This window comes from Arachis hypogaea, chromosome 18, assembly GCF_003086295.3.
Source record: "Arachis hypogaea cultivar Tifrunner chromosome 18, arahy.Tifrunner.gnm2.J5K5, whole genome shotgun sequence".
Lineage (NCBI taxonomy): Eukaryota > Viridiplantae > Streptophyta > Magnoliopsida > Fabales > Fabaceae > Arachis > Arachis hypogaea.
In genome coordinates, this window is record NC_092053.1 from 18,085,325 (window position 1) to 18,157,413 (window position 72,089).

Sequence of the window (72,089 nt, forward strand, 5' to 3'; positions counted from 1 at the left end):
AAAAGCAGAAGAAGACGGGAATATCCAAATGTTCAAAGGATGTCAACAATCTTCCCACCCTCCACAGTCTTCATCGCACCAACTTGAGAAAGGTCAAGGTCGGGAGCCAATACTGACACCTGAAGCTTTATCCCTTCCTCAGTCAGCTTAACAGCATCACGAGCTCCCTTTGCAAGATCTTTGTTCCTTTTCTTCAAGGCAGCCATCTCCCGAGAAACCGCCTCCGCCGAACTCTCAGCCAACTTCAGCTTCTCTCCAACTCCTCAACCATCTTCTTCATGGCCGCAGTCTCACCGCGGGAGGCATTCAGGTCTTTCATTAAAGCCATATCCCGATCTACCAGCCTATTAATCTCCCTGGCATCCTCCTCAGCCCTCTTCTCACGATCAGCCAACTTAGTCTTCAGAGACTCCTCCCGAGATCGTGAGTTCGTCAAATCTTTTTGGGAGTTCTGAAGCCTCACCTCCATGGCATGATAGTTGCCCAAGATAGGCTCCACTTTCTTGGCGATGGCAGCAGCACGAAGAAGGCTGCGATAAATCCACCTAGCCTGACTGGAGAGATCGGCTTCATGGAAATACGCCTCGGTACCGGGAAGCAGCTGGGACTCGATAAATCCCCCAGCATCAAAGTTCTTCTCCATGACCGAGAGGGCCTTGACAGTATCCCTCTTCCTCTTCTTAGGGTTACCTACAGCCCCCAGCTCATCATCACCAAAATCATCCTCAAACATCTCCGTCTCCACGCCAGCAGCCTCCTCAAGCTTCTCGGAAGAAACAACATTTTCTTGATGAGCCGGGTCGGGCCCACCTACCCGACCACTAGCCTCCACGGCCTCCCCTTGCTCCTGGTTCGCCGAAGGAGTAGACGGGGAGTCACCCTCACCTAGGGGTGGCAAGCGGGGAAGCCCGCCCCGCCCCGCCCCGCCATAAGCCCGCCAATTAGCGGGCTGGCCCGCCCCGCCCCGCCTAGTGAGGCGGTCCCAGAATTCCAACCCGCCCCGCCTAACGGCGGGCTGGCAGGCCGGCGGGCTAAGCCCGCCAAATATTCTCTTTTTTTTTTACTTTTAACTATTAAAATAATATATATAAAGATATAAATTTTTTTTGTTTTTTACTTTTAACTATTATAATTTCTAAAAGTATAAACAAATTATAATTTTTGTATTCACAAATATTAAAATCTTTGTAATTATAAATATCTAATAAACATGATTATAAACCAAGTTTTCATCCAAAACATAATTATAAATATTGTTTTCAAAGCAAAATAAACATAATCCAAAACATAATTAACAATATTGTCACTAAAACAAAACAAACATAATTTAAAACACTCAATTTTCATCTTCATTCTCTTGTAAGTTGGGTTGGGGGAAGTTAGGTTTTGGTAAAAAAATTGTAAAAATACCCCTTACTAAAAAAATACTAAGCCCGGCGGGGAAGCCCGCCCCGCCCCGCCAAAGCCCGCCAAAACCCACGGTTTAAGCGGTGCGGGTTAAGCGGGCTTTTGCTATTTGGCGGTCCCAATTTTTCAGCCCGGTCTGCCTTTTTTGGCGGGTTACGCGGGCCGGCCCGACGGGTTTAGGCCCGTTTGCCACCCCTACCCTCACCTTCCTCGTTCCCTTTAATAAGGCTCATCAGGTCAGCCAAAGTCTTCTTCCCACTAGCCATAGAAACTAAAAACAAAAAGGGAGGAGAGGTGTCAACAGTAGAAAAATAAAGCATAAAAAACCCAAAGGAAGAAAAACCCACCAACATACGACCGACCGGCCTCCCGGTCCCCCATCAACATGCGAGGATTAAGGTTCTTCTCGCCGAAAATGGCCAAAAGTATATCAGCAATATTACGATCTTCCAAACTCAGCCAGTCATAAGACACTTTAATAAGATAATCGGACCCCGCACTAAAACTCCAATAGGTCGGGATCCGCCGAGCTCCCTCAGCCGTGAGCCAAAAAGGCTGGTGACCTTCTACCGGCCTAACCTTAAAAAAGGTAGACTTGAAACCATGAAAAGAATCTTCAAAAAGGCCAAAGATTCTACGCCCCTGTTGGGCCCTAAAAGACATGTAACCCTTCTTAGCCTTCCCTTGGCTAGAAGGGTTCATGAGCAGGAAGAGATAGAGAAAGACGTTCATTGAAAGTGGCAGTTTGAGGTACTCGCAAACCATCTCAAAGCACCGAACGGAGGCCCAACTATTCGGATGAAGATGCGACGGCGCAACGTCGCAGCGATTCAGTAAACTCATAACAAAAGGAGAAAAGGGTAAACGAAGCCCCAAAGTCGTGAACATAGGCTCATAAATCCACAGCCAATCAGCAACCCGTGGAGAAGCCAAGTTCTTTTGACAGACGCGCTCCCGACCAGCAGGGACATAGACCTGGTAAAACGCCTCCTCGAGACCCCCTCCACATAAGAGCCCTGATTATCGTAACTTCTGGATCCCCTCCTTGGTCATCTTAGAAGGAGTATCCCTCACATCGGAAGAGACCCAAGCATGATGGTTGACGAAGTCAGCCAAAGGGTGCTGGGCCTGACTCGAGAAAGCGAGACGCTTGTCCATACCTACAATGGGGGCACCACTCAGTCAACACGGGAAGTCGGAAACCCTCAAAATAAGAAAGCAAAAGAAAAACTATGAATCTCCCCCTAACCCCCTGCATACTAACCCAGAAACATGAACAAAAATCCAGAAAAACCCAGAAACACGAAAGCCAGTGGCACCCCCTCTAGAAGAAAAAGAAGACCCAAACATACACAAAGCAAATGCACAAAAGATAAGGAAAAACAACCAAAATAACAAAGAAGCCATAAGAGCTTACCAGAAGAAGTAGAACTTGCAAAGAAGGAATAGGGAGCAAGAATTCTTGAGGCAACGGCAGTGATAGGAATAGGAGCAACAACAGCGTAAAGAAAGGAAGGAGGAAGAGAAAGAAAAAGTAAAAAGGAGAGAGGGAGTTACGAAATAAAAGGAGGAGAGCATAACCGCCGAGGAAGAGCGCCAAAAGGCAGGGGCATATTTGCCATTTCACCCGCAATTTCAAATCATTGAAGCGATGGACATTTAATGCCCGGCGCCAAAACCAAGAAAGCAACACGAAAACCGAAAGACCAAACGAAAGGAAAACAAAACGCCACCAACAAGCTGCCGAGGAGAGAAGAAAATCTGCCACCTCAGCAAGACAAACGCGCTCAGCCACGAGCCCCAGACCTCAAGGCTGATGCGTTGGGGGCACTGTTACGGACTGACAGCCCAGATAAGTCGTCGGGTTGGGGCACTACCCCGCCCAAGCCCAAAAGACCATAGCGGATCTCTTCGGGTCGATTAGCTACAACCGACCCAAGGTCCAACCAACTCAACACGTCAAGCGCGCCATCGGTCGGGTCGGAACCCCCAGGGTCGACAACCGAAGTACCGACCCCGAGTACGGATGACCCGCACGCGTGGAATGTGACAGCTCAGCTCCTCAACCAATAGGCCAGGCCACTACTAGGCCCACCCAGCACAGCATATAAAAGGGGGAGGACAGCTCTCCCCCCAAGGTACGTCACATCCTTACCTCATTTTGCCACCCCTAGTACGGACTCTGACTTGATCGTTGGAGTGTCCTTGCAGGTGGCCACCCCCCCACTCTGTCTGCCTCCCGGTGCCGACCACACTCGCTCTACACCCGCTCGGGATCTCCCTCTCTCTCTCTCCTAGTCACCGCCCACCGACAACCCGATTACCCCAGGTAACGAACACCAAGAATGATATGAAATCGTGTATGCCAATCCAAAACCATTATTTGCATTTGATCTAGTAAGATGTACATGCAAGTCAAAATTTGCACATATTCAAAGCAAGAAGTTTTACAGCTAATATTAATTTTAACATGCATCTAAATTCTAGATTTTGTACCAAATATAAAAGCATCCAGGCTTTTATTAGGCATATATTCATATATAAGTACTTTCTCTTCATTCTGAATGCAATATCCTTGCAGTTTGATGCAATTACGATGCTGAAGTTTGGCAATTGATGTAATTTCATTCTTAAATTCTTTGATCCCTTGTCCATAACCGGTCAAGAGCCTCTTAACTGCTATTCTTTGTCCATTTTCCAATGTACCCTGCCATTTATCAATTGCAAATTAGCTTAAAATTTTTTCATTTTGCTATTCTAATATCCTTGAAAAAAGTAATATGTTTGTTACCTTAAACACAGATCCAAAACCACCTTCTCCAAGCTTGTTTTTGTCTGAAAAGTTATCAGTGCAAAAAGCTATAACTGATAGGTCATACAATAGAAGCTCTGGATCTTCCTCTTGTTTTTCCTTGATATGATCCATTAATTCTGCATTGGTCTCTAAATTATCTTAAGACAAGTTAACAATTACTCTCCATTATAAAGATAATAATTCAATAAGTTACTGCACAAGAAAAAAAGAAAGGAGAATTCTTTACCTTTTAGAGTGGCCTTTTTTCGTCCATTCCATATCAAACATGAAACGAAGAACATGCCATATAATACGCCAATTGTGACCCCAACTGCAATTCGTATCTTGCCCTTGCATCCATTTTTTGTCTCTTGAATTGTTTAATGTCATAGTACAAAACACAAAGATAAACCATGTGATATAATTTAGGATTAGAGAAAGATTAAGAGCAGTTTAAGGCCAGGTAAATGTATTACATACCTAACTCTGAAGCAGGAACTCTAATATAAAGATCTTGGCCTGCATCTGGTAGAATCCTCAAGTCATTAAGATCACCAAACCACAAAGCACAACCACTCCCTTCACCTCTAATATCCGAATTTGCATAAGCAACACAAGAACAATTTCTCAAGCATTTGTCTCTGCAGTCAACAAGGTTCATGCTCTGATTCAAGTACCAACAATTTTCAGTGTCTGGTACTTTCATCTTCTCATACTTAACAAACTCATCGCTTTCACATTTTAGCGGCTTGTCAAGCTAGTGTGTGAATTGTTTACATGTGCAAGCTAGTGTGTGATCTAGTGTGTGAATTTTATAAAACGGTGATCAAGCTAGTGTGTGATCTAGACGCAGCAAAGGACCAAAGGTCAAGAAAAGAGAAAATTGATTTTTGGTTATTATTTACATGTGCCACTTGTCGATTATACAAAGCGCCATTTGTCATTCAACAAACCTATACACTTGTCAGTCAACAAACCAATTACTCTTCTTTTATTATATATATATATATGTATATATATATATATATATACTAGCAGAAGACCCGTGCATCGCACGGATTGAAAATTTATATTTCTTTTTTTAGTCATTTTAGATTGTCATTTTTTACATTAATAAAAGTATTTTTGTTGCTCAATTTTTTATTTAAAGATAAAAAATTTAGAGTAAAAGACAAATAGGTCCTTGACCTTTTTAAATGTAGACATTTTCATCCCTCAAGATTTAAAAATACATTTAAATTCCTCACCTTGTAAAACGCGTGACAATTAGACCCCTCCGTCGAGTTAGAGTTCAAAACGGCAACGGAACATGCTGACCTGGAAGGGTAGAGTGTCAAGTGTCCGTTTTAGTTGCTGATGTGGCTGGAAAACAAATTTTTAATGGACAAATTAGTCCTTGGGGTTCAAAACGACGTCGTCTTTGTCAACTGTGAACAATTCCCATTAATCCCTCTTCCTTTCTTCAATCAAAACTTAAACTTTCCTCTTCTTTGAGCAGAAGAATCCAGATCATGAAAGGATCGAAGATTTCCCATCACAACAAATCCTGGGTTGAAGACATTTATTGGAACCATTTTCAATTCCTCCATTTCGCATAGTTTATGCCCAACACTTATAATCAACACCTTGTAAGTATCTTCTTCCTCACTTTTGTAAATCAACAAAAATTACATACCCTTTTAAGTGTGTGTAAGGAAATGAGTGATTTTTAATTTTGGAATGTGGGGAAAATTGAATTTGGGGATTTTAGTTCATGCACGGTGTCTACATACTCTTTTTGCTCCATTGATTAATTTTTTTCCTTCAATTTGTTTCAACTATGTTATTTGCAATGTAGGGTTTGTGTTTAGGTTCTATAGAAAGAATTTTTGTTTAATTCACTGTTGTTTTAAGTTCTGCAAGAAGTGATTCTACAACTAGAAAATTGCTATATAATTGAAAAGGTTTGAGCTTGCATTGTAGTAGAAGAAAAGTATGCATCAACATTGTAGGTTCTGCCCTTACTATGATCCTCATTGTGAATGGTGACAATGTTTAAATCTTTCTAATTGAAGGAGAAACTAAAACAAAAGAAAATAATAAAGTGGAGAAGTAGAAAATAATATGTGGGTTGTTCCTGCATAATTATTTTGGTGGTGGTTATTCAATCACTAGCTATACTTGAGATATATAATGGTAAATGTAATATTTCATGACATGACATCATGGCATCGTGATCTATGTTCTGGGTTTACCTAGTAGGGTTTGAGTTACATTGTGTTTGGAGTTATGTTGCCTACACCAAGATCTCGCTCCCATGCATTGAATGGAGTGACAAGATTTAGCCTTCCACTACCTGTTAGCCTGAATCAAGTTTTTGTTGCTTTTTCCATTCATTCATGTTCAGGGGATTTTTGCTTTTTTCCATTCATTCCTACTTTTTCTCATAGCTGGAATTTAAATTTTGACTATAGGCACTTCCCAAAGCATTTTATGGTAATTTGAATAAGAAGCTGCCAGAAAATTTGAGCCTTCGAGATCCTGATGGTGCCCTGTGGAATATAGAGTTGGCAACAAGAGGTAGATGATACTTTATACTTCACACACGGTTGGAAACAGTTTGTGAAAGATCATTCCTGAACCTCGAGATCTCAGAATCCGAAAGGGATTTGTGAAGGTGAACCGTTTTGGACATGATATTGGCTACTTCAAAAGAAAGAATGTCAATGGTTACCTTATCGTTGTTCTTGATGGTGCTGCTATGTTGCTGCTGCTTCTTCTTTTCCGAAGAAGTTTCTAGAAGAAGGGCGTGGAGAGAGGACCAAAGTGGTGTCGTTTTTGGAGAGTGTGAAGAGAGATGTAAGGTTGGCAGCTAGGGTTTCTGAACGGCGGATGAAATCGGCGTAGGAGAGGTGGCGGCCGGTGGCAGAGTCGATGAGAGTGTTGACGGAGTCGGACCAAGGTGAGTTGCGACGGAGAGAGAGAACGTATGATGGCCACAAGGACTAATTTGTCCATTAAAAAATTGTTCTCCATCCACATCAGCAACCAAAACGGACACCTGACACTCTACCCTTCCAGGTCAGCATGTTCCGTTGCCGTTTTGAACTCCAACTCGACGGAGGGGTCTCATTGTCACGCGTTTTACAAGGTGAGGGATTTAAATGTATTTGTAAATCTTGAGGGACAAAAATGTCCATGTTTAAAAAGGTCAGGGACCTATTTGTCTTTTACTCAAAAATTTATTTATTCTATCACTACTCAAAATACATAAGTATCATTTCTTAATCTATCATAATTTGTAATTTTTTTTAATTAAGACCAAATTTATACTCATTCTTTCTATTCTTATTTTTCAAAACATTCACTTGAATGTCAGTATACTATTTGATGAGCACTTAGAATTGGATAAAGAAATCCTACTATTTGATGAGCACTTAGAATTGGCTAAAGAAATCCTACCTCACAGTATATTGTATCATATTCAACTTCATAAATTATGCGACAACAAATACAATTTAAACATATAAACTACACAATTTAAAAGATAAAACATAAATAAAAACCATAACCAATATCATTTATGTAAAATTCTTTGATTTATTGTGTTAAAATAATTTATTTCTTAGATAAAAAAATTATTTTACAAAAATATAAGTTATCATTTTTCAATGCTAATGAAAGTCTATAAAATTCAAAAGATCCAGTGCATAAAAAGATGAAGAACTTAAAGATTTGAAAAAATTACTATTTTAACCTTTGATTTTATTTATTTGTTGATTGAAAAAAAAGAGAGAAAGAATAAATGTCCGAAATCTCTCATCAAACTTATTTTTCAAGATGAAAAAAAGAAATACAAAAATAAAAATAACTTTTTTTCAACTTGAACTATCCTTCAAATCTCTTAACCATTGCCTTTTAATTTAAATCCTAACTTAGTTTAAAGAAAGCACTATAGAGAACTTTTTGCTTTTGGACGTTGCTTTTTGCTTTCCCTTTTATTTAAAAGGTAAAGCAAATTTGAAAAATAGAGAGTAGTATTCCAAAAATACTTCCTAATGTGCCTCTAAATTTTTTTCAACCTATCAAATTCAACAAATCATGTTGACTTATACTACTATTACTAAAAATATCTATCCAACCAACAAAGACATAAAATTGAAGTAGTACAGAGTTGTAAAATAACAATAAAAAAAAGAGGTCAACTCAAACAACAATTGCAAAAAATAAAAAATGCATGTGTAGAAAATGCAAATTTCTAATAGCCTCATACCACTCTAGTCTAGCTCTATATTAAAATTTTAAAAAACATGAATTCTCAAAGGGTGTTTACAGTCAACAAATACTCTCTTCCTCTTTTTTTCTCTTTCTTAATTTCCAACCATAATTAAATCATGAATCCCAGTGGATAAGCTTATGGCATAATGAATCATCTTAAAAAATGACACAGGTAAAGTAATAACTTTAATGGTTTAAAAAAAAGGTGATATGAGTAATTGGTGCACGAATTTGTTACATGTCAATGTCAATATTACTATTTCTCACAAATTCGCACAACTAACCAGCAAGTGCACTGGGTCATCCAAGTAATACCTTACGTGAGTAAGGGTCGAATCCCATGGAGATTGTTGGTTTGAATCAATCTATGGTTATCTTGTAAATCCTAGTCAGGAAGTCAATAGAATATTTATCAGTTTGAATTGCGAAAAATAAAAGAGTACAAATTAAATACTTGTTATGCAGTAATGGAGAATGTGTTGGAGTTTTGGAGATGCTTTGTCTTCTGAATCTCTGCTTTCCTCTGTCTTCTTGTTCACGCACGCACGTTCCTCCTATGGCAGGCTGTGTGTTGGTGGATCACCGTCGTCAATGGCTACCATCCGTCCTCTCAGTGAAAATAATCCAGGTGCGCTGTCACCGCACGGCTAATCATCTGTCGGTTCTCGATCATACCGGAATAGGATTTGCTATCCTTTTGCGTCTGTCACTACGCCTAGCACTCGCGAGTTTGAAGCTCGTCACAGTCATCCAATCCCTGAATCCTACACGGAATACCACAGACAAGGTTTAGACTTTCCGGATTCTCATGAATGCTGCCAATGGATTCTAGCCTATACCACAAAGATTCTGATTAAGGAATCCAAGAGATGTTCATCCAATCGAACGTAGAACGGAGGTGGTTGTCAGGCACGCGTTCATAGATTGAGGATGGTGATGAGTGTCACGGATCATCACATCCATCATATTGAAGTGCGAATAAACATCTTAGATAGAAACAAGCGTGTTTGAATAGAAAACAGAAATAGTTGCATTAATTCATCGAAACACAGCAGAGAGTCTCACCCCCAACAATGGAGTTTAGAGACTCATGCTGTCAAAGAGTACAAATTTCAGATCTAAAATGTCATGAGGTACAAAATAAATCTCTAAAAGTTGTTTAAATACTAAACTAGTAACCTAGGTTTACAGAAAATGAGTAAACTATGATAGATAGTGCAGAAATCCACTTCTGGGGCCCACTTGGTGTGTGCTGGGGCTGAGACTTAAGCTTCTCACGTGCTTGGGCTGTTTTGGGTGTTCAATGCCAGGTTGTAACCTGTTTCTGGCGTTGAACTCCAACTTGTAACCTGTTTCTGGCGCTGGACGCCAGACTGCAGCATGGAACTGGCGTTGAACGCCAGTTTACATTGTCTATTATTGAGAAAAGTATGGACTATTATATATTACTGGAAAGCCCTGGATGTCTACTTTCCAACGCAATTAGAAGCGCGCCAATTGGACTCTTGTAGCTCCAGAAAATCTATTCCGAGTGCAGAGAGGTCAGAATCCAACAGCATCAGCAGTCCTTTTTCAGCCTTAATCAGATTTTTGCTCAGCTCTCTCAATTTCAGTCAGAAAATACCTGAAATTATAGAAAAATACACAAACTCATAGTAAAGTCCAGAAATATAAATTTTTCCTAGAAATTAATGAAAATAAACTAAAAACTAACTAAAACATACTAAAAACTATATGAAATTAACCCCAAAAAGCGTATAAAATATCCGCTCATCACAACACCAAACTTAAACTGTTGCTTGTCCCCAAGCAAGTAGATAAATAAAATAGAATACGAATAAGTCAAGAAGCAATAATATCTCAGAGTTTTTGAGTGAAGCTCAGATTCTAATTAGATGAGCGGGACTAGTAGCTTTTTGCTTCCGAATAGTTTTGGCGTCTCACTTTATCCATTGAAGCTCAGAATGATTGGCATCTATAGGAATTCAGAATTCAGATAGTGTTATTGATTCTCCTAGTTCAATGTGTTGATTCTTGAACACAGTTACTTTATGAGTCTTGGCCGTGGCCCTAAGCACTTTGTTTTTCAGTATTACCACCGGATACATAAATGCTACAGACACATAATTGGGTGAACCTTTTCAGATTGTGACTCAGCTTTGCTAAAGTCCCCAATTAGAGGTGTCCAGGGTTCTTAAGCACACTCTTCTTTTTGCTTTGGACCTTGACTTTAACTGCTCAGTCTCAAGTTTTCACTTGACACCTTCACGCCACAAGCACATGGTTAGGGACAGCTTGGTTTAGCCGCTTAGACCAGGATTTGATTCCCTTAGGCCCTCCTATCCACTGATGCTTAAAGCCTTGGATCCTTTTTATTACCCTTGCCTTTTGGTTTTAAGGGCTATTGGCTTTTTGCTCTTGCCTCTTGGTTTTAAGAGCTTTTGGCTTTTTCTGCTTGCTTTTTCTTTTTCTTTCTATATATATATATATATATATATATATATTTTTCGCAAGCTTCCTGTATTCACTGCTTTTTCTTGCTTCAAGAATCAATTATTGATTTTTCAGATTATCAATAACATGTCTCATGTTCATTATTCTTTCAAGAGCCAACATATACATTCAAGAACATCAAATTCCAAAGACATATGCACTGTTCAAGCATTCATTCAGAAGACAGAAAGCATTGTCACCACATGTAAATAATTAGAATTTTTCTTATTAAAAACTCGAAAAATATTGCCTCTTATTCTAAAGAAATTCTTCTATTTTATTCATGTTTAATGATGATGAGAAAATTAAATTATAGCTTAATTGGAGCTAAAATCAAAATATAAATACTAATTACTAATATTTATATATATAACTTCTAAGGTAAAATTCAAATAAAATAATTATCACAGAGTTAAGGCTAAGATTAGAACTCAACAACCTTGAAGTTGGGAAGTGGATGTTCCTCTAGTCTGTGGGGTGCTTGGTCCTTCAAGAGATAACATCTGACGCTTCAATTCCTTTAAATCACGCCCTTGCTCTTCTTGTTCCCTGAGCAGTTTGCAGAGCATGCTGTTTTGATTTTGCTGTTCTTCTTTTATTTGGTTCATAGCTTCTTGCAACTTAGTAACAGATGCTTCAAGATGTTCCCAATATTCAAATTGAGGAATCTCTGGGAGAATTTCTTGCGCCCTCCTCTTGATGGGGTCATCCTGCACTTGTTGTTTTTCCATTGTGATTTTAGTGATTGGTTGCTCCACTGAGATGTACTCTGTTATTCCCATCTTTACTCCAGTATCTTTGCTGAGCATAGAGATTAAGCTTGGATAAGCCAGCCTGGCATCTTTGGAGTTTTTGTTTGCAAGTATGTAAAATTCAGTTGGAATCAGTTGATGAACTTCCACTTCTTTTCCCAGCATAATGCAATGGATCATCACTGCTCTTTTAACGGTGACTTCAGAACGGTTGCTAGTGGGCAATATAGAACGCCCAATGAAGTCCAGCCATCCTCTGGCGACTGGTTTGAAATCTTCTCTCTTGAGTTGATTTGGGACACCCTTGCTGCTGGTGGTCCACCTGGCTCCAGGGATGCATATATCCTCTAGAATCTTATCCAGGCCCTTGTTTGTTCTCATCATCCTCCTATTGAAGGAGTCTGGGTCATCTTTCAGCTGAGGTAGCTTAAAGATCTCCCTGATTTTGTCAGGGTGGATGTGAACAATCTTTCCTCTGACCAAAGTCCAATAGTTATAGAGGGCAATTCCAGATATTCTCTGCCTGTCTGTTTGCCACAGATTAGCGTAGAATTCCTGAACCATATTCCTTCCCACTTTTGTTTCAGGATTAGCTAGGATTTCCCAGTTCCTGTTTCGAATCTGCTCTTGGATCTCCGGATATTCATCTTCTTTCAGATTGAACTTGACTTCCGGGATCACTGATCTTAGACTCATTATTTTGGAGTAATAGTCTGAATGTTCTTTGGTTAAGAACTTTCCTTGATTCCAAAGTGGTTTTGGAATACTCTCTTTCTTGCCTCTTGGAGTGGGTTGTTTTCCTTTAGGAGCCATGATCTCAGTGGGTATAATTTAGTATCACGGATAAACACACCAAACTTAGAGGTTTGCTTGTCCTCAAGCAAAAGAAAAGAAAGAAGAGGGATAGAAGGAGAGCTAGTGTCGAATAGTGGATGAGAGGAGGGAGGCCGAATGTGGATTTAAAAAGGGAGGGGGGATGGGTTTTCGAAAATTTTAAAAAAGATAAGATAGGAGATATGATTTAAAAATAATTAAGTATGATATGGAAAGATGTGGTTTAAAATTGAAAAGATATGAAAGATATCTGAAAAAGATAAATTTGGATTGAAAAAAGAGATAATGTGGAGATTTGAAAAAGATATTGATGAGTTGAAAAGATTTTAGAAGGAAAAGAGATATATTTGTTTTGGAAAATTTGAAAAAGAGTTGGATTGGATTAAAAAAAAATTTGTGTTTATAGATTAAGATACATTTGATATTTTTAAAGTAGGGTTTTTAGAAATTAGGGTTTTTAGAAATTAGGGTTTGTAACATGTTTATGCAAGAAATCATGAATTGAAACATGAAAATTAAAATTAAAATGAAAAATGTGAAGTAAAAACGAATTTACCTCCTCCCCACCATCCTGGCATTAAACGCCCAAATGCTGCATGTTTTGGGCGTTTAACGCCCAAATGCTGCTTCTCCTGGGCGTTCAACGCCCAGCTGTTGCTTCTTTCTGGCGTTGAACGCCAGGAACTCCTTTGTCACTGGGCGTTTTTCTGAACACCCAGGATGCTGTCAATCTGGTGTTAAACGCCCAAAAGCTGCTTCTTTCTGGCGTTTAACACCCAGATGGCTATCATTACTGGCGTTAAACGCCCAGTAGATGCTCCTTTTGGGCGTTTAATGCCCAGCTGTGCCTCTTACTGGCGTTTTCTTGCCAGTGAGCTCTTTTTCTCTGTTTTGGGTGCTGAATCCTTCTGTAACTCTGTGAACCTATGCAATTGACTCTTTACCTTATTAAGGGTGAACTTTATATAAACAAATAAATTCAAGAATAGGGCAAAATAACAGAAAAAGTTTTCCCAATGGCTGGGTTGCCTCCCAGCAAGCGCTTCTTTATTGTCTTTAGCTGGACCTTGCTGAGCTTTTAATCTAGCCTCAGCCTTGAGCACTCTTGCTCAACATTGCTTTCAAGATAGTGTTTGATTCTCTGTCCATTAACAATAAACTTCTTATCAGAATCAATGTCTTGAAGCTCCACATAACCATATGGTGATACACTTGAAATCACATATGGTCCCCTCCACCGGGATTTCAGTTTCCCAGGGAATAGCCTGAGCCTAGAGTTAAACAACAGAACCTTTTGTCCTGGTTCAAAGACTCTAGTTGACAGCTTTCTGTCATGCCATCTTTTTGATTTCTCCTTATAAAGCTTGGCATTTTCGAAAGCAGTGAGTCTAAATTCCTCTAGCTCATTTAGCTGGAGTAATCTTTTTTCTCCGGCTAATTTGGCATCAAAGTTTAGGAATCTGGTTGCCCAGTAGGCCTTATGTTCCAGTTCCACAGGCAGATGACATGCCTTACCATACACAAGCTGGTATGGAGAGGTTCCTATAGGAGTTTTGAATGCTGTTCTGTATGCCCACAGAGCATCATCCAACCCTTTTGCCCAATCCTTTCTACGGATACTTACAGTCTGTTCCAGGATTCTTTTTAGTTCTCTATTAGAGACTTTAGCTTGTCCATTTGTATGTGGATGATATGGAGTGGCCACCTTGTGGCTAATCCCATACCTGACCATAGCAGAGTAAAGCTGTTTATTGCAGAAGTGAGTGCCCCATCACTGATTAGTACTCTAGGGACACCAAACCTGCTGAAGATATGTTTCTGGAGGAACTTCAGCACTGTCTTAGTATCATTAGTGGGTGTGGCAATGGCCTCTACCCATTTTGATACATAATCGACTGCCACCAGAATATAAGTGTTTGAGTATGATGGTGGGAAAGGTCCCATGAAGTCAATTCCCCATACATCAAACAACTCAATCTCCAAGATCCCTTGTTGAGGCATGGCGTAACCATGAGGCAGATTACCAGCTCTTTGGCAGCTGTCACAATTACGTACAAACTCTCGGGAATCTCTATACAAGGTAGGCCAGTAGAAGCCACATTGGAGGACCTTGGTGGCTGTTCGCTCACCTCCGAAATGGCCTCCATATTGTGATCCATGGCAATGCCATAGGATCTTCTGTGCTTCTTCTCTAGGCACACACCTACGGATTATTCCGTCTGCACATCTCTTAAAGAGATAAGGTTCATCCCACAAGTAGTACTTTGCATCAGTAATTAATTTTTTCTTTTGTTGCCTGCTGTACTCCTTGGGTATGAACCTTGCAGCTTTATAGTTTGCAATATCTGCAAACCATGGTGTTTCCTAAATGGCGAATAAATGCTCATCCGAAAAGGTTTCAGAGATCTCAAAAGAGGGAGGGGACACCCCTTCTATTGGCTCTATCCAGGATAGATGATCTGCCACTTGGTTCTCTGTCCCTTTTCTGTCTCTTATTTCTATATCAAACTCTTGCAGAAGCAACACCCATCTTATAAGCCTGAATTTTGAATCCTGCTTTGAGAGCAGATATTTAAGAGCAGCATGGTCAGTGTACACAATCACTTTTGATCCTACCAAGTATGATCTAAACTTGTCAATGGCATAAACCACTGCAAGCAATTCTTTTTCTGTGGTTGTGTAATTTTTCTGAGCATCATTTAAAACACGGCTAGCATAATAAATGACATGCAGAAGCTTGTCATGCCTTTGCCCCAGTACTGCACCAATGGCGTGATCACTGGCATCACATATTAGTTCAAATGGTAATGTCCAATCTGGTGCAGAAATAACTGGTGCTGTGACCAGCTTAGCTTTCAGCGTCTCAAACGCTTGCAGACACTCAGTGTCAAATATAAACGGCGTGTCAGCAGCTAGCAGATTGCTCAGGAGTTTTGCAATTTTTGAAAAATCTTTTATAAACCTCCTGTAGAATCCTGCATGCCCTAGAAAGCTTCTGATTGCCTTAACATTAGCAGATGGTGGTAATTTTTCAATTACTTCCACTTTAGCTTTATCCACCTTTATTCCCTTGTTTAAAATTTTATGCCCAAGGTCAATTCCTTCAGTCACCATAAAGTGACATTTTTTCCAGTTTAAAACTAGGTTAGTCTTTTGGCATCTTTTCAGAACAAGTGCTAAATGGTTAAGGCAGGAGCTGAATGAGTCTCCAAATACTGAAAAGTCATCCATGAAGACTTCCAGAAATTTCTCTACCATATCAGAAAAAATAGAGAGCATGCACCTCTGAAAGGTTGCAGGTGCATTACACAGACCAAAAGGCATCCTTCTGTAAGCAAACACTCCAGAAGGACATGTGAATGCTGTTTTCTCTTGGTCCTGAGGATCTACTGCAATTTGGTTATAACCTGAATAGCCATCCAAAAAGTAGTAGTATTCATGACCTGCTAGTCTCTCTAGCATCTGGTCTATGAATGGTAAAGGAAAATGATCCTTTCTGGTGGCTGTATTGAGCCTTCTGTAGTCAATACACATGCGCCACCCTGTAACTGTTCTTGTAGGAACCAGTTCATTCTTTTCATTATGAACCACTGTCATACCTCCCTTTTTGGGGACAACTTGAACAGGGCTCACCCAGGGGCTATCGGAGATAGGATAAATAATCCCAGCCTCTAGTAGCTTTGTGACCTCTTTCTGCACCACTTCCTTCATGGCTGGATTTAGCCACCTCTGTGGTTGAACCACTGGCTTAGCATCATCCTCCAATAGGATCTTGTTCATGCATCTAGCTGGGCTTATGTCCTTGAGGTCACTTATGGACTACCCAAGAGCTGTTTTGTGTGTCCTTAGCACCTGAATTAGTGCTTCCTCTTCCAGTGGATTTAAAGTAGAGCTTATGATCACCGGAAAAGTGTCACCTTCTCCCAGAAATGCATATTTCAGAGATGGTGGTAATGGTTTGAGCTCGGGTTTAGGAGGTGTTTCCTCTTCCTGAGGAAGTTTCAGAAGTTCTTTCAATTCTTCTGAATCCTCCATATCAGGCTGAACATCTTTAAAAATGTCTTCCAGCTCTGATTCGAGACTCTCAGCCATGTTGATCTCCTCTACCAAAGAGTCAATAAGATCAACTTTCATGCAGTCTTTGGGTGTGTCTGGATGCTGCATGGCTTTGACAGCATTTAACTTGAACTCATCCTCATTGACCCTCAGGGTTACTTCCCCCTTTTGGACATCAATGAGAGTTCGTCCAGTTGCTAGGAAAGGTCTTCCTAGAATGAGAGTAGCACTCTTGTGCTCTTCCATTTCCAACACCACAAAGTCAGTGGGAAAGGCGAATGGCCCAACCCTGACAATCATGTCCTCAATCACGCCTGATGGGTTTTTAATGGAGCCATCAGCAAGTTGGAGACATATCCGGGTTGGTTTGACTTCTTCAGTTAAACCAAGCTTTCTGATAGTGGATGCAGGTATTAGGTTGATGCTTGCTCCAAGATCACATAAGGCTGTCTTGGTGCAATTACCCTCTAATGTGCATGGTATCAGAAAGCTCCCGGTATTCTTAAGCTTTTCTGGGAAGCTTTTTCAGAATGACTGCACTACATTCTTCAGTGAGGAGAACTCTTTCAGTTTCTCTCCAATCCTTCTTATGACTCAAGATCTCTTTCATGAACTTGGCATAAGAAGGTATTTGCTCAAGTGCCTCTGCAAACAGAATCTTTATTTCAAGAGTCCGGAGATAGTCTGCAAAGCGAGCAAATTGCTTATCCTGCTCCTCTTTGCGGAGTTTTTGAGGATAAGGCATCTTGTCTTTGTATTCCTCAACCTTAGTTCTTGCAGGTTTACTTCCTACAGAGGTGGTTGGGGAAGCCTTTTTAGAGGGGTTGTTATTAGCACTTGTGTATGTCTGATCCCTCACTGGCATTTGAATGCCAGAGTCAGAAGCTGGAGTGGCATTGGACGCCAACTCCTTACTTGTTCCTGGCGTTTGAACGCCAGAATTGAGCTTTCATTGGGCGTTTGACGCCATATCCTTGCTTGTTTCTAGCGTTTGAACGCCAGAGTTATTCCTCTCTGGGCTCTTACTGTCCTCAGAGGGATTGTGAATAGCAGTTTGTTCATTTCTTGGCTTCCTGCTGCTTTGAAGTGAGGTATTTAATGTTTTCCCACTTCTTAATTGAACTGCTTGGCATTCTTCTGTTATTTGTTTTGATAACTGCTGTTCTGTTTGCTTCAACTGTACTTCCATATTTATATTAGCCTTTCTTGTATCTTGTAATATCTCCTTGAATTCGGCCAGCTATTTTGTTAGAAAATCTAATTGCTGATTGAATTCAGTAAGTTGTTCTGTAGGACTGAGTTCAGCAGTTACTGTTTTAGCCTCTTCTTTCATGGAAGATTCACTGCTTAGGTACAGATGCTGATTTCTGGCAACTGTATCAATGAGCTCTTGAGCTTCTTCAATTGTCTTTCTCATGTGTATAGACCCACCAGCTGAGTGGTCTAGAGAAGTCTGAGCTTTCTCTGTAAGCCCATAATAGAAGATGTCTAACTGCACCCATTCTGAAAATATTTCAGAGGGGCATTTTCTTAGCATCTCTCTGTATCTCTCCCAGGCATCATAAAGAGGTTCATTATCTCCTTGTTTAAAGCCTTGGATGTCCAGCCTTAGCTGTGTTATCCGTTTGGGAGGGAAGTATTGATTCAGGAATTTTTCTGATAGCTGTTTCCATGTCTTTATGCTAGCTTTAGGCTGGTTATTTAACCACCTCTTAGCTTGATCTTTTACAGCAAATGGAAACAGTAATAATCTGTAGACATCCTGATCTACTTCCTTATCATGGACTGTGTCAGCAATTTGTAAAAACTGTGCCAGAAACTCTGTAGGTTCTTCCTGTGGAAGACCGGAATACTGGCAACTTTGCTGCACCATGATAATGAGCTGAGGATTCAACTCAAAGCTACTGACTCCAATGGAGGGTATACAGATACTGCTCCCATATGAAGCAGTACTGGGGTTAGCATATGACCCCAGAGTCCTTCTGGACTGTTCACTTCCACTTAGGTCCATGATGGAGAAAAGGGAGTTGATGTGAATTGTAAATAGAATAATATATATATATATATATATATATATATATATATATATATATATATATATATATATATATATATATATATATATATATATATATTAGAAATTAAATATAAATTTTGAAAATAAAAAATTTAAAACTAAAGTAATTACTTAATTAAGAAGATTTGAAAAACTTTGGATATGATTTTTGAAAAAGATTTTAAATTTTGAAATAAAAATCTGAATTTTAAAAGTAAATTTTGAAAATTTGCTTCAAAATAGTGAGAAAAGATATTTTTGAATTCAAAGAGGAAAGAGAAAAACAATAAGATAGCACAAGACTTAAAATTTTTAGATCTAATGCTCCTTGTTTTCGAAAATTTTGGAGGGAAAACACCAAGGAATACCAAACTTAAAAATTTTAAGATTGAGACACAAGAAAAACTCAAGAACACTTTGAAGACTCACAAGAACAACAAGAACATGAAGAAAGAACACCAAACTTAAAATTTTTAGAAAACCAAACTAAAATTTTCGAAAATTATAAAAAGATTAACAAGAAAATACCAAAGTTAGAGTTTGGCACAAGATTTAATCAAAGAAAAATTATTTTAAAGGAAAAAGATTTTAAAAAGATACCCAATTACCAAGAACATAGACCAACGCTCTAGCCAATTGGGCAGTAAATGTAACACTTGTTTTAAAGAAGTATTTTTAATAACTAAGAATAAATTTTTTTTGCAAATTAATGTTTTGAAAAAGCACAAGAAAAATAAGAAAAATTAAAGATCAAACAAGTAAAATAAACAAGAACAACTTGAAGATTAAGAAAGAACAATGAACACAAATTCAAAAATTTAAAAGAAAATAAAAACATGCAATTGACACCAAACTTAAAATATGAAACTAAACTCAAACAGAAAAACTCAATTATCAGTTAATAAAATTTTCGAAAAATTTAAAAAGAGAAAATAAGGATTTAAAAAAAAAGTTCAACCAAAAACAATAATAGCAGACTCTAAACCAAAAAGAAAATTTTTTTCTAATCTAAGCAACAAAATAAACCGTCAGTTGTCCAAACTCGAACAATCCCTGGCAACGGCGCCAAAAACTTGGTGCACGAATTTGTTACATGTTAATGTCAATATTACTATTTCTCACAAATTCGCACAACTAACCAGCAAGTGCACTGGGTCGTCCAAGTAATACCTTACGTGAGTAAGGGTCGAATCCCACGGAGATTGTTGGTTTGAATCAATCTATGGTTATCTTGTAAATCTTAGTCAGGAAGCCAATAGAATATTTATCAGATTGAATTGCGAAAAATAAAAGAGTACCAATTAAATACTTGTTATGCAGTAATAGAGAATGTGTTGGAGTTTTGGAGATGCTTTGTCTTCTAAATCTATGCTTTCCTCTGTCTTCTTGTTCACGCATGCACGTTCCTCCTATGGCAGGCTGTGTGTTGGTGGATCATCGTTGTCAATGGCTACCATCCGTCCTCTCAGTGAAAATAATCCAGGTGCGCTGTCACCGCACGGCTAATCATCTGTCGATTCTCGATCATACCAGAATTGGATTTGCTATCCTTTTGCGTCTGTCACTACACCCAGCACTCGCGAGTTTGAAACTCGTCACAGTCATCCAATCCCTGAATCCTACTCGGAATACCACAGACAAGGTTTAGACTTTCCGGATTCTCATGAATGCTGCCAATGGATTCTAGCCTATACCACGAAGATTCTGATTAAGGAATCCAAGAGATGTTCATCCAATTGAAGGTAGAACGGAGGTGGTTGTCAGGCATGCATTCATAGATTGAGGATGGTGATGAGTGTCACGGATCATCACATCCATCATATTGAAGTGCGAATAAACATCTTAGATAGAAACAAGCATGTTTGAATAGAAAACAGAAATAGTTGCATTAATTCATCGAAACACAGCAGAGCTCCTCACCCCCAACAATGGAGTTTAGAGACTCATGCCGTCAAAGAGTACAAAGTTCAGATCTAAAATGTCATGAGGTACAAAATAAATCTCTAAAAGTTGTTTAAATACTAAACTAGTAACCTAGGTTTACAGAAAATGAGTAAACTATGATAGATAGTGTAGAAATCCACTTCTGGGGCCCACTTGGTGTGTGCTGGGGCTGAGACTTAAGCTTCTCACGTGCTTGGGCTGTTTTGGGCATTCAATGCCAGGTTGTAATCTGTTTCTGGCATTGAACTCCAACTTGTAACCTGTTTCTGGCGCTGGACGCCAGACTACAGCATAGAACTGGCGTTGAACACCAGTTTACGTCGTCTATCCTTGAGCAAAGTATGGACTATTATATATTGCTGGAAAGCCCTGGATGTCTACTTTCCAACGCAATTGGAAGCACGCCAATTGGACTTCTGTAGCTTCAGAAAATCTATTTCGAGTGCAGAGAGGTCAGAATCCAACAGCATCAGCAGTCCTTTTTCAGCCTGAATCAGATTTTTGCTCAGCTCCCTCAATTTCAGCCAGAAAATACCTGAAATTATAGAAAAACACACAAAATCATAGTAAAGTCCAGAAATATAAATTTTACCTAGAAATTAAGAAAAATAAACTAAAAACTAACTAAAACATACTAAAAACTATATGAAATTAACCCCAAAAAGCGTATAAAACATCCGCTCATCAGTAATATAATTATATAGGTGACTTAACAACTGTACAAATAATTATTCAGAATCACAAAATCAAAATATAAGAAAAGTGCTTCATCACATATACTTGACCCTCTGACAAAATCATAGGCCTCCGAACAGTAACTTGTATTTTGCACCTCTGTCAATACACAAGATAATTTGTATCAAATTTGGCATCACTGACCAAGAAAAAAAATATATAATTGGCACATTAAATGAAATAACAGTTCGAAAAATAAAAAGGACAAAATATAAGACAAACTACAAAGAGCCAAACATTAAATACAAAAAAATCCAAGAGTAGATTAAAGTGAGAATGAAATAAGGACACAACATGCTAAATTTCACATGTTTAAGAGTTACAAACAACAAAGAAAACACCCCAAATCAACCCAAGAACAATGCATTTAAAAGATTAGACCATAATATATTAATTGAGGCATGCTTGGAACACAAGAACTCACAGATTCATCAATTAAAATCAACATCATAGAAATTGGGAAGAGCTGACCACTAAAATTGGAAATAGTCCTAAGCCTAATCACCCTAACCTTAAGACTCAATGTTTCCTTCTCAAGATTAATTTTATTTATCATATTCATGGGAGTTCTCATTTTGAAATGGGATGAAAAAGATGAAGAAAAATCAGACTACATTTAATGAAACAAACTCTATTAGAAAATACAATGGGCCAGATAAAAGTGAAAAAATTCTGAATCAACCAATGAAAGATAGTAACCCAATCTCAATTAAACGTAAATGGAGCAAAAATATAACATCTCTCTTATCTAATATCCAATTATCTATCTCATTTTTATTAGTTCTAATGTTTATAATATATGAAGTGAGATTATTTTCTTAAACTCAAATTGGTCATAGACGTCAAATATTAATAAATTTATAGATCAATTGCCAATGCTTAATACGCCACAATAACTTAACTCAATCAACTTTAAACCAATAAAAATCGATATCATGCAAAGTCACCTCATAAAAATGCTTCCACAATACATGTTTCAAATGGCAAAAATACATAAACAAAAGGTGAAATAAAAAAGAAACACAACAACATTTCATCTAATCTACATCCGACACATGCATAACTCTGAATCCCAGACCTACAGAACTTATTCAACCTAATTCCTAAATTGTGAAAAATAACATACTAACTTCTTTTAGGAAATATGAATAAAAAACAGTGAACATTCCATACAAACAAACTAACCCATTTAATATTAGAACAAAATAAAGCCAAAAAAAACCAAAATGGGCGAAGCCAGAAAGCAAATCCTAAAAGCTAACCTTTAAAAAATAAACAGAATGGGCGAAACTTAAACTGACCTACAAAAAGTGATCCACACTAAAACCCTTCACCGTAAAACAAATGACCTTCAAGTTGCTGTCCTCCTCCATACTCTACACTTCATAATTTTAAGACCTGTATATTTGTCCGGTGATTGAAAAATTTTTCAACATAAATTCTCATTTTCTTGAGTAGCAATAGGCATTTTAATAAAAGAGAATGCATTAAAATCAAAAGAAAGCCAAAACACAGGATGTTCTTTGTTACTTTTATTTGAACAACTGGAGTATTAAATTGAATCCATTTAGAGTAACCAAATTCTTCAGCTACTGAAAACAACTGTTTCATCGTTGCAAAAAAATATAAAAGAGCAAAGGTTAGCACCATATGTTTAGATCATGTCTTGAAATGACATAAAAGGATAACTTTCATCATTGCATCTACCTTTCAAGTTTTAGCAGTAATTTAATTTACAAAAGTTACATGTAATAAAATGAGTACATGATTTCAAATCATAAATTATGCGAGATACCTTTTTTGTTAATTATAAGGTGCAAGCAAGGAATATCCTTATGCAATCTCAGGAACCATGTTTGTCCTCTATCAAGCATTTCTTTTTCATTAGATTCTGCAAAAGCATTTGGATAACAGAGCCATAAAAAACAAATTTCCTTTCCAACTTCTTCTGCATAATTGTTTCAATAAAAATAGGTAAGACATCTATTTGTAAAGCAAATATGCATTAAAAATACAAAGTAAATAATTTCTTCCGTAATATTTCATGTTTTCGAGAGGAAATAATGTCATTTCTAAATTATTCCAATACAAAAGGCCCATCGCACATACCCAATAATATCAGTATCAATTTTGCTTTTTGTTCTTTTCTTCCATGCGTGTATCTAATATATATCACTTGCACAAATATTTAGCCGAATTCCAATCAAATAGTAACTGATTGTCAAATTTAATTGAACAAATCATGAACATTTTTGTACCAATACAAATGGGAGTTCCATAATATTCAATCACCAACCAATTTTCCATTTTAATTCAAGAAAAAAGAAACGAAGACCACATTGCATAAGACTAACTATTGAACCAAATTAGAGACGATAAAAAGAATTCAGAGGCAAATAAGAAAAATCCTGATCTCAGGCTTTGAAACTACAAAAATTCATCCAACTCCCCCTATTGTTCCTTTTTGCTAGAGAGACCAAAAAACAAAGTAATAAAATAAATTTCATCTCAGATTAAAAAAAAGTGAGAGACTGTAAATTTAATGGCCAAATAACATTAAACCAGTTAGAATCAAAATTTACAGAAGATAGTGTATAAATTACCTAAATTTTTTTATTTTGGACATCAAGAAGGGTTATTAAATAATTACTACTAACATACATGCAAGAAATAGCTTGGGGAATCTTCTAAGCAAAGAAATCAAATAAATTTTATATCAAAAAATACTTTAAATACCTGAGAAAAATAGAAAAAAAAGAATAAAAAATTAAATTCAAACAGAATGAAAAGATTAAATAAAAAAAGATTAGCAAAAAAAAACATATGAATTAATAAGAATAGTAAGTTCAAATTACACTAACCAATATAACTTATCCCCTTACAAAGATACTTATGAATGACGAAATCAAAACAAAAGCAAATGAACAAACCTTCAATTTCTCATGAGCTTCATTCATAAAATTTTCCAGCATTCCTTTATTTGGTGAGTATTATTTATATAACTGAAATATGATCAAGTAATAACCATGTGTTTAGATTGAATGCCAATTTATAGAAAATAGTAACAAAAGAGTAAGAATAATAACACTTTTTTATATTAAAAAATGTTGCTGCATTGTTTCTTTTATATGATTGAATTCATTTGCTTAGCTTAAGATTTTAGAATAGTAAAAATAAATCAATAAAGCAATTAGAAGGTAGCAGAAATACTTACATCAAATGCCTTGGACTCAAATTGTTTTTTATTTGCATGTTCTCACAGATTCACCAAAGAGTATTGCCTACTCATCATATCTATTGAAATCAGATGTTGTTCACATAGTGTAAGACCTTGAATATGCTACATCTGAGTATTTGCAACCTATAGAAATTGTACAATGATAAAAATGAAATTTTCATGTATCAATGTTCAAAGAATTGAAAAAGAAGCTCACACATTGTTGGATCAATAAAAGTAATGAACTTGACACAAAAGCAATCTCTTCAACAAAGAAAACGACCATACAGACAGAAAATACAGAACAAAGAATAAAAGGAGCATCTTTTTCCCATTAATTGAGAAGTTATTTTATCTTTTAATTGAAAATCTTAAAAGTTCTTTCCCTCCATCAATAAGTAGGGCACAACTATAACCCATTAACCACAATTATAAGGAAGCTAAGGTAACATAACTATATGATGCCAGATCTACAGTCTATAGTTCAACAAACCAATAAAGCAAGCAAACAACATAACCATATGCAACGTTCTCAGCAACAAAAACAACAATTAAATTAAAACAAAAAGATAAAATGAAGCAAATCAGTTTAAACAAATCAAAATAAGATTTTAGGTAAAGAAATAACAGTGCACTATATTCCATCAGAATAAGAAGTAAGAAAAAGTTCTAGATGTACTTTTCTAGTGGCTTGCCTCTGCAAGGAGCTCCTACTTTGATCTGACCTAAATCCAAACACACACACACACATGAAACAAACTAAAAGAAGGGAAACAAATGTTCTGAAATAACAGAAGATTAGGGGAAAAAATTAATATTTTTTTTAATTTTGAAATTAAAAAATTTACCTTTGCCTCACAGTCGATAACATCTTCAATGGCAAGATATCTACCACCATTCTTCTCTTCCAGCTCCAACGGTGAATCTCTCCACCGATTAGCTTTCCGGCATCACGACCTTGCTACCAAGCTGCTTCCTCTTCGCTTACAGCAGCATGATTTAGTGCATCTAAAACCGACAATGGTCAGTAAAAAAGAAAGCTAAATAGTTATATCCAAATTAGTTGAGCCTTCTAAATAAGAAGAACATAGCGAAAAGAGAACGATGACCGAGCAGCAGTAGAAGAAACACATACCGTAGTAACCATATTTGACATTGGCATGAGAGCTTCTTCTCCACTGTAAAAGCCATGTTCGCCTCTGCTCCTGAAGCTCACTTCTCGTTGTCTGCCTCCTCTTCTCTCAGATCTTGCTCTCCTCTTCATCCTCTGTAGAATGTAATCCCAAGTAAATCCTAATCCTCTAGCATCCACCCAAAGAGGTGCTAATCTATGTAGAACAGAATCAGCAAATGCCCAACCTGCCACAAGAAAAGTTCCATTAACACTGAAATAAGGATTAGAGATGCACGGAAATACAAGAAAGAAGTACAAAGGCTGCTGATATGGGAAAGTGAACATCACTTCCATGATATATTCATGGATTGCCAAGACAAAACTTTTTCTTTCTGCAAAACTCAAAGAATATTGATCTTGCAAACCAATCAAGTTACCAATAATTGGCTTCGAATATGAGACACAAATAGTTAGATTTAGATGAGAAACAATTAAGGCCTTAAAAATTACAACAGTAGATGAAGAAGACAAGGAACTAACCCCTTTATTACCAGAGAAGTGGCTTTTCTTGTCAACTGAGACACAATATAAGCAGGCAGAAGATCAGACCGAATTTTAAAAAGCCAATGTGAATAATAGTTGTAAGGGATACATAGAGAAATTTTTAACACACAGGATATCCTTACCTACAAAATCCTGCAAGGCAAAAGAATTTTCACCAGAGCACAATGCTTCCAAAGCGTACCTAAAACACCAGCATTGTGATCTCCAGAGAGTCCCGATATCTGATTCCCATTTGTTTAGTATTGTAAAGGCAAAACATCATTTGAAGAAGTATATAATTTCACGGAATGGGAATAAACATTTTCAAAACTATCAATATTTCCATTGTTGGGTTGATTATGGATATCACTTGAAGGATCAATCATAGCTCGACGACATCCACCACTCCCCAACACAGCTTCATCTTGCAGAGCCTCACACTTTCCACTGCAGTCGCAAAGACACAAACAATAACTACCAATGAGAAATCACATTCCAAAATCAACACATTCATTACATTCTAATTCTAAAACTATTAATAATTTGTAGCTCATGCCAACCCATCATTCACCTCCAAATCAAAAAAAGGAATCTCAATCAGTTGCATGGTGATTATGCTTATCAGGGGCTGGATCAGATCCAGAAGCTCCTTGCACGGTGCCTCCATTTGGAAACCTGAAACAAAATTAAAAAAAAAAAAACCCTAAGAGGAAGTAGGCCAGAGAGAGAGAACACACCGGCCAAAGGTCACACTCACCGCCTCAGAGGGAGAACTCCCTTCCCGTCGAGCCCTCCTCGACCCCGTTATAGTCCATCTTGCCTCTTTGACTCCTCATCACCCTCTTTTTCTAATCATTCCGCTGCTGCTGCGTTTGAGAGGGAGAGTCACAACCTCAGGAGGAGAAGTCTCGACCTGTCCTCCGCCCTATTATAGCCCATCTCGGCTGTGAGTCTTCATCGCCCTTTTCCACTGCTCATTCTGCCGCTGCTGCATTTGGGATGGATAGAGAGAACTTTGAGACATTAGAGTTTCGAAGAGAGAGAGAATGTGATTACACGGAAGATCAAGGAAACCAAGCCTTATTCTTTATTTTTTATTCCAAAAAACTCAATTAATCTCTTATATATTTTCATATACCAACAGATCACAGTATATATAATAGTAATTAACATTTATTTGAAACAAAACCAAAGAAATCCTTAAAAAAACGATGACGAAGCATTCGATATCTAAGCTGTTCTGGTGCGCGAACATTTGGAATTAAAGGACTTCTGCTGTGTTCGGGCCACTTTTCCAGCCCCTCATCCGAGGTCTACCATTTCAATCGCGAACTCGCCACAATGGTTTCCGCCGTGGCCTCCGCAATGCCTCCGGATACTGTTCTGAGGGGTCATTGGCGGCAGAAAACAGCGATGAAACTCGGTAACGTTTGCCTTTAGGGCTTCCGTCGCCAGCCCCCCTTCTCTTTGACTGGACCAGATCCCGATTCCGCTGGGCATATACCGGCATTTTGAGTAATTAAAGAAATCGTTTCTTCCTCTTCATAGATGTTGTCGGTGTCACTGCAGCCGTTTACAGCATCCGTCCATTGAGATCAATAATGTTCCTAGAGAGATATCGCAGAGCAGCATTGAGAGAATAGCCAGATTTGAAGAGAAACCCGAACTAAAGGGAGGAAAACGGGGTTGAAGGGCTAGGGTTTCAGAGTAAGAAAAACATCGAGAAAGAAGGAGAGTGTGTATCTCAAGCAAAAGCAAAGGATGGTAGAATGCAAAAAAGGATCGAGAAGCAAAGAACTGGGTTTGAGAGTCAGAGCAACACTGTGAGAGAGAAAGTGAGAAAATGAGAGAGAAAGAGAGTGTCACACAGAGGAGAGGGAAAGATCGAGGTCACAACACCGACGAAAATGATCCAGGCCAGAAGGAGAGAATAGCCAATCGAGAAGAGAACGAAGGGAACGAGGGGATTAGGGTTTTTGAGAGAGATAGAGAGAGGAGAGACAACGTCAAATGAAAGATAGAGAATGGAGAAAGAAGATGAGGGCAAGGTTTTGAAAACCGGACCGATCATCAAACTGCTCTAGTTACTGGTTTATTGGTTTATTGGTCTAACCGGTCCAACCGGTGGTTCAACCGAAAAAATTGTTTTAGAATAAAATAATAAATAAATTATAAATAAACATCCTAAAATATCTTCCAAATTTAAAATACTACAAAAAATCATCAACCAAATTCATATGATTTTATCAAAATGCAAACTCAAAAGTTAAATAGTAAAAAGTAATATCTAAATATTAAATTTTGACTTTGAGGGTTAACAGGATCACTTAACACCTCAGATTCTAATTTAGAAACGTCAGAAGACAAAGGATTATCAATTTCAAAAGAATCTTAAGCTAGTTCAGTTAGAAAATGTTGATCATTCTGTGGTATTATGCTAACTGAACATGAACCTGAACCTTGCAAGATGACCTTTTCGGTTTAATCTTAGGCGCGTTGCGTTCATCTGTTGTAAGAGAGCTCTCTTAGCAACAGATTTTTCTTGCTGAGCAAGCCATAAACGGGATCTAGTGTTGTTTCCAAGTTGAGGTATCAACATAACAAGTAGTCATTGAATAAGAAAGCATAACATATCACCAACTACCTATACACTTTGACTCTCCTTCCACTACCATCATCATCATTCATCAGTTTATTTATATATGACATTAGCAGGTAGCTACCCTAATCATTCAACAACAACCAACATTTGATTTGATTTTCATTTTTAGCATTTAGCAACAACCATTACAAAACAGCAGCATAACAACAATAGTACCATAACAAAACAGCAGCATAACAACAACAGCAGCTTAACAAGTCATTAATCACAAATTCCAAATTCAAAACACTGATCAATGATCACACAATCACAGTGCCATAACAAAACATCATCATAACAACAACAGCAGCACAACAAGGGGAAAAGAACAATGAAAGTCACAAAAGAAATTAGCAACCATATTTCTGTTTCGTGCATTTAATTACTCATAAACAAAACTCAACTCCACCTGAATTGTTAATTTAACCTTGGTCTTAGCAATTCTGCCTACAGCAATTCTGTCTAGTGCCTACAACATTCAACAATATTGCAAAACAGAGTAAGTTTCCACTTTCTAGCATTAACAAAACACCAAAACACTAAAACGGAGTAACAAATTAGGTGTTCTGGACTAAAACAGAGTAAGTTTCCAGCATATTAGGTGTTCTGGACTAAAACAGAGTAACAAATTAACAATTACAAAGCAGCAAAACAATAAAACACCAATATTAGGTGTTCTGGAATCAGAACCATACATTCTAAGAAGACAGAAGAACGAAGAACGCAGACCCAAGACCCAAGATGAATTGAAGAATTATGGAACGAAAATTGAAGAAGAAGTTCAGAGAAGATGAAGACGAGGAGTCACTCACCTGGGTTCGAGAGGCCAGCGAAGACGAAGAGGATCTGCCCAGTGATTGGGTTTCGGACACGGGGAAGAGGAAGAAGCGGCGATGCTGAGGACCTGGCGACGGCGGTGGCGCTGACGACCAGATAACTGTGGCGACGATGGAGGGCTACTGGGCTAGGGTACGTTATTCCTTTGCTTCAGAGGGCTAGGGTTCACGAGTGGAGTGAGACTGAGATGAATGAATGGGGGAAGAGGGGGGGTGGTTCATGAGTGGGTCCGGGTCGGGTTTCATTTTTTTTTAACCAATTAAAAAACGGCGTCGTTTTAGAGGAACCGGCCGGTCACCAGTCTAGCCCAACCGGCCAATTCTTGATCGGTTCATCGATTTTTCAGCGGTTTTCTCTCCAACAGTTATTGGAAGAGGACCGGACCGCTTGCATCGCCGGTTTGCAGTTGAACCGGTCAAACCGGTCGGTCCGGTCCGATTTTCAAAACCTTAGATGAGGGTGAGAATCAAATGCGTTTAGGTTACTCCTTTTTCATTTTTTTATTCCAGATTAACGTGAGAGTGACGCGTGGCTTGATGAGCTACTACTATTATACAAGTAATAGATATAGATACTAATACTAATACTAATACTAATATACTAATATATATATATATATATTAGTGTAAAACCCGGGCGTAGCCTAAGTTCAAATATTGATCCATTATAAAAATTTATTAGTGCATATCTATTAATATTAATAATTATTTTTAATTTTAAAAAGTTTTTTGTAAATAAAAATTTATTATCTGATGTATATGATTGTTTTAGCCTATATTTATAGAGGTCAAATAATTTTATTTTTTTTTAGTCCATATTAATATCTATTTACAAAAAAATGTATATACTAAAATTTATTTCATTGATTATTTTTAAATGAATTAGACATTGTTATTGTAGAAACTAAATTAAAAAAATAATATAAAAAGTATATAAATTATATCTTATTAATAAATTACACTTTAATATGATTTTAACTAATATTATTTAAACGTATTTATTCTCTTAATGTTTAATGTAAAAAATATCCCAACATAAATTATATGACATTAATCTATTTTTTAATCATAATCAATTTTGTAAAGTCACATTTATACCAACATTTTTTGTCTATAAGTATTTTTACATATGATGAATTAGAACATAAAATTATTTTCTGCATAGCAATTAGAACATGATATATTAAATAAATACAAATACCAATACGAAAAGAGAAAAAATATATTTCTAAAGAACTAAATTTCAATTTAATTTATACTTAAAAGTTGGAATAAAAAACTCTTACTCTCAAAAAAAAATTACTATCACAAAATTATTTTTTTTCTTTTGACAATTTGCATTAACATGATAGAACACTACAAATTTGCACATATTTTTCTTAAGATTAAGATCTCTTTAAAACCATAAATAATTTTAAGTGGACCGCGTGCTGCTTAGTAAATTTTTATGGTTTAAAATTTTATTTTTATGTGTTTTTATATAACTTTTTTTAAATTTTTTTATTCATTATATATGAGGCATTTAATAGTAGATTCAAATAATAACTGATGATTGGGGCAAAAAACAGAAATAAACCAAGGGAAGCCATATTTTACGTGAATTGATGCGTGAGTATCTTTTCTATCTTTTTCTAGTGAATTTGCATCTAATTTGTTGAGTTTAATTAAGAATTAATTATATTTTAGCCACTATGGATGCTATTTTGAGTTTTGTGCAATTTTATTTATTTTAGGTAGCATTCGGATGGATTTGATAAAGTTTCTGCAGAGAAAGAGAAGAAACCAAGGAAATGGCAGTGAGGAGCTATGCGCACGCGTGATCGACGCGTGCGCGTGATCTGGAAGTATCACCCATGTTCTAATTGAGTTCTTGTATAACTTGGAAAAGCTCTTTACTTGAACAATAGTTTGAAAACATATTATCCTGAATTTCTAATTGTTTGTATTTAACGGGATACGTGACATATAATTCTTTTATTTTTGGACAATTAGGATTCTTGTGGCATATAAATTGGAATTTGATCATCACCTTCTAATTAGAATCAATTGACTAAGGAATTGGCAGTTGATGAATTTTAGGAGACTAGGAAAGTCTAAGGAATTATAGTCTAGTCACAAATAGTTTGCCATGAATTAAATTTTACATGATTAAAATTAGTTAATAAGAAAAGTCAATCCAGAAAATAGATAACTCTAAAACCTTACCTGTTTCTTCATATTTTATTCCTCACCAATTCACCTGCCTGTCTTCAAACTCTTCTTTATTTTTTAATGTTTTTGAAGTTCCAAACACTATTTTCTGTTTGTTTAACTAATCCTATCAAACACTATTATTGCTTAATCCATCAATCCTCCAGGGATCGACCCTTACTCATGTAAAGTATTACTTGGTACGACCCGGTGCACTTGTCGGTTAGTCTATGGTTAGAAATTCCGCACCAAATTTTTGACACCATTGTCAAGGATTGATAGTGATTAACAACTATTCGTTGTTTGATTGCTTATATTAGATAATTTTTACTTTGATTAGATTTTTTTTAATTTTTATTTGTTCGTCTTTTTTTTTCTTTCTTTATTTCCGTTCACCCCTCCCCTACCCCGTTTTTCTTTTTATTTCTTTTACTTTCGTTTTTTTTTATTTTTATTTTTTTTTCTCTTTCCGTTTTGTTTTCTTTTTAATTTTTTTTTCTTCTTTTCCGTTCAGCATCCCCCTCCCCTGCTGTTTCGTTCTTGTTTCCCATTCCCCTGCCCTGTGCCTTTTTTTTTACTTCCTTTTATCTTTAATTTTTTATTTTATTTTATTTTGTTTTCAAAACCTTTCGTTCGTGATTTATTGTTCTTTTTTATTTTTATTTTCTTTTATTTTTGTTTTGTTTCTTTCCATTAATTTTTTTTATTTTTTATATTTTATTAGTCTTATTTTAATTTTATTTTTAATTTAAAGAAAAAAATAATAAAAAAATAATTTTAAATAAATAAATAAACTAATATTTTTTTTAATTTCTGAAATTAGGTTTGGTGTTTTCTAGTTAATTTAATTTAATTTTTTTATTTTAATTTTTAAAATTCTGTTCTTTCTTCTTTGCTTTTCTGTTTACCACATGGTGCATTTAATTTTGTTTGGTGTGTTGTGCTAAGGAAAAATAATGGAGAGAGATCACATGGGTTACTACTCCCACCCAAGTAGTAATTCATATGATTGTGGATGGAGGAAATATCCGAATTTTGGTTGGCAAGGTCAAAACCAAAGAAACTTCAGTGCTCCATGTTCCAACTATCAAGAACCCCCATCTCCATATTCATATCAAGAACCACCACCTCTCTATCCGTATCAAGAACCATCATCTTTCTACCCATATCAAGAGCCACTATCTCCCTATCCATACCAAGAACCATCCTCTTTTTTACACTTATCAAGAACCATCACCTCCTCCTTATTCATCTCAAATACCATCAGATCTTGAGCTTCTCATGAAAGAATTCTTACATGATATAAAGACAAGTGTCAAAAATGTAGAAAAACATGTGCAGTCGATTATCAAACCACAGGAAGAGGAGCAAGCAAATTCCTTCCCGAGAGATATAATACAAGATCCTATAGAAGAAAGTGAGGAAATCAATCAAAGGAGTTCATACTCCAGTGAACTAGAGAACTTTCCATCCTCACACATGGAAGAAGAGGAAGATGCAAAAACAAAAGAGGAAGATGCACAACCTCCCATGCCCTTGGTAAGCAATAAAGAAGAGATTGAATTAGAAGACAACTACCAAGAGGAAGAGGTTGAAATTGAGGAAGCTTGCAAAGAAGTGGAAGAATTCAAAGAAAAACACAACGGAGTGGAGCTTGCAAGACCTCTCCCAAGGCCATTACCATCCAATACAACATTCAAGAGGGTAAAATTTCTATCCTTAACATTTACTTTCCCACTTGAATATGGGTTACTGGAGACGGATGATCAACTTAGAGTTCTTTGTGACATTAAGAGTGAGAGGAAGATGGTTAGTGGTAAGAGTTGTCAAGCAAGGTTCAATATGGTTGTATGCTCCAAATTGAAGTGCAAGGATTGGTGTAGAGCTCAATTGAATAGGTCTAGAAGGTTGTTTGGATATTTCTGTGAGAATTCAGATTAATTGCCACCCGGTGGGAACAATGGTGATCCACAAGAAGACGAGTGTAAAAGAAAGGTTTGGGACCCTGGAATTCATTCTCACAATCAACACTATTGGGGCCTTGTCACTTGCTTCAACTTGCACGAAGGAGTTATGCGCCTAGTTTGGAATCCCAGTGGCCATTGGATTAACAAACATTGGTAGAGATTCCTGGATCAGTACAAGCACAAGCCACCATGACAAGGAGCTCACCACATGTCCAACTTAAGGACTTTAACTAAAAGTGCTAGGTGGGAGACAACCCACCGTGGTGTGATCATTCCTTTTCATTCTTAGCTTTATTTTGTTTTATTTTTATTAGTAGTATTTTTCTTACTTATTTGATTTTTATTAAGTTCTTACTAATTTTCTGATCATGCAGCTATTTTATCACAGGAACCGAACACCTCAGGCTAAAAAAAAAAAAAAAACACACGACGCGCAAGCGTCGCTGACGCGTACGCGTCATATGGGTGTGCGTGAAAAAATAAAGTGAATAGAGAGTTGCGCGTGCGCGCGGCTGGCTTCGCGCGAATCGCGTAAAACCCAGGGCACGCGGACGCATGCCTGACGCTGACACGTCATTAAGGAAATTCGCAACTCACGCGTACACGTGCCGTACGCGTACGCGTCGCCTTCGCCGCCCAGTTTTAATTTTCTTTCTCTCTCTCCCAATCCTAATTCTCTCGTGTTCTTTTATCCTTTTATTTTTCTTTTCTCATAATATCTGTCTCTTTTTATTTTCAGTTCTTCTTTGCTTGAGGACAAGCAAACATTTAAGTTTGGTGTTGATGCTTCGCTTAAGAATTTTCTGTCTATTCCGATGGCACCAAAAGGGAGGCGAATCATCTTCACTGAGGAGCACAACCTGAAGAATAAAACGACCGCTCAGATAACTAAAGTGGTTGAGTTCCTTTCATTTTTATTCCCTCTTGCTTTTATTATGTATGTTCCGGTTTTTTGCTATTTTGCTTTGTTTCCTGCATGATCCTTTATTAGTAGATTCATAGGTTCTAGTTTAATTTTTCTGTTAAGTGCTTTAATTCTGAAAGATGTCTCATGTATTGCCCACTAAGCTTGAAATCAAAAAGAAAGAAGAACAGATGTAGTGCATGAGAATTTGAGTTTAATTTTTAGAGTAGTCTCATTTACTTAGATGTGGTAGTATTTTTCTGTGATTCTGAATGAATGCTTGAACAATGCATATTTTTTATAGTGAAGTTTATGAATGTTAAAATTGTTGGCTCTTGAAAGAATGATGAAAAAGAGAAATGTTATTGATAATATGAAAAAACAAAAAATTGATTCTTGAAGCAAGAAAAAGCAGTGAAAAACACAAAGCTTGCGGAAAAAATAATAATAATAATAATAATAAAATTAAAAAAAAGCAAGCAGAAAAAGCCAATAACCCTTTAAACTAAAAGGCAAGGGTAAAAAGGATCCAAGGCTTTGAGCATTAATGGATAGGAGGGCCCAAAGGAATAAAATCATGGCCTAAGCGGCTAAATCAAGTTGTCCCTAACCATGTGCTTGTGGCGTGAAGGTGTCAAGTGAAAAGCTTGAGACTGAGCGGTTAAAGTCGTGGTCCAAAGCAAAAAGAGTGTGCTTAAGAACTCTGGGCACCTCTAGCTGGGGACTCTAGCAAAGCTGAGTCACAATCTGAAAAGGTTCACCCAGTTAGTGTCTCTGGCATTTATGTATCCGGTGGTAATACTGGAAAACAAAATGCTTAGGGTCACAGCCAAGACTCATAAAGTAGCTGTGTTCAAGAATCAACATACTGAACTAGGAGAGCCAATAACACTATCTGAATTCTGAGTTCCTCTGGATGCCAATCATTCTGAACTTCAAAGGATAAAAGTGAGATGCCAAAACTATTCAGGATTGCAGTTGTAAACCCCACTATCAGAAGAGACGTGAGCTTAATCGAACTCTCATTCCCATGCAAATTCACATCCTAAGCTTATATTAGTTTTGGTTGCTTGAGGACAAGCAACAGTTTAAGTTTGGTGTTGTGATGCGTGAGCATCTTTCCTATCTTTTCCTAGTGAATTCGCACCTAATTTATTGAGTTTAATTAAGAATTAATTATATTTTAGCCACTATGGATGCTATTTTGAGTTTTGTGCAATTTTATTTATTTTAGGTAGCATTCGGATGGATTTGATGAAGTTTCTGCAGAGAAAGAGAAGAAACCAAGGAGATGGCAGCGAGGAGCGACGCACACGCGTGATCGACGCGTGCGCGTGATCTGGAAGTATGACCCATGTTCTAATTGAGTTCTTGTATAACTTGGAAAAGCTCTTTACTTGAACAATAGCTTGAAAACATATTATCCTGAATTTCTAATTGTTTGTATTTAACGGGATACGTGACATATAATCCCTTTATTTTTGGACAATTAGGATTCTTGTGGCATATAAACTGGAATTTGATCATCACCCTCTAATTGGAATCAATTGACCAAGGAATTGGCAGTTGATGAATTTTAGAGGAGACCAGGAAGGTCTAAGGAATTAGGGTCTAGTCACAAATAGTTTGCCATGAATTAAATCTTACATGATTAAAATTAGTTAATAAGAAAAGTCAATCCAGAAAATAGATAACTCTAAAACCTTAACTGTTTCTTCATATTTTATTCCTCACCTATTCACCTGCCTGTCTTCAAACTCTTCTTTATTTTTTAATGTTTTTGAACTTCCAAACACTATTTTTTGTTTGTCTAACTAATCCTATCAAACACTATTATTGCTTAATCCATCAATCCTCGTGGGATCGACCCTTACTCACGTAAGGTATTACTTGGTACGACCCGGTGCACTTGCCGGTTAGTCTGTGGTTAGAAATTCCGCACCATGAATCAGCCAAGTTGAAAATTGCTTCATCAATCAACCAAAGGACATTTCTATGTAATTCGAATGAGCTAAATTCGAATTACATTTCTATATAATTCGAATCTACTCAACTCGAATTCTACAAGAACAAAATGCACACTAATTCGAATCTACATGATTCGAACTATAAGCATACATAATTTGAACTAGGTGAGTTCGAATTACATAGGTGCAAGCTTCCCCAAGTAATTCGTACCAAGCTGATTCGAATTACCTCCATGCACGCCATGCAACGTAATTCAAAGTGAGTCAATTCGAATTACACAAATCGTATTTTGAACCAGGCTGGTTCGAATTAGTGAGGACCAGACCTGAATATATATGGTGTGAACTTGAGTTGCTCTCATTAGAGGGGTAAGATGGCTATTGATGAGAGTTTTGTAGTGTTAGTTCACCACAGAGGATCGATTAAGAGGAAAACTTGTTCCGGTGTGAAGTTCACTGATAAGGATCCTCTCTGTATTATCGTGAGGCCTACGACGAGCTATGATGACCTTGTTAGCTCTGTACTGCTGAAACTTGGTCTGGAAGGTGTGAAACGGGTTAAGAAGTTTTTCTATCGCATTCCAATCACGGTGCTCCAGGAAACGGTGAAGTATGATTGTTTCACGATCGGGAGTGATGAGGACTTGTTGGTCATGTTTCATTATCGCCGGCAGTTTCCGGAAGTGAGGACACCAGAACTGTTGGCAAAGTTGGTTGATGTGGTATCCAACTCGGGGGGTTCGAACCGGAATACCACCACTTTAGCCACGGTAGCCGGTTCTAGCTCCAGACCTGCCATTGCTTCTTCCTCCGTCCCTGCGTACGAGCCACCCGTCCAGCCTGTCGCCTCCCCTTTGTTCGCTGTTGATCTCAACGGCAGTGTAGGCGACGAGGTCGGAACAGGGGAATTTCTGCCGACCTCTTTACAGTGTGCTGCACCACCTGGGGTTGGAGATGGATTGTTGGATGATCCAGAGGATGATGATGTCGAGCCGGATATGATTGCTGATGACAGTGGCGATGATATTAGAGCGAGTGAGCCTGCTGGGGCGAAAGGTGGTTCTAGCTCTGGCACACAGTAGTACCCTCCACATTTTTCCTCTTTGGACTTGGATGCCATGAGGCAGGAGAGGGTTCCTGGGCAGCCTGCTGGATTTGGCGCTAGAGATGCGGAAGGGTCTGCAGGTCTGACAGAGTTCAAGGTTGGTCAACAATTTCAGGATAAAGATGAGGCCCTATTAAGTGTGAAGACTTACAGCATCCGCCGAGGGGTACAGCACAAGGTAGTGGAGTCTGACTATCGCCGGTATGTGGGCAAGTGTTATGAGTTCGGGAATGTGTGCACATGCTTGATTCGGCTGAGTCTCCGACAGCGCAAGGGCCTTTGGGAGGTCAAACGGTACAATGGACCGCATACGTGTCTCGCCACCTCCATCTCCAGCTACCACAGGTAGGGGTGTTCGCGGTACGGTTTGGTTAGGTTTTTGAGAGAAATGTCATCCAATCCAATCGTCTAATTAAACTGCGGTTCGGTTTGGTTTGGTTCGGTTTGTTCGATTTTTTCAATCAATTCAAAAAAAATACTACAATACTATTTCACAAAGTCTTATACAATAAAATCGACCAACACAAATACACAATTGAAATCAACAATCCGGTGTCACTCATATTCTCACTTGAACTGACATCAAACTTACTAAACAAATACATTAAACAACAAAATCAATTTACAAGCAATTTACAAAATCAAGATCTTGTTTACAAAATCAAGATCCTGTTTATAAAATCAAGCAATTTACAAAATCATTAACCAACCAGCAACAATACCGACAATAAAATAATTCAACAATAATTCAGTAATTCAAAACCTCCAACACTTGATCCAAAACCTCCAAAACACTTGATCCTATTTTGTTCTTTATTGTCATCAAAATGCAGTGAAGAGGATTTGTATATCTCTGGACTCTGGATGCATCCTATACCTGTCATGATAAAAAAAATCAAGAAAATGATTCAGCTTTTATCACAAAATAGGACAATGTAAAATTATAGTCATCTTTGCCTAACAAAAAATAAGCCATAAATTAGAACAACACTAAAATTAAAATAACATAAATTAGAACACCAAACCACAAACTCAAATTAAATAAGTAAAACAGAGAACACTATAAACTTAGATAATAAAAATAAGATCACAGAACAAATTTTCAAACAGAAATTATCAAATAGAACCACAAATTACCAAAGCTGCAAGAACAAATTAGAAAGAACAGAACCAAAAATCCTAAACCAAAAATCATATAGCAAAATAAAAATAGAACCAATTATTAAAACAAAACTAAGAACACCTAATTAGATCCCAAAAAATTAGAACAAAACCAGCAATAAATAGCAACCAGCAAATTACCAACAATAAACATCAACCAGCAAGGCAGCAAGCCAGCAACAAAACCAACAATAAAATAATTCATCAAATTAACAATGCACCCACCAGTAAACAGCAAGTAGCAACAAATAAACAATGCACCAGTAAACAGCAAATGGTTCAAATTACCTGAATCGGTGGCTCGGGCTCCATATTGACTTGGGAGGAAGGACAGAAACCAGCAATAAACTGAAGTTTAAATCAATGACCAGCAACTACCAAGAATAAACTGAACAAAACCTGATAATCTGAACAATAAATCAAGGACAGAAAACAGCAATAAACTGAAGTTTAAATCAATAACCAGCAATAAACAAGCAATAAACTGAACAAAACCTGATAATCTGAACAATAAATCAAGGACAGAAACCAGCAATAAACTGAAGTTTAAATCAATAACCAGTAATAAACTAGCAATGCCTGAACAAAACCTGATAAACTGAACAAAACCTGAACAATAAATTGATAACCCTAAACTGAACAATAAATCAGCAAGACCAAATTACCAACAATAAATTGAATAGATGGTAAACAGCAATACCAACAATAACCCTAAACTAAATAAACTGAACAATAACCAGCAATACCAACAATGCATCAGTAAAGATTACCTGAATAGATGGCTCGGGCTCCATATTCACTTGAATCGGTGGCTGGGTGGGAGATTGGGAGGTGCTGTCTTGATCGTGGGTGACCCTAAACCCAGAACCCAGAAACGCTGCTGGGTGAGGTGGCAAGGTCGGAGGTGGCGAGGTCGGAGGTCCTGTGTTGATCGTCGCCCGTCGATGCTGTCTGGCATGTCTGCTGTGCTGTCCTGTGGCTGTTGGGTCAGTGGGTGACTGGGTGGTGACGAGCCAGGTGAGGTGCTGTGTTGAGCTGGGTCTTCGTCTTTGTGGTGCATCGGCGGTGGGGGATCTGCTCTCTTCAGCGGTGGGATTTGGAGGAAGGCTTCGAGACTCAAGGACGTGGGTGGCTCAGGCTGGCTCCGTGGCTGGGTGAGTGGGTGCGCAGGCCGTAGAGGGCGAGATATGGTGGCTCAGGCTGGCTCCGATCTGGGATTTGGGGGTTAGGTTTTCATGGGGGATTTGGGGAGGGAGGGAGTCGTGCAGCACTAGGACTCGTTTGGAGGGTGGGGGTCTGGGGGGTGGGGTTGGTAGATTTTAATTTTTAGGATTTTTGGTAGAACCGGTTTGGTTCGGTTGGGTTAGGGTTTTGGTGATAAGAACCGAAAACCGAACTAAACCGCAAAAAAATAGCAAAATAACATTTTTTTGGTTTTTTCAGTTTTCGGTTAGTTCGATTTTTGGTTTTTTCGGTTCGGTTCTTCAATTTAGTTCCGTTCGGATCGGTTTTGAACACCCTTAACCACAGGAGTTTGGATTATCATGTGATATCGGCATTCATTATGCCAATGGTTAGGGCTGATGCATCCGTCAGCATCAAGGTGCTCCTAAATGGCATGGCCGCACACTTTGGGTTTAGGCCAACGTACAGGAGGGTCTGGTTGGCGAAGCAGAAGGCTGTTGCCCTCATCTATGGTGACTGGGATGAGTCGTACAACGAGCTCCCTAGGTGGGTGTTAGGAGTCCAGTTGACGATGCCTGGTACTGTTGCAGTCCTTAGGACGAGCCCTGTTCGAGTTGGTGGACAGCTGGATGAGTCTCAAGCTTATTTTCACAGACTATTCTGGACGTTTTCACTGTGTATCGAGGTATTCTGTCATTGGAAGCCACTGGTTAGTATTGACGGCACCCATCTGTATGGCAAGTATGGGGGAACGTTGCTTGTCGCGATTGCACAGGACGGGAACTCCAACATACTCCATGTTGCATTCGCATTAGTCGAGGGTGAGAATGCTGAGTCCTGGTCCTTCTTTCTCTCCCACCTGCGTCAGCACGTGACATCTCAGCCGGGTCTGCTGGTTATATCGAACAGGCATAACGGCATCAAGGCCGCGCTTGAGGCTCCCGACGGAGGCTGGTTACTTCCATCTGCATACCAGGCATTCTGCATTCGACATGTAGCGGCAAATTTCGCACTAACCTTCAATGGCAAAGCCGCAAGGAGGCTTCTTGTCAACGTGGCGTATGCTAAGACCGAGGTAGAGTTCAATTACTGGTTTGATATTCTGCGGTCTGAAGACCCGGAGATGTGTGACTGGGCGAACCGGATTGAGTATTCCATGTGGACACAGCATTGTGATGAGGGGCGGAGATTCGGGCACATGACGACAAATATCTCTGAGTGTGTGAACTCAATCCTCAAGGGTGTCAGAAACCTCCCTGTGTGCTCGCTAGTGAAGGCAACATACGGAAGGTTGGCCAAACTATTTGTTCACAAGGGGAAAGAGGCTAAGGCCTAGCTGGGAACCAGACAACAATTCAGTCAGCACTTGGTGAAGTGTATCGAGGCCAACTTGAAGACGGCGAGGTGCTTCACGGTGACTTTGTACGACAGGGATAACTCGGAGTTCACCGTCGCAGAGACGACTCCGACTGGTTTGTTCTCACTGGGTAGCTACAGAGTCTCGCTTGCATCTCAGACATGTGGCTGCGGATACTTCCAAGCACTTCATTTCCCGTGTCCGCACGCACTGGCATGCTGTGCCTACTCACGGCTTATATGGTAGCCTTACGTCCACCAGGTGTATCGTCTTAGTTCGGTGTTCAGTATGTATCGGATGGGATTCACACCTCCCATTCCGGAGGGTTTCTGGCCACCATATGATGGGCCGACTGTGATCCCGGATCCTAACAAGAGGCGTGCGAGAGAAGGTCGTCCGAGGTCAACTAGGATACGGACCAATATGGACGAGGCAGATCCGAACCGGCCAAAGAGATGTGGCTTCTGTCGACAACCCGGACACACACGTCGGAGTTGCCCACAGGTCGGAGGAGCAGAGCACACAGGGGGACATGAGTAGGTGTATTGTTAGCTTTGGTACTTTGTTTATTTCACTTTGGCATTTAGATTCCACTGTTATAGGTTTCCTTACTTGTAGTTGATAAATGATAGAATTTGTTAATGTTAATGCGATGTACTTTGCATGGGATCTTAATTAATGAATATGATATGTTTCCGGAGTTTTGAACAAAATGTCTGTTGAATGCACACGACAATAAATAAATCTACAAATTAAATTAATACATGATGCGGAAACTATGCTAGTAACTGAAATAAACAATAAACAGCCATTTTCAAAGTACAATATCATGATTTGGAATAACATACTAAAACATAAATAACCAAACTACATGTTGGATCGTCAAAATACATCAACGACAATAATAAACTTGGCTAAGATACAACAATGAACATGAACAAACAACATACAGGATACATGAATCATCTAAACAGATGCGAGCTGGTGAAGCAACGACGGGGTACCCGTGTCCTGTGGCCTCTCCGGATAAGCGGCTCCTCGTCCTCGATCTCATCCTCCTCCTCATCCGGGGCAGGCTGTGCAGGTGGCCTAGGTTGGATGGGTGCCCCAGACGGCCCGGCAACTGAATGCAATAGAGCAGTGTAGGCAGAAGGAGGAGTACCACCCAATGCAAAATGGTCAGCAGCAGGCATCGTAGGAGGCTCGTTCAGATCGACATCTAAAGGTGCCTGTGTGCCGGAGCTCTGACTACGCCTACGGGCTGCATCATCCTCCTGCATAATGGCAGTAATCTCGTCTAGAAAGTGTGACCCGCCGAAGTTGGCATCAAACCCATCACCTGCCATGAAGTCTGAAAACATCGTCCCCGGGCTAACCCATGGCGTACTCTCCTGAAGTGTCTGGTCATCGGCTGGGACACCAACGAAGTAATCTCCAAGCGACCCCGAACCAAGTCCTCCGTCACCATGGTCAGCCCCATCACCCATACCTGACCCATACTACTCGCCTCCATGCCCGCCAACATGGGGACTAACACCACCAACTGTAACATGCCTAGCAGCAACCCCCCCCCCCACGGGCCCGTGCTGATCGTCGTCATCATGATCACCGTGCTCGTCCGCCGCAGCACGCCCTCTCCGTCTTCCTCCATGCGCTCGTCGTCTTCCTCCACGTCGACCGTCCCCGTCAGCCTCATCCATAGCCTGGTCTAGCCACCACTCATGATGGCTCTGTCGTGTCCCCACACGAGCTCTCCTCTCGACCCGACCCTATCCGGCACGTCGTCAACACGATCCATGTTAGGAACTCACCCAGCACCCCTCTGTGACGCCTCCACAGGAATAGGAACGGCTTTCGGATCCCCCAAATACATCTCTGGTGACAAGAACCTCTTTCCATGCTGACTCCACCAGTCCAGGAAGTCATGTGAGGGTCCAGGGTCTGCAACAACATCGAACCAGAGAACGTAGTCTGCATGGCTCTCCCAATGAAGATGCCAGAACTGCAAAGCAGACGGGAACCAACGATCACCGCCTCTCCCGTCCTTCGACATCAGAAAGTCGATGTTCAGGGCGGGCTGCGGACGGGGCTGGACTCCGCCGAACTGCGGTAGAACCCTATCTATCTGATGCCACTCTATAACGGCAAAGTATATCAGTGACGTCACAGACCACCACATCGCCGTATGCCGAGGCTCCAACACCTCCGGATGCACAACCTGCAGTACCTCGGGGTAGCTATACGGCATCCAGATAAACTGCACAAAGATTCCAACATTGTCAGGCCAACTCATGCTCCAAATTCATAAAGTTTAATTAATTAAATAAACTTAGCCGGTAGTATACTCACATCCCTGGCCTGTAACATGTCTATCCTCAATCTCCACATCTGCACTATAGGTCCCTTCTCGCTACCGGAAATGTTGTAACCTGACCACCTGCATCTCACATGGGTGTTATGGCTAATTAAAAGTGTAACAGATTTGTAATATATTACAAGCGTACATGGAATTAACTATTTTAACTTGAAATAGAAAAGTCTGAGTAGGTGATGAGCAGATATTTTATACGCTTTTTGGGGTTAATTTCATATAGTTTTTAGTATGTTTTAGTTAATTTTTAATTTATTTTCATCAAATTTTAGGCAAAATTCATATTTCTAGACTTTACTACGAGTTTGTGTGTTTTTCTGTAATTTCAGGTATTTTCTGGCTGAAATTGAGGGAGCTGAGCAAAAATCTGATTCAGGCTGAAAAAGGACTGCTGATGCTGTTGGATTCTGACCTCTCTGCACTCGGGATGGAATTTCTGGAGCTACAGAAGTCCAAATGGCGCGCTTCCAATTGCGTTGGAAAGTAGACATCCAGGGCTTTCCAGCAATATATAATAATCCATACTTTGCTCAAGGATAGACGATGTAAACTGGCGTTCAACGCCAGTTCCATGTTGCAGTCTGGCGTCCAGCGCCAGAAACACGTCACAAGTTGGAGTTCAACGCCAGAAACAGGTTACAGCCTGGCGTTGAACGCCCAAAACAGCTCAGGCACGTGAGAAGCTTTAGTCTCAGCCCCAGCACATACCAAGTGGGCCCCAGAAGTGGATTTCTGCACTATCTATCATAGTTTACTTAATTTCTGTAAACCTAGGTTTCTAGTTTAGTATTTAAACAACTTTTAGAGACTTATTTTGTATCTCATGACATTTTTAGATCTGAACTTTGTACTCTTTGACGGCATGAGTCTCTAAACTCCATTGTTGGGGGTGAGGAGCTCTGCTGTGTCCTGATGAATTAATGCAAGTATTTCTGTTTTTCCATTCAAACACGCGTGTTCCTATCTAAGATATCCATTCGCACTTCAACATGAATGTGATGAACGTGACAATCATCATCATTCTCCCATGAACGCGTGCCTGACAACCACTTCCATTCACCGTAGAATGAATGAATATCTCTTGGATCTCTTAATCAGAATCTTCGTGGTATAAGCTAGATTGATGGCAGCATTCAGGAGAATCCGGAAAGTCTAAACCTTGTCTGTGGTATTCCGAGTAGAATTCAGGGATTGAATGACTGTGATGAGCTTCAAACTCGCGAGTGCTGGGCGTAGTGACAGACGCAAAAGGATAGTAAATCCTATTCCGGTACGATTGAGAACCTGCAGATGATTAGCCGTGCGGTGACAGCGCACTTGGACCCTTTTCACTGGAAGGATGGATGGTAGCCATTGACGACGGTGATCCACCAACACATAGCTTGCTATAGGAGGACGTGCGTGCGTGAATCAGAAAACAGAGGAAACCAGAATTTCAGAAGACAAAGCATCTCCAAAACTCCAACATATTCTCCATTACTGCATACAAGTATAATTTGTGTTCTGCCTTTTTTCTTTTTACAATTCAAACTAAAAATTATTATTGATATTATATCCTGACTAAGAGTTACAAGATAACCATAGCTTGCTTCAAGCCAACAATCTCCGTGGGATCGACCCTTACTCACGTAAGGTATTACTTGGACGACCCAGTGCACTTGCTGGTCATGTGTGCGAAATTGTAAGAGAGTAACAATTTTGTGCACCAGTAGGGTACCTCGAGGCCAACGGCCAGCTGCACGTATCATACCCGGCAGGCCTAAACCTAGGAAAGCGCCAAAAGATCCAGAACTGAAGTAGCTGAAGTGGGCCTGCTAACTTCACCACATGTCTGTTCGCCACTCGGCACATGCACCGGTACAACCATGCCAGTGCTGCAGACCCCCAACTGTAGGTACCCATCTCCTCAAGCCTAGGTACGTAGGGAAGCCATCTGATGTGAATGCGGTTGCCAGACTTGTCAGTAAATAGCTGAGTGCCCAACAACATCATGATATAGGCACGAGCAAAGCGCCGCACAATCTCCTCATCGGCTCCCTCGAGGCACTCTCCAAAAGTCTCCTGGAACCAAGTGCAGTTTACTGCGAACTTCTGAACCTGGCTCGGAGGAGGAATCACTCCAAGCAACTCCTGGAACCACACCCAAGTTGGACGGCCACCCTGGATGTATATCTGGAAATCTGTAAGGCAACCGCTGACATAACGCCCGTCCACTGGCAACCCCAACTGGTACGCCACATCCTGAAGTGTGATCGTGCACTCTCCGAACGGCATATAGAAGGTGTGCGTCTCCGAACACCACCGCTCGACAAAGGCACTGACAAGGGGCTCATTTAACCGGAACCATCTATCGTTCAGCCTCGCAAGATGGTATAATCCGGCCATCTGCAAGTACGGAACATACCGCTCATTGAATGGCATGCCCTGCTGCCGCCGCATGCTGGAGATGCATCGCTGTGGCTGCGCATTACATGGACCGCATTATTAGAACCACTTTGAAAACCAGTAACAAAAATAACTAATACCAGAAACCACTTATGGAAACCACTAACAGAATCTACATGCAAAACCAATATAACAAACCACTAGCAAAACCACATGCTTAAACCGCTAACATAAACCACATACAAATCCACTTATGAAAAACACATGCAAAACCACTATCATAAACCCCTTACAAAAGCACATAGTAAACCACTTCCAATACCACCAAAATAAACCGCCAAAATAAATCATCAACAAAACCGCATACAAAACAACTAACAAAAACCACTAATAAAAACTACTAACCTAAACCGCCAACAAAATCACATGCTTAAACCGCTAACATAAACCACATACAAATCCACTTACGAAAACCACATGCAAAACCACTATCATAAACCGCACACAAAACCACATAATAAACCACTTCCAATACCACCAAAATAAACCGTCAAAATAAACCATCAACAAAACCACATACAAAACGAGTAACAAAAACCACTAATAAAAACCACTAACATAAACCGCCAACTAACACGATTTTAGTTGGCGGTTTATGTTAGTGGTTTTTGTTAGTCGTTTTGTATGCGGTTTTGTTGATGGTTTATTTTGGCGGTTTATTTTGGTGGTATTAAAAGTGGTTTATTGTGTGGTTTTGTGTGCGGTTTATGATAGTGATTTTGCATGTGATTTTCGTAAGTGAATTTGTATGTGGTTTATGTTGGCGGTTTAAGCATGTGGTTTTGTTGGCGGTTTAGGTTAGTAGTTTTTATTAGTGGTTTTTATTAGTTGTTTTGTATGCGATTTTGTTGATGATTTATTTTGGCGGTTTATTTTGGTGGTATTGGAAGTGGTTTACTATGTGGTTTTGTAAGCGGTTTATGATAGTGGTTTTGCATGTGTTTTTCATAAGTGGATTTGTATGTGGTTTATGTTAGCGGTTTAAGCATGTGGTTTTGCTAGTGGTTTGTTATATTGGTTTTGCATGTAGATTCTGTTAGTGGTTTCCATAAGTGATTTCTAGTGTTAGTTATTTTTGTTGCTGGTTTTTTAAGTGGTTCTAATAATGCTGTCCATGTAATGCGCAGCCACAGTGATGCATCTCCAGCATGCGGCGGCAACAGGGCATGCGGCTCGATGAGCGGTATGTTCCGTACTTGCAGATGGCCAGATTATACCATCTTGCGAGGCTGAACGATAGATGGTTCCGGTTAGATGAGCCCCTTGTCAGTGCCTTCGTCGAGCGGTGGCGTCCGGAGACGCACACCTTCCATATGCCGTTCGAAGAGTGAACGATCACACTTCAGGACGTGGCGTACCAGTTGGGGTTGCCAGTGGATGGGCGTTATGTCAGCGGTTGCCTTACAGATTTCCAGATATACATCCAGGGTGGCCGTCCAGCTTGGGTGTGGTTCCAGGAGTTGCTTGGAGTGATTCCTCCTCCAAGCCAGGTTCAGAAGTTCGCAGTAAACTGCACCTGGTTCCAAGAGACTTTTGGAGAGTGCCCCGAGGGAGCCGATAAGGAGACTGTGTGGCGCTTTGCTCGTGCCTATATCATGATGTTGTTGGGCACTCAGCTGTTTGCCGACAAGTCCGGCAACCGCATTCACATCAGATGGCTTCCCTACATAGCTAGGCTTGAGGAGATGGGTACTTACAGCTGGGGTCTGCAGCACTGGCATGGTTGTACCGGTGCATGTGCCGAGTGGCGAACAGACATGTGGTGAAGTTAGCGGGCCCACTTCAGCTACTTCAGTCCTGGATCTTTTGGCGCTTTCCTAGGTTTAGGTCTGCCGGGTATGATACGTGCAGTTGGCCGTTGGCCTCGAGGTACCCTACTCAGACTTTTCTATTTCAAGTTAAAATAGTTAATTCCATGTACGCTTGTAATGTATTACACATCTGTTACACTTTTAATTAGCCATAACACCCATGTGAGATGCAGGTGGTCAGGTTACAACCCTTCGGGTAGCGAGAAGGGACCTAGAGTGCAGATGTGGAGACTGAGGATAGACATGGTACAGGCCAGGGATGTGAGTATACTACCGGCTAAGTTTATTTAATTAACTAAACTTTATGAATTTGGAGCATGACTTGGCCTGACAATGTTGGAATCTTTGTGCAGTTTATCTGGATGCCGTATAGCTATCCCGAGGTACTGCAGGTTGTGCATTCGGAGGCGTTGAAGCCTTGGCATACGGCGATGTGGTGGTCTGTGACGTCACTGATATACTTTGCCGTTATAGAGTGGCATCAGATAGATAGGGTTCTACCGCAGTTCGGCGGAGTCCAGCCCCGTCCGCAGCCCGCCCTGAACATTAACTTTCTGATGTCGAAGGACGGGAGAGACGGTGATCGTTGGTTCCCGTCCGCTTTGCAATTCTGGCATCTTCATTGGGAGAGCCGTGCAGACCACGTTCTCTGGTTCGATGTTGTTGCAGACCCTAAACCCTCACATGACTTCCTGGAGTGATGGAGTCAGCATGAAAAGAGGTTCTTGTCACCAGAGATGTATTTGGGGGATCCGAAAGCCATTCCTATTCCTGTGGAGGCGTCACAGAGGGGTGCTGGGCGAGTTCCTCACATGGATCGTGTTGACGATGTGCCGGATAGGCGTCGGGTCGAGAGGAGAGCTCGTGTGGGGACACGACGGAGCCAGCGTGAGAGGAGGTCGCTGGACCAGGCTGACGGGGACGGTCGACATGAAGGAAGATGATGAGGGCATGGAGGGAGACGGAGAGGGCGTGCTGCGGCGGACGAGCACGGTGATCATGGTGACGACGATGACGACGATCAGCACGGGCCCGTGGGGGGGGGTTGCTGCTGGGCATTTTGCAGTTGGTGGTGTTAGTCCCCATGTTGGCGGACATAGAGGCGAGTGGTACGGGTCAGGTATGGGTGACGGGGCTGACCATGGTGACGGTGGACTTGGTTCGGGGCCGCTTGCAGATTACTTCGTTGGTGTCCCAGCCGATGACCAGACACTTCAGGAGAGTACGCCATGGGTTAGCCGGGGACAATGTTTTCAAACTTCATGGCAGGTGATGGGTTTGATGCCGACTTCGGCAGGTCACACTTTCTAGACGAGATTACTGCTATCATGCAGGAGGATGATGCGGCCCATAGGCGTGGTCAGAGCTCTGGCACACAGGCACCTTTAGATGTCGATCTGAACGAGCCTCCTACGATGCCTGCTGCTGACCATTTTGCATTGGGTGGTACTCCTTGATGAGCGGATAATTTATACGCTTTTTGGCATTGTTTTTAGTATGTTTTTAGTAGGATCTAGTTACTTTTAGGGATGTTTTCATTAGTTTTTATGTTAAATTCACATTTTTGGACTTTACTATGAGTTTGTGTGTTTTTCTGTGATTTCAGGTATTTTCTGGCTGAAATTGAGGGACTTGAGCAGAAATCAGATTCAGAGATTGAAGAAGGACTGCTGATGCTGTTGGATTCTGACATCCCTGCACTCAAAGTGGATTTTCTGGAGCTACAGAACTCGAAATGGCGCGCTTTCAATTGAGTTGGAAAGTAGACATCCAGGGCTTTCCAGAAATGTATAATAGTCCATACTTTGGCCAAGAATTGATGATGTAAACTGGCGTTCAACGCCAGCCTTCTACCCAAACCTGGCGTCCAGCGCCAGAAAAGGAGCCAAAACCAGAGTTGAACGCCCAAACTGGCACAAAAGCTGGCGTTCAACTCCACAAATGACCTCTACACGTGCGACACTCAGGCTCAGCCCAAACACACACCAAGTGGGCCCAGGAGGTGGATTTATGCATCAATTACTTACTCATGTAAACCCTAGCAGCTAGTTTATTATAAATAGGACCTTTTACTATTGTATTAGGCATCTTTGGTCTCAGTTTTAATCCATTGTTCATCTTAGGAGACTATTGATCACGTCTTAGGGGGCTGGCCATCTCGGCCATGCCTGGACCTTCACTTATGTATTCTTAACGGTAGAGTTTCTGCACTCCATAGATTAAGGTGTGGAGCTCTGCTGTTCCTCAAAGATTAATGAAAGTACTACTGTTTTCTATTCAATTCATCTTATTTCGCTTCTAAGATATCCATTCGCACCCAAGAACGTGATGAAGGTGATGATTATGTGTGACGCTCATCATCCTTCTCCCTTATGAACGCGTGCCTGACAAACACTTCTGTTCTACATGAATTAAGCTAGAATGAGTATCTCTTAGATCTCCTAACCAGAATCTTCGTGGCGTAAGCTAGAATGATGGCGGCATTCAAGAGAATCCGGAAAGTCTAAACCTTGTCTGTGGTATTCCGAGTAGGATTCAATGATTGAATGACTGTGACGAGCTCCTAACTCGCGATTGCAGGGCGTTAGTGACAGACGCAAAAGGATAGTAAATCCTATTCCAGCATGATCGAGAACCGACAGATGAATAGCCGTGCCGTGACAGGGTGCGTGAGCATATTATTCACTGAGAGGATAAGATGAAGCCATTGACAAGGGTGATGCCTCCAGACGATTAGCCGTGCCGTGACAGGGCATTGGATCATTTTCCCGTGAGATGACCGAAAGTAGCCATTGACAATGGTGATGTATCACATAAAGCCAGCCATGGAAAGGAGTAAGACTGATTGGATGAAGATAGCAGGAAAGTAGAGGTTCAAAGGAACGAAAAGCATCTCCATTCGCTTATCTGAAATTTCTACCAGTGATTTACATAAGTATCTCTATCCCTATTTCATTATATAATATTCGAAAACACCATTATCACTTTATACCTGCCTGACTGAGATTTACAAGGTGACCATAGCTTGCTTCATACCAACAATCTCCGTGGGATTCGACCCTTACTCACGTAAGGTATTACTTGGACGACCCAGTGCACTTGCTGGTTAGTTGTATCGAAGTTGTGACAATTATGAATTAAGATCAGAGCACCAAGCTTTGGAGCCATTACCAGGATTTGTTCGAGCCTGGAGATCACAATTTCGTGCACCACTCCTCCTTCCACCTGCACTGCTCTGTCACATTCAATTGCCGGGCCGTTTGGGGCACCCGTCCAGTCCAGGCCACCTGCACAGCCTGCCCCGGATGAGATATACTAGTGTAAAACCCGGGCGTAGCCCAGGTTCAAATATTGATTCATTATAAAAATTTATTAGTGAATATTCATTAATATTAATAATTATTTTAATTTTAAAAAGTTTTTTGTGAATAAAAATTTATTACCTCTGCAAAGATGATTATTCTAACTTTTAAGAAGCAAATTACCTCTGCAACACCGTCAATGGCAGGTTCTCAGATCTTTGCGTTCTTTTCACCGGTATCGTCAACTTGCCGCTAGCTACTTCTTCACTGACTGCAGCAACACAACTCACAACTCACCTCTGCCCCTGTTCTTTCTCTTCGACACTGCATCAACAACTATTATCACCTTTCGCATATTGTCCTTCATCTCTACTGCTCGATGGAAGCAGGTTCGGAGCCTCTGCCACCATTTTCTATTTTTTTTTTCGCTAGGCACTCTCCTAACTGCAACACCGACAACCGCCATTCTTTATCTTCTTGGCCGGTTACTGGTTCCAATACCAGTGAGATTCTTCTACTTCTTCATTGGTGATTTGTCTAGGTATTTTGAACCACAAATTATTTTGTGTATACTCCACATCTGCTCAATCACAGAGAGAGAGAGAGAGAGAGAGAGAGAGAGAATAGAAAGAAGAGAGAGAGAGATAAAAGAAATCAAGTAATGATCTTATTTTTAAAATCTGAATTTAAATTTGTTCAGTATAACTCTCATTTCAAATGTTCAAATTCTGATCCAAAAATACAAAGATTGCGCTGAAAATCAATTTTTCCTTGCTTTCAAAATTCAAAACCTGAACTCTTTTTCTATTTTTTATTTTGCCACTTGTCATGCAAATGAACCCACCACTTGTCGAGTAAATAAATTGAACACTTGTCAAGCAATGAATCAAGCACTAGTTGCTTATTATATATTAATAATTAATTAATAATTAATAGATAGATAGATAGATAAATAGATAGATATTAATAGACTAGTATTAACAGATAGATAATAGATTAATAGATTAGCATATGTTGAACATTGCAGCAAAACAAAGAAGGCACAAAAAACATAATTTTAAATGACCTAATTGAACACCGAAAAAAAAGGAACAGAGCACAAAAAAAGTACAGCACACCAGCAGAGCTAATCAATAATCAATATAATTTATCAGTATCAATTTATCAAAAATAAATAAACCACAAAAAATAGAATGAGAATAAAAAAAGAAATATAATAAATAAAAGAAATATTATTCTAATATAAACATTAATAGAAATCTAAACATATCAATAATCAATAACCATTGAACAATTTAGCAGTAATCATCAACAATTTATCACTATCAATCTATCATCAATCGGTAGGCCAGTAACAGAGTTAATCAACCTAGAACAAGCTAGTAAGCCAGTAACAGAATTAATCAACCCAGAACAAGCTAGTAAGCCAGTAACAGAGTTAATCTTTATCATCAAGCAGTGAGCCAAAAAAACACAAAACACTAACAGTGAACACTAGCACTAGTAGTGGGCAAAAAAAATGATGAGCACTGACCTTGGAAGAACAAGCCCGAAGAGGGTTTGATTTCTGAACAAGCACAGTAGCAGAAAGCAGAGTTAATCTTTAACAATTCAATCTGGCACTAGCAGTAGCAGAATCCTAAACCGAAGAACAAAGAACCAAGAACAAAAACATTCAAAATAAAAAAACAATCTGAGTAGTACTAGCAGAATCCTAAACCTTCGTTCTCACTTCAGAACAGAGCATTAAAGAAAACGAAGAACAAGCCCTAGCAGTGAGCACTGACCTTCGATCTTAGCAGTCTGGGTAGACAATGACGGATAGCAGTTGAGCGCGACGGTGAGCAGATGAAGACCAGACGACAAGAACTGTTATTCCTTCTTCTTCACTTCACCACTGACGACTGACGAGCCAGCTTCCAAGGGCAGAGACCGAACAGACATATCGTTCAGAAGACGACGGCGGCAGCGGCGAAAGTTCAAGGTCGTCCTCCTTGGCGCAGCGACGGCTACCAGACAACGGCTAGCAGACGAAGCTGCGATCGGTGAAAGCCAACAGGGGTTCGAGACTTGGAGAACGAGGGAAGCTAGATGGACAGACGGACAGATGGAAAGACGGACGGCGGCTTTGAGTGCAACGGACGGCGGCTCTGAGTGCGACGCTGCTTGCGGCGGTGGCGAGGCTAGGGTTTTTTTGGCTCAATTTGTTTCTGAATGAAAGACAGAAAGGGAGACAGGGCCCGGGGGTGAAGAGACAAAGCAATTAGGTTTTTACCATTTTTGGCCATTTTATGAAAATCGGCCGGGTCCCGATTCGGTCGGACCGTCCGATTACTGGCCAATTCATCGGCTTACTAGCGATTTATATAATGGCGGTATTTTTAGTATAGACCGAATTATAGTTCTCTGATTCCCGGTCGGAACGGTTCAATTGGCTGATCCGGTCCAGTTTTAAAAATCATGATGCTAACAACCTTTGTCGTTATGCAAAACTTTGCTACCAAAAAGATCTTGATTGGAATTTTTCGGTAATCCCAAAATCATAAATGCTGTTTCACTTATGATGAGACTCGCAAATAACTTATCCTCACATAAGGTGGAGATCATTTTTTAATAAATTTGTTTTATTCAATTTAAAATTATTAATAGAACAAAATTATTATTTGCACACTAAAATTAGTTACCAAAATCAATTATCATGTATTAATTTATTGTTTCTTAAAGCTTTTGCAACTGAATCTCTATTTCTGACTTCCATGAATGCAGGTGCACTTTCCAATACAAGTGTTGCTCCCTTTGTATGTGCAAGCTCCCCAAAGGTATGCAGATCAACCAAGTCATCTCCATCATCTGTCTGGGCATGCAAATCTGCTACAAGCGATGGAGATGACACATAGGCACTAACCTATTGACCCGTTGGAATGACACTATAATTATCCTCTATCCTGCCAGTTGAAAAATTCGAGGCAGATCTACCTGAACTACCATCTACATTAATCATCCTCACAAACAACTCCATAGCGTCCAAATATGAAAATTTAACTTGACTATGAAACAGAAATATAACTCGCATGTTGTCATCGTCTTGAATTTCATACTTTCCAAATTTAACATAACCTTACTTAAGTGAGATAGAAATTCTAAAAAAAAATTACTTACTTCACACTTTTTTTTTTGCTATACTTTCTCAATTTCTGTAATATGTTATTTTGTAAATCCATCAAACTCGTTGATAGATTTACAAACACACCAATATGCTTTTTACTAGAGAAAATAACATCCTCACTTGTGCTTTTATTTTTTTTTTTTTGTGCTGAACTAACAACACACTCTCAAGTAATTTTTCTTTTCTTTCTACACGTTTGAACACAGGTTACACCATACCCCTTAATTTATAGACTTTTTCTTCACATAAAGCGTCACAGGCTTTTGAGCTTTAGCCATTCACACGTAAGTTATGTTGAGTCTTTGTGTTTTACCTATTCTCACGTAAATCGTCCCACCTAGATATGTTTTAAGCTAGAAAAATGTTACTCTTAACACGTAAGGGCAGCGTTGGAGATCCCAAGAATGCACTCTCGAATGATGTATAATCTCGGGATGCAGACTCTCAGGAGGTCACCCCTCCGAAAGAAAAACTGTCGATCTCAAACTCCTTTTCAGAAGACATCATAAAGTTCTAGATGTCAAAGAACTTCGTACTACCTACTACATTGAAGTCTTACGAAGGGTTCAGAGACCCTCGCATCCATGTTACCAAATTCCAATCAATGATGTTCTTTAACGGTGCTTTTGATCATATACTTTGTAGATCTTTTTCAATTTTTTTAGATGGTGCTGCATTACTTTGATTTTTTAAGTTGCATGTAGGTTCAATTTCATCTTTTGAGTAGTTAGCACGATCTTTCATCGACTACTTTGCTACCTCAAAAATATATGTGCATGGGTCGAATTATCTTAGCAATATCAAACAAGGACAGCATGAGAGGCTGAAGGACTACATGACCCGGTTCTCAAAAGCAACTTTGGAGATCCCGGACCTCAGCCCCGAGGTATATTTGCACGCACTCAAAAGCGGCCTTTGTAAGAACCGGAGTTTTTCACGCAAAACCGTTTTAATAAAAATAATAATTTTAAGTGCCCGAGATAGATTCAAAATTTAGAAGTTTTAATTTGAACATAAAAATGTGAAATTTGATTTCAGTGAATTTTTTTAGTCAGAAAATGTATTTTCTGCGAAAGACCGAGAACTGGCAGCCGAACCGGTCGAACCGATGTAAGCCTGTCCGGTACTGTGTTTTGAGAAAAATAATATTTTGAAAATGGATTTATTGTTTTGAAAAGGTAAAAATAATTTAGAAGTAAAAACCCGGTACTAATCTTAAAGGTTTTGTCCCAAAGTGGGGCAAACGGACTTAAAACGCTAACGGGTTGGACCGGACCCAAACCGGGCCCAAGGCCCAATATTTATATCCCATTTAATGAGAATTTCAGCTCATTTCTCTTCAATTTGAAGAGAGGGGCGCAGCATAGAGGGAAGAGAGGGAGAAGAGAAGTTACTATTCACTCTCCTCTTCCGAGAGTCATAACTTTTGATCCGAAATTCTGATTGACAAGACGTTTACGGCCACGCGAAGCTCTCGACGAGCTCTTCCTTTCTATCTAAGTTTTTCTGGTAAAAACTCGAAGCTCACTCCCCAGTTTTCTGCCCTAAGTTTCTGCACGATTTTGGTTATGGGTTTTGAGTAGATTTTGTGATTTTGCTTGTTTAGGTGATCTCTAGTAGCGGGTAATTATTAGATTTTACCCCTACTCACGTTGGATAAGGTAAAGTTCCACTAAACCCTTGTGTTTAGTTATTTTGTGTATCTTAAGTTTTGATTTTGGGGATATATGTGTTGTTAGTTTGAGCTTTGGTGTTTGTTGAAGTTGGTTGAGGCTTTGGATCAAGCTTGGTGGCTTTGTTTTGGTGTTTTGGTGCGTTTGGGTATCATCCAAGGTATGGTTTCAGTTTCATTTATGGCATATGTAATGTTTCTGGACACTTAGGCTAGTGACCCATAGGATAGGATTGAATTGGATATGTGGTTGTTTGTGATATATGTATGATGATGGTGATTATTGAGGATTATTGGTGCTAATGATGTTTTATAATGTTGGTTAATGTTAGTTATTGTTTGGTGATAAATTGTTGGAATTGATGAGGATTTGTAGTGGTTGTTGATGTTGGTTGGTTGGTTGATGATGCTTGACGAGTTAATTTTGTAAATGTTGTTAAATAATGATGTTGAGGTATGATGCATATTGAATTTGAATGAATGTATATTGTTGATTATTGGTATAAAGTATGAATGAGGTTGTTGATGAAGATTGATAGTGAAAGAATGATGATTGGTGAAGGTGTTGGTGGAGGATTGATTATAGTGTTTTATATTTGATGTTTGGATTGATGAGTGTTAAAGAGGTTGATAATTTGAGATATTAAATATTGGATGTGGTATAGTTGGATAATGATGGAAATGGTGAGAAGTTATATTGATGTTAATAAGGTTAATGGAAATTTGGAAAATGTGAATTAGGTTGGATTTAGACTTGTTAATTGGTTTAGAAGGTTGTGTGATTGAGAAAATGGTTGAACCAGTGTTTGGTATGAATTTTGGGTTGTTTTGGTATGGTTGAAAAGTGATTGAGTTTGTTTTGGATTGAGAGTTTGTTAAATTTGAGTGTTAGTATTTTTGGTAAAAATTGGTTTTTAGTGAACTTTGACGGAATATAACTTGTGCCTCAATTTTCAAAAAGTGTTGAAACTTGTTTAGAATTAAAGATTATTGAAAAGTCTTCAAATTGATATAAAGTTTGTAAAATTTGGATTTTTGTAGAGATAGTTATGATCATTCAAAGCTTGGTGTCAAAATCTGAAATTCTGTATAGTTGCAGAATTTTGTGATTTCTGGTATGTGCGCACGCACAACCTTGTGCGCACGCACAAGTTGGGAAGGATAGTTTGTTGGGGGCGCTAGCACAGGTTGTGCGAGTGAACAGACAGTATGAATTTTGGCACCTGTGCGTACGCACACGTTTTGAAACTTCCTGGGCATGCGCACGCACACCCTTGTGCGTACGCACACGCCCTGTTTCTCAAATTTAAAATTTATTTTCAACTATTTTACCTTCCCAACAAGATTGTAAGCTTATGTGACACCATTTTTAGACTTTTGGGCTTAATTTTGGGTATGAGAATTTGGGAAAGAACTTTAGAGATTTGGTTGATGTCATTTTGAAAGGTTAGCAAACGGAGGTTTAGGTTTTTGGTATACCGAGGATGAGATTGGTTGAGAAAGGAGAAGAGTAGTGAACTGGGAAATTGCAGATAATAAATTGAGAAACTGATGAACTGATGAGTTCGAATGGAAATTATGAATTTGATGATGGTTGTGATGAGCTAAGGACTCAAAAAGGAATGAATGATCTTGAAGGATGTTGATAGTGTACGCCAGGCACTATATCCTTGGGTGAATAGAGTGTGCCCGACACTATATCTGTGAGTCAATAGAGTGTGCCCGACACTATATCCGAAGGTGCGGCAGAAAAGCTACATCCGAAAGGATGTGTCGGGTTGGCATTTATGGACCGACAAGTGATATCATGAGCCAATATGATAGGCATTCATCATATGCATCTTCTATATGCTTGTTTGCTTTGATTACTTGAGTTTGCTAATTGTATAATATGCCTACTTGCTTCTTGACTTACTTGTTACATGTATGAATACTACATGTGCTTTCCTTGCTTGCATTATCTGTGTTTGTTTGGTGTTAAGGAGGTTAGGTAGGCGGTGGCGATGGGATCGCATGGAGGTTCGGTTGGCGAAGGCTGTGGGATATAGCGGTGTGATTAGTATTAGTTCGAATTCCCCTAAGTTTAGTTGACCCAGCTTATGCTTTAAGTTCTTTATTTATTTTATTTCGTTAAGCTTGAGTATCCGTATGTGATGTGAAGTTCTAGGATTGCCTTCAGCATCCCGGAGCCTTACATCTTACATCACTGGGCACTGTTACCATACTGAGAACCTCCGGTTCTCATACCATATTTTCTGTTGTATTTTTCAGATGCAGGTCGCAACCCACCTCGGTGAGTTGTCTGCTTGGTGATAGAAGCGGAGGATCCAGATATTTCTTTTGAATCATTTTGGGTTATTTTGTATATGTCTCTCACTTTGTATTTTTGCTTTGCCTAGAGGCTTTTAATTGATAGAACAAAACTTGTATAAGCTTTTTTAAAACTTCAGTTTTTAGTCGTCTGTATATGGCTAGCCGACTTAAACTCCGCGAGCCGTGGCTAGTTTCTTATGATTATTATATACTTATCTCTGTTTCCTTATATCTATTTTTTGTGCCTTAAATGAGTAGTTTCGTTAGTACGTTTTGCGCTTTCGAAATCCTGCTTTGAGCTATATCCTTCATTGGGCTTCTAGAGTATATTATTTCCTTCTATATATAAATATGTATAAGCCATAGAACTGTCGTAACCTCTGATTAACCTTTGTCTTATGGCTAGAGGTAAGACTTAGGGTAATTAGGATGTTACATTTAGTGGTATCAGAGTGGTTCATCATCGTGAGCCTAAGGGATGGACCGATTGTGCTTCGTTGCACACTCTGGGTCATTTTTCGTTCGTGCTATTTAGGATATCTGATTGATATGCATAGCATGCTTGTTTGTGAGTGCCTTTGGATATAATTGAAGCACTGAGCTTGAGATATTGAGACTGATCACCTTGATATCGATTGTTTGGTGTGTAAAGGAAACCCTAATGGCAACCCACGGATGAGGTTGATCACGTTAACGGAGAGGTAGTGAGGATGGCTAACCTGCCCTATGCGTTACGAGCTCAGCATGATTTAGAAAACCATTTTGTGGAGTTTGCGGCTGATAAACCACTATTTTATGATTTATCTTATGCTCAATTGAGTGGATTTTATCAACTCTTTACCCACTTATTCATAATATTTGCATGGTTTTATATTTCCTTCCTGATTTTGTGCTATGATTGAAAACGTGCTTCTTTGATCTTATATTTGCTTATTAATAATCCTCTCTTATTACCATTAGATGCCTTGATATGTGTGTTAAGTGATTTCAGAGATTACAGGGCATGAATGGCTCAGAGGATGAAAAGGAAGCATGCCAAAGTGGAAGGAATACAAGAAGTTGGAGAAATTGCTAAGCTGTCCAGCCTAACCTCTTTGCACTCAAACGGCTATAACTTTAGCTACAGAGGTCCAAATGACACGGTTCCAGTTGCGTTGGAAAGCTAACATCTGGGGCTTCGATTTGATATATAATATGCCATAGTTGCCCTGACGCTAGGCGACGCGACCGCGTGCTCTATGCGGCTGCGTCGCAAGTGACGAAAATCAGCGAATCTGAATTCGCAACCAGCGAATTCTGGGCTGATTCTGACCCAGTTCTCGGCCCAGAAAACACAGATTAGAGGCTATAAAGTGGAGGAATACATCCATTCATAATCAAGCTTTTCATATTTACAATTTTAGGATTTAGATGTAGTTTTTAGAGAGAGAGGTTCTCTCCTCTCTCTTAGGATTAGGATTTAGGACTTCTCTTAGTTTTAGGAGTGACTCTAAATCCCAGGTTTAATGTTCTTTTATTTTTTATTTATTTTCTCAATTTAATTTATGAATGTCTATGTCAGAGTTAAGTTCTTTTGTTAATGCAATTTGAGGTATTTCCAGATTTAATTTTGCTTCACTTTATTTATATTGATGCTTTTTAATTTAGATATTTTCTTCCTTTTGGCTTTGGTTAAGTAATTGGTAACGCTAAAGCTGTCAATAAAGCAGTGATTGAAATTGGGAGTTGCTCCAATAACTCTAGTCTTTCCATAGGAATTGACTAGGACCTGAGGATTAAGCTAATTAATCCACTTGATTTACCTTCATAGTTAGAGGTTAACAAAGTGAGATTAAAATCCAAATTTCGTCACAATTGATAAGGATATGACTTCCTGTTTTTATACCTTGCCAAGAGTTTATTTTATAATTATTTATTTATTTTATTCTTCTTATCCAACATACTGCTCCCTTACTTTCTAAAACCCCTAATTTCTAAAAACTCATAACCAATAATAAGAACATACCTCCCTGCAATTCCTTGAGAAGACGACCCGAGGTTTGAATACTCGGTTATCAATTTTAAAGGGGTTTGTTACTTGTGACAACCAAAACTTTTGTAAGAAAGGTTGATTGTTTGGTTTAGTAACTATACTTACAACGAGAGTTTACTATAACTTCTAAACCATCAATCTTCAGTTCTTTCAAAATGGCGCCGTTGCTGGGGAATTGCAAACGTGTGCCTTATTATTGGTTATTGTAAATATTTGCTTTTTATTTGTTTTTTTGTTTTTATTTTTGTTTTTATTTTTGCTTTTTCGTAAATTAAGAGGTTATTGGTTTTCATTTTAAAATTTTTATCTTATCTTATCTTACTTCAAAAATCAAATTTCAAAATTCAATATTTAAATTTCAATTTTTAAAAAATTTCAAAATTCAAAATTTCAAAAATTTAAAATTCAAAATTTCAAATTTCAGATTTCAAAATTTAATTTTCAAAATTTCAAATTTTAATTTTCAAATTTAAAAATTTAAAATAACCTTTTAATTTAAATTTGTTTTTATTTTTAATTTTTTTTATCAGCTACTATGAATTCTCACCCCTCTCGCTTCAAGTTTGATTCCAATGTTATTGTTAGGAATGGAAACTATAATGAGAACAGGCATCAAGGTTGGAAGAATCAAAGATGGGAGGAGCCACAAGAATTTACTCAACCCTCATGGCAACAACTGCCTCCAATGGACTATCAACAACCATTCTGTGATGCATATCAAGGCAATGGCTATGGTGAGCGCTCTTTTGATTATCAACAACCACCACCATACGCCTATGAACCCCCTCCTCAATATAACTTTGGACCACCAAACTCACAAGCCCCTTTACACCATTCACCTCCATATGACCCTAACCCATATCCACCATACCAACCACCTTATGAGCCAAATGAACTCTCCTATCCACCCCAAACCTCCATGGAGAGAGCACTTACCGATCTAAACTCTACTATACAAGCTCTCGCCGCCCAAATCGGACCACCAAATACCTTCAACAATCAACCCTCAAGCTCTAGTGCACTTCCTTTTCAATCACAGAATGATCTCCCCATCCCACCACCACCTCAATATTTGCCATCTCCATATCCATTAATCCAAGAGCACTATGATCCTACCTATGATAGCCGAGCGCAACAAGAATCAACGGATCGTCTCAAGGATCAATTTCATGCAACCCTTCACCAATTAAATCAAGCGATAAGTCAATTAGGTTCCCGATGCTCGGACACTCAAAGTGCTCCCATGGCTACATATGAAGAATCAATAAAAGAGCGTAGCATGAAGGAGATACTAGAAACTCCAGTAAACAGTACGGAGCATGACTTTGTACTGGAACAAGTAGAGGAAGCCAGAATTATTGAAGAAGAAGAAGAAGTGGTTGAAGACTTAGGAGATGCTGAACCTCCATGGGAAAGTCCAGTCATAGAACCCCTTCCAAGACGTTTGAAATTAATGCTGAGGAGGGTGTACAACCTCCAAGGCATATCACAGTTGAAGACTTAGAAGAGGTTGATCAAGAGATGGAGATTCAAGAAGAAGAAGCACAACCTCCCATGCCCTTGGAAAGCAATGAAGAAGAGATTGAATTGGAAGAAAGCTACCAAGAGGAAGAGGTTGAAATTAGAGAAGTTTGCAAAGAGGTGGTAATTATCAGAGAAGAGCACAAGGGAGTGGAGCTTGCAATTTCATTAAAAATACCTCCCCCTAAGTTGCCATCATCCTTCACAACATTCAAGTGGGTAAAATTCATATCCCTTAGCTTTCTAATTCCACTTGAATATGGGCTACTGGAGACGGATGGTCAACTTAGAGCTCTTTGTAACATTAAGAGTAAGAGGAAGATGGCCAGTGGTAAGATTTGTCCTGCAAGGTTCATCATGGTTGGAAGCTTTAAGTTTAAACGCAAAGGTTGGTGTAAAGCTCAACTGAATGGGTCTAGGAAGCTGTTTGGTAGCTACAGTGAGAATTCAAATTACTTATCACCCAGTTGGAAAAATACAGATCCCGACAAAGATGGGTGTAAAAGAAAGAATTGGGATCCTGGAATTCGCTCTGACACTTGTTACCCCGGGAGCCTAAGAATCTGTTTGAAGCTTCTTAAGGGCATTACCTGCTTAGTTTGGGACCCCGGAGGATATTGGAAGTACAAACATTGGTGGGGATTCCTGAATCAGTACAAGCATAAGCCACCATAACAGGGAGCTCACCAAATGTCCAACTTAAGGACTTTAACTAAAAGTGCTAGGTGGGAGACAACCCACCATGGTATGATCGTTCCTTTTTCAATTTTAATTTTATTTAGTTTTATTTGTTTTTAAGTTTTATTTTATTTTATTGAACCTGGAATCATGCATAACATTCATATTAGCATTGCATTCTGCATACTGCATTATTAAAAAAAAATGCCACGCGACGCGACCGCATAAGCGACGCGTCCGCGTCGCAAGGAGCTGGGAGAAAATAAAAATAAACAGAGAGTCACACTGGAGCGTGGCTGGAGGCGTGCCAATGGCACAAATCTTCCCACGCGACCGCGTCATATGGGAATAATGGCCTCCCACGCGACCGCGTGCCCTAGCGGCCGCGTGACCAAGATTTCGACGTCAAAGTGGTGCACACCCGAAAGTTATGCGAGAGTGGTGCTGGATTGGTGCTGAACGCATAATCATTCCCACGCGGCCGCGTGACCCACGCGACCGCGTCATATTCCTTTAAAGCCCACTCACGCGATCGCATGCCCCATGCGATCGCGTCACTTAAAATTTGGCACTAATATGATTTTGAACAGAGAGTTGTGCGAGTGCGAGGCTGCCCTCGCACCAGTGGCATAAAACGGGTCACGCGACCGCGTGACCGACACGACCGCGTCAATCAAGTTTAAGCGCAAGTCGCGCGACCGCGTCGCTTGCGCCGCACAGCTTTACCTAATTTTCCAAATATCTTATCTTTTCTTCTCCAAATCCTTATTTCTCTTATTTCTTTCTCCTTCCTTTCTTATTTTCTTTGACTACTCATCTTTCTCACCTCCATTTTATTTTACTTAATTTATTTGCATATTTCATTCATTGCATCTTAATTTTGTGCATATTTTTATTTTCTTTTCTAAAATTAATTATTTTTCCTTTGGTGTTGAAATTTTCTTATTTAACTGTTGCATTTTCTCTTGAATTATTTTAGGTGCTTCATGACTTGTTTTATTCTTATTGGGTAATATTATTTAAATCAATGCTAATTTTTATTTTACTGATATTCCTTTTGCATTGACATGAACTTACATTGTCTTTCATTACCCACTGTCTTCCCCATTGTTGCAAATTTTGCACCACTAGTATGCCATGGCTTCTATTATTTTCTCACGTACATGTTGAAGCTTCCATGTAAATGAGACCCTTATCATTTGGCATTAACACCCATATTTTATTTAATTTCTATCTTTTGGGTTACTTTTCTTCTTTTTCTCTTTTTTAGGCTGGCCACCGAAGACGGAAAAAGGAGAAACTTCTATAAGGGGAGACAAACAAGTCCATCTTCACAAACCTTGAAGAAAAGCATCAGTTAGAACAGCCCGTCCACTTGTACATCTTAGCATGCACCGAGAACGGTGCAACCTTTAAGTGTGGGGAGGTCGATACCGATCTCCGTGGGTTAGTACCTTCCTGTCTCAACACCAATGTTTAATTTTCTTTATTAAATTAGTTGTTGCATTTTCATATTTGTTTGATTTTATGCATTTAGTTACTGCTTGGTTAAAGTAATAAAATTCTTTTAAGACCCTATCTTTGAAAAATTTTACTAATTTAAATTGAAAATTTTTTATGTTAAAACTTGTTTTGAAGTTGTATTTGGAACATGGTTTTTTGAGCTAAAGAACACACAACCTGTGAGATTTTGAGCTTATTTACATGGTTACATTATTTAACCATAAATTTTGATTCTTGTGTGTTTTCTTCTCTATAATTGCAATCTTTACTTTGTTCCATTCTATATGTCCATTATTTAGTATATTTACATGCTTGCATATGATTGAGGCCATTATTTGTTATTAGCTCACTTATCCCAAATAAGCCTACCTTTTACATCACCTTTGTTAGCCCCTTGTGCGTTTAATCCCCTCTTGTTCTATAACCACATTACTAACCTTAAGCAGAAAAACAAATTAATTATCCCAATTGAATCTTTGGTTAGCTTAAGATAGAGATTGTGTATCAACTAAGTGTGGGAAAACTGTGGGAACATGGGTTAATAAGGGAAGGTATCATATTTCTAATTTATTGGGAATTTGGGAACCTACTCATGAAAAACCAAAATAGAAAAATAATGGAGAATCCATGCGCATTGATAAGTTATGTTTGCTTTTGTTCCGAGGGTTACCTGAAACTGTAGGTCGATCTCGGACGAGATCTTCTGTACTGGTCGGAGCTGTTGTGTTCGACTTGTTGATAGTGGTCGGAGCCGCCGTGTCCAACTTGTTGGACTGGCTGCACTGTTGATCCTTGGTCACCGGAGGGTGGGGGGTACCTACAAGAGACTCCGATGCTTAAGTTAGCATGGGTATTAAACAGGTTTTATGTAGAATCAGAGTATGAGTTATACCTGGGTGCTCCAGTGTATTTATTGTAGTTGTAGAGTGACCTTTCTAGATAAGATAAGTTAGTTATCTTATCTTATCTTTATCTTTGAGTTGAGGTCAGCTTATCTTCAAGGGAACTGCCCTTATCTCTATAGGCTTGGACGACCTTTGGATTTGGGTCGTGTTCCTCTTCTCGGGCCCTTTCTGGGCTTTCCTGTCGATTTGGCCGAGTTCTTTAAGAAGAAGTCGGTCCGCTTGACCTGAAGAGGTCGGTTGCTTTGTCGTCAATCATCCCAGGTCGGATAGCTCGACCCAGGGTATGAACAGTGCCCCTGCTTGAGCTCGGTCTTGAGGTCGAGTCCTTGACTTCGGTCCTTCTCGTAGCGAAGCCGAACTCAAGAATTTTGTCGACTCCTTTTTGTAGCAGCTTTGAATGTAGAAAGTTTTTCTCTAAAAGCGCGCGCTTTTATATCAGCGCTTTTTTGGGAACGCAAGCGGTTTTAATATCCGCATTTAATTTGGCATTTAATTGCCCCCACTCTCTCTTGGCTTTTATTTTGAATTTCTCGATCAAAAAATGTTTTTTCTTCTTTGCTTCTTCTTCGTAACTTCTCCCTTTACTTTCTCACTTTCAACTTTTTCCTTTGATTTTTCTGAAGCCTCCGCCTGTAACTTTCGCGTTTCAGCCCAGTGACGTTGCTTTGTGACTTTTGCTTTTTCGTGGGGGAAGGGGCAATTCTGGATTTTACCTTCCGCCTTTCTGCTCAGCTTTCTCTCATTTTCCCAGGTTTGGTTCTTCTTTCTTCCTCCCTCTACGCCATTTTTGGTGTCTGTTTTGAGAAAGTTTTTATCTTGGTTGGAAAGAGTTTGGATCTTTCTACTTTTTGCTGTGCCTGTTCACTGTGCGTCTCGTAATTTTTTCGTCTTTTGCGTGGTCTTTTTTGCTTTTCCTGTTGCTTGATACCTTTAGAGCTTTTGCATGTTGTGGAGTGCTTTTGATTTTGAAGCTTTTGGAATGATAATTTTGTTTGATTCTGAAAAAAGGTTGCATCTTTGACGATTTTTGCTTGGTATTTTTGATGTTTGTCTCTGGCTGATAGACTGTAGGAAGATGACTTTCTGTTTTGTTTGTGTTTTATCTTTCTCCTATAAAAAATGCTTGCTGTTTGAGATCTTCTATTCTTGCTTACGAGGTGCCGGAACGTAAGTAGATTTTCCTTGATACCTTGCTTTGTTATTGCCTCCAAAGGATGACCCAGGACTTTCAGTTTGAGTCTTGGGGTTTTTCCTTTTCTGTGTATTCGCCCGTCGAGATGTTTTGCCCCTTGTCTAAGATATTTTTGAGTAATTCGCTCTTCATTTTTTTTTGTAGGATTTAGTTGGCCTCATGTCTTCCCGAAATAATGTTGTAGAGATGCCTTCCCAGGTTCCTGGGGGTATAGCCGATTGGGTGGACTCGATGGTTCTTATGTGTGTCTCTCTGGTTGATTCTGATTTTTGTGCGTAGCTTAGACAGTTTCATAGTGTTTGTAGTAATCCCAGTGATGAGAAGAACTATGAGCTTATCCCTCCCTCTTCTGACAAGAGAGTCTGCTTTTCTACTCGGGTTGTTGATGATCGCCCTTTTTTCTATGCTTATGACTTCTTCTTTGGTCAGCTGGGTATCACCCTTCCTTTTACTGAGTTTGAGACCGACCTGTTATGGTCCTGTAATGTTGCTCCCTCTCAACTTCACCCTAATTCCTGGGGTTTTATTAAAATTTTTCAATTGTTGTGTAATGGTTTTGGTATCCCTGCTTCGCAATCCCTCTTTTTCTATCTGTTTGTCTTGACTAAGCCTGGAGTGGTAAAAAAGAAGGCAGCTTGGGTCTCCTTTCGATCTGCCCAGGGAAAGAAGGTCTTTTCCATGTTTGACGAATCATTCCGCGATTTTTAGAACTACTTTTTCAAGGTCCGGGCTGTTGAAGGAGCTCGCCCCTTTTTTTGGATGAGAATGATGAGCCCGCCTTTCCCTTGGAATGGCAAAAAGATGTGAGAGTGTCCAGGTATACGTGGGAAATGTTGGATGAGGCTGAACGAGCTTTTGTGACTGTCTTGGAAGAACACTGGGGTTAATCTCCCTATCTTGATACAAAGAAAATTTTAACCAATCCCTCTCTTCTTCAAACTGAGCTGGGTATTTTGCATTTCCTTTGTTGTCTGTTTATATTGCTTGTGAATGCCTTTCCGACTTGTAGCTTAGTTTCTTACTGTTGTGTCTTATTTGCAGAGGCCATGAAGAATAATGAATCCATGAAAGCTTTCAAAAGAGCGCAGAGGGCGACTGCTGCTAGAAACATCTCGGCCAGGGCGGCTGGGGAGGGATCCTCCCAGGTGCGTGTGAAACCGTCTGTGCCGAGTTCCCCTGGGGTGAAGAAAGTAATCCCCACTCCTCGGGTTCGTCTAGCTGATCCTCCATCGACTTCTGATGCTCCTTCCAGTAAAAAACAAAAAACGGCTGAACTTTTCAATTTTGATGCTCCCGACTTCAATGCTATCGAATTTGTGGATCAGCAAATTGGTCCCTACAGTGCTCTTCCTATGGACGATGCGTCTATCCTTCGCCACCTGGAATTTATGGCCCGGAACAGTGTGAAGATGGCTTATATAGGAGCTGCTTTATACCGGACTACTCAGAATATTCCTCTCCATGCCACCAAAGAGTTTATGGAAGAGGCAAAGCAGGAGTTCGACCGGGTAAAAGGCCTTAAGGAGGAGCTTGAAGTAAGGGTTGCTAAATTGGAGAAGGATTTAGAGAACGAGAAGGTGAGTTCCATTGCACTGGCGGCTTCTCTGAGGTTGGCCGAGGACACAGCCATGATGCATAAGGATAGTTATGTTACATCCTATCGGGAGGTGTTGCGCCTGAGGGGTGAGCTGGATAATGCCCGGGAAGATTATTCTGAGCTCCAAGACCATCTCGTTGGCAGTGTGACTGCTGCTTACAAGAACTTGAGGGAGCAAGTTCGGGTCATTGCTCCCGAGGCCGATCTCACCCTCCTTAGCCTGGACAACGTTGTTAGGGATGGTAAGATTGTCCCTGATGACGAGGGTGATAATGATGCTGATCCTCCCCCTGTGTCCTCTGCCAAAGTGTCGAGCTCTTCTATTCCTCCAGTTGCGCCTAATTCGGATTGTCAAATTCTGAACCGGGAGGATGGAACTGTAGACGTTGTGCCTATTCAGACTCGCCCTCCTTCTCCTTGTCCTGATGCTGCCAAGAAGGCTTCTGATGTTTGCTGATCTCTTTCTAGATATTTATGTAGTTGGCCCGGCTTGTGGGCTTTTTAAACTCTTTATGTTTTGTTTAACTGCTGACACTTTCTCGTTGCTTGCCTAGCAACTTTTATTTTTGAAAAAACAAAAGGTAGCTCGCTTAGTTTTGGTGGCCTCTGAGGCTTTCATAACTTTGTAGATCATATCATGCTTTTCGTGCTTGACTTGGTATCTTTTCTGTTTTCTAAGAATGTTGAAATCCTGCCGCTTGTCCTCTTTGGATTTGCTTTATTGCTTGTAGCTTGCATCCTTTGAGGTTATGGCTGTGTGGTTCCAACTTGTTTTTCGGTTTTTTTGCTCTTACTTGTAGTTCTGTCGATCCATAACCGATTTCTTTAAGTTGGTCCTCCGAGTTGTTTTGGTAATCCGTCGTCTTTTTCTAAGTTATCTCTGTAATCCTCTTTTTTGGATTTTTGTCAGATCTCTTTCAGGGATTACTTTTATAACTTTTTAGTAGTAAGAGTCCGACTTCGTTATGTCGGTCTCTTATGAGTTACTTTGTAATCCTCTTTTTTGGATCCTTGTCAGATCTCTTTCAGGGATTACTTTTATAACTTTTTAGTAATAAGAGTCCGACTTCGTTATGTCGGTCTCTTCTGAGTTACTTTGTAATCCTCTTTTTTGGATCTTTGTCAGATCTCTTTCAGGAATTACTTTTATAACTTTTTAGTAGTAAGAGTCCGACTTCGTCATGTCGGTCTCTTCTAAGTTATTTTTGTAGTCCTCTTTTTTTGGACCTTTGTCAGGTCTCTTTCAGGGACTACTTTCATAACTTTTCGTTTTGGGCCGTCTCTGTCATGTCGGGCCCTTCTAAGTTAAAGTAATCCTCTTTAATAGGGTTGGCCAGACCTCTTTCCAGGGTTTACTTATAACTTGGGTTGACTTGGTCCGACTTCTTTACGTCGGCCAGTCTTTAAGTTATTATTTAGCAATCCATAAGACCTCGTCAGGTTCTTTTTAGGATCACTTTCGATAACTTCTTGCATTATTCTGTGTTCATCTTTGCCGATTTGTAGAAGGTGGTTGGTATCTTAGATCGTCTTTTAGGTGAATCGCGTTTTCACCTTTATCGGACGATTTTCTTTATCGTGATCGTGTAGTGAAATTGTTTTTCACTTTTTGCCGATCTGTTGCTTTATAATCAGACGATGAATGCTTTAGATTAATGCGTCTTGAAAACTTGTAGAATATCTAAAAATATATTTTATTCAAAAGAAAATACAAATATATACATATGGGAGTTTTTCATCCCTTTAAGTCGGATAATGTCCGGGTCTCACTTGGTGCCTCATTAAAAAACCTTTTTAGGAAAAAGAGTGCATCCAATAATGAGATCTTTTACTTTTTCTAGCTGTAGTACCTTCTTAGGTTGCAGGCGTGCCACGATCTGGGAAGCTCTCGTCCGTCGAGTTCGGACAGTCTGTAGTAACCTTTTCCGAGTACTTCTATGACTCGGTAGGGTCCTTTCCAGTTTGCTGCCAACTTTCCTTCTCCTGGCCGAGTTGTCTCGATGTCATTTCGGATTAAGATGAGATCATTCTCTTCGAAACTTCTTGGCACTACCCTTTGGTTATATCTGGAAGCCATTCGACGTTTTAGTGCTTCTTTCCTGATCCAAGTTCTTTCTCGGATTTGAGGTAATAGGTCGAGCTCTTCCCTCTGAAGTTGGGAGTTGGCTTCTTCATTGTAGAGGACTACTCTGGATGATCCTTCCTCGATCTCTACTAGGATCATTGCCTCCACTCCATATGCTAGTCGAAATGGTGATTCATTTGTGGTGGAGTGTGGCGTTGTTCGGTATGCCCATAGGACTTGTGGAACCTCTTCGGCCCAAGCTCCCTTTGCATCTTGTAGTCTCCATTTCAGCCCAGCCAATATGACTTTGTTGGCCGGTTCAGCCTGTCCGTTAGCTTGAGGGTGCTCGACGGAGGTGAACTGATGCTTTATATTCAAGTCGGCAACTAGTCTCCTGAAGCCTGCATCTGTGAATTAGGTACCATTGTCCGTGGTGATGGAGTGTGGGACTCCGAACCTCGTGACAATGTTCCTGTATAGGAATTTCTGACTTCTTTGAGCAGTGACGTTGGCTAGGGGTTCTACCTCGATCCATTTTGTAAAATAGTCTACTCCGACTATGAGGAATTTTACTTGTCCTGATCCCTGGGGAAAGGGTCTGAGAAGATCGAGTCCCCATTTTGCGAACGGCCAGGGCGAGGTTACACTGATGAGCTCTTCTGGCGGGGCGATGTGGAAGTTGGCATGCTTCTGACATGGTGGACATGTCTTTACGAATTCTATAGCCTCTTTCTGTAGGGTTGGCCAGTAGAATCCCGCCCGGAGTACTTTTTTGGCAAGAGCTCGTGCTCCGAGATGATTGCCACAAAAACCACTATGTACTTCTTCTAAAACTTCCCTTGTATTGGAGGTCGGTACACATTTTAGTAGTGGTATTGAGATCCCTCTTTTGTATAGGGTGTTGTTTATGATGGTGTAATACTGAGCCTCCCTTTTCAGCCTCTTCGCCTCCTTTTCTCCTGTGGGGAGTGTTTCCGTTTTGAGGTAGTTAATTATAGGGGTCATCCATCCTTAGTCTTGACTTGTTGTGGCTAGGATTTTTTTCTCTTCCGCGATTGACGGGATCTGTAGCATTTCCTGGATGAGGCTTCTATTGTTGCCCCCTGGTTTGGTGCTGGCTAGTTTTGAGAGTGCGTCAGCTCGGGCATTTTGTTCGCGGGGTATATGGCAGATTTTATATTCCCCGAGGAGTTCGATCTGTTGTTTGGTTTTATCCAAATACTTTTTCATGGTAGGATATTTGGCTTGGTAGCTCCCTGTTATCTGTGATGTGACGACTTACGAATCGCTGTAAATGTTGAGTTTCCGAGCTCGAACCTCTTCAGCCAGCTTCAAACCAGCTAGCAGTGCTTCGTATTCCGCCTGGTTATTTGAAGCCGGAAACCCAAACTTGAGGGAGAGCTCAACTTGGGTTTCCTGGTTGCTTTCTATTATCACTCCTGCACCGCTTCCAGTTTTATTTGAAGAACCGTCCACATAGAGATTCCACTCTGTGAGGGTTTCCAGGGCATCTGTGAACTCTGCGATAAAGTCGGCCAGATATTGTGACTTAATGGCCGTCTGAGCTTCATATTGGAGGTCGAACTCTGACAGCTCGACTGCCCATTGTAGAATTCTACCTGCTAAATCTGTTTTCTGCAATATTCCTTTCAAGGGCTGGTTAGTGCGAACTTTGATGGTGTGGGCCTGGAAGTAAGGGCGGAGTCGTCGAGATGTTAGAATGAGAGTATAGGCAAATTTTTCTATTTTCTGATAGTTCAACTCGGATCCCTGCAATGCTTTACTAATGAAGTAGACGGGTTGTTGTCCGTTTTCGTCTTCTCTGACTAGTGCTGACGCTACTGCCCGGCTTCCTACTGCGAGATATAATATGAGTGGTTCTCCTTCTCGTGGTCGAGAGAGGATAGGTGGCTGTCCTAAGAACTTCTTGAAGTCTTGGAAGGCCTTCTCACATTCTGTCGTCCATTCGAACTACTTTCCCTTTCTTAAAGTAGCATAGAA

General features: G+C 39.6%; 3 protein-coding genes across 3 annotated transcripts; 1 reads left to right on the forward strand and 2 right to left on the reverse strand.

The window, feature by feature from the left end:
* Positions 1-2,427: 2,427 nt before the first annotated feature.
* LOC140181270 (G-type lectin S-receptor-like serine/threonine-protein kinase SD1-1) lies at positions 2,428-4,907 on the reverse strand. The gene is made up of 5 exons (XM_072224801.1): positions 4,682-4,907; positions 4,449-4,571; positions 4,199-4,359; positions 3,904-4,114; positions 2,428-2,567 (listed from the first exon to the last, which is right to left on the reverse strand). The coding sequence occupies exons 1-5, from the start codon at positions 4,905-4,907 to the stop codon at positions 2,428-2,430; spliced, it is 861 nt and encodes a 286-aa protein (XP_072080902.1).
* Positions 4,908-43,322: 38,415 nt separating this feature from the next.
* LOC112769684 (serine/threonine-protein phosphatase 7 long form homolog) lies at positions 43,323-46,160 on the reverse strand. The gene is made up of 3 exons (XM_025814169.1): positions 45,604-46,160; positions 43,865-43,952; positions 43,323-43,772 (listed from the first exon to the last, which is right to left on the reverse strand). The coding sequence occupies exons 1-3, from the start codon at positions 46,158-46,160 to the stop codon at positions 43,323-43,325; spliced, it is 1,095 nt and encodes a 364-aa protein (XP_025669954.1).
* A 1,411-nt stretch (positions 46,161-47,571) lies between these two features.
* LOC140181271 (serine/threonine-protein phosphatase 7 long form homolog) lies at positions 47,572-48,843 on the forward strand. The gene is made up of 5 exons (XM_072224802.1): positions 47,572-47,580; positions 47,678-47,931; positions 47,986-48,093; positions 48,316-48,403; positions 48,496-48,843. Exons 1-5 carry the CDS (start codon positions 47,572-47,574, stop codon positions 48,841-48,843), a joined length of 807 nt encoding a protein of 268 aa, XP_072080903.1.
* Positions 48,844-72,089: the final 23,246 nt, after the last annotated feature.

Coding starts and splice junctions, on each gene's coding strand:
- LOC140181270 (XM_072224801.1), bottom strand. CDS start 4,907: ATGAAAGTACCAGACACTGAAAATTGTTGGTACTTGAATCAGAGCATG. Junction 4,572..4,681: donor AGTTCCTGCTTCAGAGTTAG/GTATGTAATACA, acceptor AAACAATTCAAG/AGACAAAAAATGGATGCAAG. Junction 2,568..3,903: donor CCTGGATGCTTTTATATTTG/GTACAAAATCTA, acceptor CCCCCATTGTAG/GTATGGACAAGCGTCTCGCT.
- LOC112769684 (XM_025814169.1), bottom strand. CDS start 46,160: ATGCCGTTCGGAGAGTGCACGATCACACTTCAGGATGTGGCGTACCAG. Junction 43,953..45,603: donor AGCTGGCCGTTGGCCTCGAG/GTACCCTACTGG, acceptor TGTGAGATGCAG/GTGGTCAGGTTACAACATTT. Junction 43,773..43,864: donor ACATGTTACAGGCCAGGGAT/GTGAGTATACTA, acceptor ATCTTTGTGCAG/TTTATCTGGATGCCGTATAG.
- LOC140181271 (XM_072224802.1), top strand. Junction 48,094..48,315: donor GAGTGGCGAACAGACATGTG/GTGAAGTTAGCG, acceptor TGTGAGATGCAG/GTGGTCAGGTTACAACCCTT. Junction 48,404..48,495: donor ACATGGTACAGGCCAGGGAT/GTGAGTATACTA, acceptor ATCTTTGTGCAG/TTTATCTGGATGCCGTATAG.